Source organism: Elaeis guineensis, chromosome 15, assembly GCF_000442705.2.
Source record: "Elaeis guineensis isolate ETL-2024a chromosome 15, EG11, whole genome shotgun sequence".
Taxonomy (NCBI): domain Eukaryota; kingdom Viridiplantae; phylum Streptophyta; class Magnoliopsida; order Arecales; family Arecaceae; genus Elaeis; species Elaeis guineensis.
The window spans coordinates 67,175,796-67,243,040 of NC_026007.2; the positions used below are offsets into that span (position 1 = coordinate 67,175,796).

The 67,245-nt window shown below is 37.1% G+C and overlaps 5 protein-coding genes across 7 annotated transcripts; 4 read left to right on the forward strand and 1 right to left on the reverse strand.

Annotated features, from left to right (window-relative positions):
* Positions 1–15,758: 15,758 nt before the first annotated feature.
* LOC105058418 (cryptochrome-1) lies at positions 15,759–22,074 on the forward strand. The gene is given in 8 exon segments (XM_010941345.4): positions 15,759–16,323; positions 17,622–17,840; positions 18,742–19,143; positions 19,146–19,447; positions 19,640–20,439; positions 20,915–20,971; positions 21,873–21,946; positions 22,052–22,074. Coding segments are annotated over 8 exon segments (2,199 nt in total). The 5' UTR covers positions 15,759–15,986; the 3' UTR covers positions 22,060–22,074.
* Positions 22,075–27,327: 5,253 nt separating this feature from the next.
* LOC140853949 (uncharacterized) lies at positions 27,328–31,164 on the reverse strand. The gene is made up of 8 exons (XM_073249026.1): positions 30,979–31,164; positions 30,827–30,905; positions 30,661–30,740; positions 30,462–30,528; positions 29,293–29,364; positions 27,997–28,203; positions 27,744–27,924; positions 27,328–27,643 (listed from the first exon to the last, which is right to left on the reverse strand). Exons 1-8 carry the CDS (start codon positions 31,052–31,054, stop codon positions 27,638–27,640), a joined length of 768 nt encoding a protein of 255 aa, XP_073105127.1. The 5' UTR covers positions 31,055–31,164; the 3' UTR covers positions 27,328–27,637.
* A 154-nt stretch (positions 31,165–31,318) lies between these two features.
* Positions 31,319–44,334, forward strand: LOC105058416 (cell division control protein 48 homolog C). The gene is made up of 10 exons (XM_010941343.3): positions 31,319–32,291; positions 34,155–34,768; positions 36,655–36,807; positions 38,145–38,261; positions 38,411–38,515; positions 41,666–41,731; positions 41,866–41,930; positions 42,020–42,221; positions 42,439–42,579; positions 43,811–44,334. Exons 1-10 carry the CDS (start codon positions 31,379–31,381, stop codon positions 43,856–43,858), a joined length of 2,424 nt encoding a protein of 807 aa, XP_010939645.1. The 5' UTR covers positions 31,319–31,378; the 3' UTR covers positions 43,859–44,334.
* Positions 44,335–47,294: 2,960 nt separating this feature from the next.
* Positions 47,295–57,005, forward strand: LOC105058415 (cyclin-dependent kinase C-2). 3 transcript variants are annotated; one of them, XR_012137117.1, is made up of 15 exons: positions 47,295–47,501; positions 48,320–48,401; positions 48,499–48,589; positions 48,669–48,698; positions 48,820–48,929; positions 49,020–49,092; positions 49,188–49,308; positions 49,446–49,563; positions 52,353–52,492; positions 52,649–52,706; positions 54,634–54,704; positions 54,863–55,559; positions 55,652–55,768; positions 56,090–56,175; positions 56,268–57,005. XR_012137117.1 is itself a non-coding variant. In XM_073249154.1 (12 exons), the coding sequence occupies exons 1-12, from the start codon at positions 47,392–47,394 to the stop codon at positions 55,425–55,427; spliced, it is 1,569 nt and encodes a 522-aa protein (XP_073105255.1). In that variant the 5' UTR covers positions 47,295–47,391; the 3' UTR covers positions 55,428–55,640. The 3 variants fall into 3 exon arrangements, 2 of the variants coding, with proteins under 2 accessions (XP_073105255.1, XP_073105256.1); XM_073249154.1 differs by lacking the exons at positions 55,652–55,768; positions 56,090–56,175; positions 56,268–57,005 and having other exon boundaries at positions 54,863–55,640; XM_073249155.1 differs by lacking the exons at positions 55,652–55,768; positions 56,090–56,175; positions 56,268–57,005 and having other exon boundaries at positions 54,897–55,640.
* Positions 57,006–59,582: 2,577 nt separating this feature from the next.
* On the forward strand, positions 59,583–60,965 carry LOC105058530 (uncharacterized). Its single transcript, XM_010941483.4, is given in 3 exon segments — positions 59,583–60,036; positions 60,039–60,334; positions 60,484–60,965. Coding segments are annotated over 3 exon segments (546 nt in total). The 5' UTR covers positions 59,583–59,933; the 3' UTR covers positions 60,631–60,965.
* The last annotated feature ends 6,280 nt before the right edge of the window (positions 60,966–67,245 follow it).

Consider the following 67,245-nt stretch of genomic DNA (forward strand, 5'->3'; position numbering starts at 1 on the left):
CTCTATCTGCGGTTTTTTTTTTTTTGATAATGCATAATGATTATAGTCGTTATGTTACATAATAATGATAGCAATGTTAACAATTTTTAATGCATGTTTACGTATCGATCTGCATTAAATATCGATAATGGATAATCATTCCTATAAGAAAAACATAGAATAATAGCTAAATGATTTTGCCAAGTTATTTAACCATTAAGTAGAACTCTTTTGGGTATCATATTGACTGTTATTTCCCATGATCATCTTAATCAAGGGTAAGTAGGATTCCTTTAAGGATTTTGCATCGAACAACCCGTCTCCTAATTTTTGCTCGTGAAAACTATAGATTCCTTTAGTTATGCTACCATAGTTCACCCACACACCACAACCCCCACCAACAATCCCCCCCCCCCACACAAAAAAAAAAAAAAAAAAACCCACAATGAAACCTTTATCTGATGGCATGACATGTATATTCAAATAATCAAGCAAAGATATTTGTCAATGTATTGCATATATAATAGAATATTGATGCTTGATCCCACCACTATAACAATTGTTGAAGTCCCTTGGAAAAAAAGGAGAAATGGAAATCTCTTAGTCTAAAATATATATGTCAAAGAGAGTGGTTCTGGACGTCAAAGGCGCCCTGATATATTGCCCGTCTCAGTGATGACTGATACCGAGATGAACTGAAATATCAGTTTATATTGGCCAAGGCGGAAGATAGAGGTATTCCAAGTGCATGATTCGCTGTTATTTAAGGGCTGAGATACTGAAGTATCAGCTGATATAATGAAACAAATTAAGTCTATCTTCTTCAACCTTGATTTAATATTTACAACCAAAAACTCATTTGAGATAATAAAAACATATTAATATTCTTAACTATATATATATATATATATATATATATATATATATATATATATTGATGTAAATATGGTAAGCTGTCACCATTTCATTAAGAAAATGATGGGGGAGTTTTATAAAAGAAACAGAGGGTGAGAGCCATTGAGAGAGAAGAAACAAAGGAGGTCAGTATTACCAATTAGACAGAATAAGGTCCATCTATCATCCTTGGGCTGAGAAATCCAGCTCAAGAGAAGGATGATCAAAGTACCCAGAAGATAGGTATGTGTTTATAAAAATTCTCTCATTTCTTTCCAACCCGTACTCCGGTCCATATATAGCATGTATATCCAAGACCAACAGGTGGTAATCTTGTCCATGTTCAAAGAAAGATTTGTCTGCAAGCTATGATTATTTCTCTTTCAGGAAATATCAGGAGGCTTGTAATTAACCCATCCTTCTAGATCATAGGTTTAACAACTATGATAAAGAATAAGTAGGGAAGAAACATGCACCTCAGGCAGTTAGAAGAGTTGACCTAGGCTGTCATGTCTAAAGGAGGGGCAAAAGAACGAATTAATAGCAACGATAGCAAGTATTCAAAACCAACATCTTAACAATGACATCACTCACTCAAGCAACATGAGGGCAAGCTTTATACACGTCGATCGTCACAGTCTCTTTGTTAAGTGCAAACGTCTCAGTAATCATACTCCTACGTTGAAAAGAACCATGCATGCCCCATTTTCTTAGCGAGCAGGTGGTGTTGATGCCTTTTCCTACAAGGGATAGACTGCTAAGACCAAAGTTACCACCCTATTGGTAAAGTTGCACCGCATATCAACACATGTTGCACACGTTAATTTTGGTAATTTCAGGTTTTTGTGTAACGCCTTCGCTAAGTTTTGTTTGTGTAGATAGTTTGATTAAAAGTGGGGTTGGTCTTGGTTGTCCAGTAAGTATGGAAAGCAAGATAGCAATGAAAAGGAAACTTCACTACCTAATCCTCTGCCCCATTTGTTGGATAGAAAATGAAATTTCCTATGTCACTGATCAGTGTAAACAATTAATTTTAAAGACTATATGTGTAAAGAACGTTTAAGACTACATGATACCAGGTGATTTGGTGCCCAGAATTACAAAGTTGGTGACTGATGGATGGAAATGATGGCTGGGAGTAGCAATGCAAGAAAGGGACGTTCTCTGTCTCTATATTTTATTAACCCATCACCAGTTGGTAGTAGGATGATTCAACGACTCTAATGATTCTATACTTGTGTGCCTGAATTGCATCATAAAAATAATAATCCAAGAAAATCTGAAAGATAGTGATCATATTCCTGTTTTTGTACACCAAATATCATTGAGGTGTGGTTGTTGAAGTGTGAGTTTGGACTTGTGGACAATGTTATGGAGTACAAGTATTCTCCCAGTTCTCACATTTATGTTGCTGCAATGAGTTGCTGCTAACCATTAATCTGATTCATATTTCATTGTTATTTGTTAAGAGATTCACCTCTAATCAATAGGCAAAAGAATCGACTGAATTATGGCTATTAACTCTTGAAAAGCTTTATAATTAAGTTCCATGTGAAAGAGGATAGGATTTAATTAATGCTATTTTATTATCCTCCTACTAGTCTCTCTGCTTAAATTATGCGATTTATTTTGGGGCAAATGGATGGGTAAGAAGATTTGTCTTTTGGTCACTTTTGGAACTTAAACCAACATCCAATGACGCACCACACCAAGATGGTACCACCCAACAAACCCCTCTCCCAAACCAACAGCTTTCCAATAAGAGATTGGCTCGCATTCACGTGCAATAACAAATTGAGTAACCTTCCATTTTTTGAGCGTCTTCTAATTTACATGCTTCCAGCTCCATGATGCTTCATTGATTTGCTGCTATCAACGCATGAACCCATGAAACCATGGACATAGATTAGGAGGGGGAAGGGTTGTATCCTTCGTGTGAAGGAATAATTTACCTTCTTTTGCGTGAATCCTCGCATTCACGTGCAATAACAAATTGAGTAAGCTTCCATTTTTTGAGCGTCTTCTAATTTACATGCTTCCAGCTCCATGATGCTTCATTGATTTGCTATCAACGCTTGAACCCATGAAACCATGGACATAGATTAGGAGGGGGAAGGGTTGTATCCTCCGTGTGAAGGAATGATTTACCTTCTTTTGCGTGAATCCACTATTGGATTACACAATAATCTCTTTGAGATATCTACGTAGATAGATAGATAGATGAAGTTTGGAGTGCTTTGAGAGTTATGCAATGCACGATGTAATGGTTGATATCGTCAAAAAAAAAAAAAATTCAATCATTCTTTCATGCAACAGCATAAGTCGAATCTATATAAGAGAGAGCCCACAACCTAGCTCACTCACCTCTCTCCATTGCCGTGCATTGTTAGTTCCCTTACGACCAAAGTTTACCATTAGGACTGAAATGTCAAAGACAACTATGACATTTGCGTTGTTCTACAATAATTATTTAGATCAACATGCTGTATTTGAAGAACATATGTTGTATCTTTTGTGCAAATTCAGTATTAGATCGCTTGTTGATCGCTTTGATATCCATGTAGATAGATGAATGATGGAGTTTTGGGTACTTCAAGACCTATGTCGTGCATAGTCCTATAGTTGATTTGTGTGAAGGGTGCAAACGGTCCAACCCATATCCGTATTTGAATATCAATTTATAATTATCTTTATCATATTTGTATATTATATTTACTTTTGGTTTTTTGTTAAAATATTTTGATGGTATGAGTTTTATTATAGTATATTTCCAGCATGTTCTGATTATGTGTATACATATAAACAGATGCATATATATATACATGTATGCATGTATGTATGTATGTATGTGTTTGTGTGTGTGTGTATATATATATCAATACAAACATGTATATGTGAGAGTGCATGTATTCAATTGTGTGTATTCATGTATGAGTTGGATGATACATTTTAACTCTTTGAAAAAAAGTAAATAATTCAAAAGCAACGATGGACTATCCAAATTCAAGATCAAACTACTAAATATAATTTACATAATGAAGGATAACTATAAATCAAACTTCTTATGTTTTGATAAGTCCTAATCTAATCATCGAATACGTAAAATAGACAATTTTAATAGCATTGTGCTATATTTTTCTTATCATCTAGTCATCAAAATCTAATGAATTCAAATCTATCTATATTTTAAGATGTGTAGATAATGATCCAAAAGGCAAATTTTCATTATATTGTATATTTTATTACACTAGTTAATTGATACCATTTGCACCGGCTTGATAGATAGGTTAAAGAGCACTAAAATAAAGAAATTTTGATTTCTAAATGCTTTTGTGATTTAAAATATTTTCAATAGTTTGGATCTTCAATTTGAAGGCCTATCACTTATTTTTAATTAGGTTACTCGTTTTACAATTAGGTATGTGTATGCACATGTATGTATACATGTATGTATATTACTATATTTGTATTATAATATAAGGCTGAGCTATATTTATCTAGGCTCATGAAGTTTTGCAAGTCTACATCCTTCCATCTTTTTGCTCCAAAATATCAACAGGCTATGTCACACTAGAGTTGATCAAACACTTGGCCGGACTCTATAGCAGAAGTTAGGCTCAGTATCTATGCTCGGATTTGGGCTAGTCCGAACATCAAGCTTATAATTTTGCCCAATCCCATCCTGATCTTGAAGAGCCAACCCTAGGCTCGCCCATTAGACCGATTTCTCCTTACCATTATTGGCCAAGTGTAAAATAACATCAAACAATATATTTTTGTTAAACAATATAATTTAATTCCCTTAGCTATATAATATATTATTATTTCACTATAATATATAATTAGTTAATATAATTAATATTATATATATATATATATATATATATATATATATATATATATATATATATATATATAATTTTGGATTAGATCGGGCTATTTTTTATTTCTTTCAGAGCCGGTCTAATTTTTAGATCAAGCCTACTTTTTTTTGCCTAGGCCCGTCACATGGTCCTAATATTAGTGCCCAGGCCCACTATATTTTGGGGTAGGATGGGCGGGCTATCTAGCCTTTGATCAACCCTATGCCACGTTAGCGGCCAAGGTTTCAACAACAGTATTACACTTGTTATACCGGCAACTATAATGATCTTGAAACCGTCTTGTTATATTATATATGAAGTAATAATCATTACAACATGCTATTTAGCATTATAATGATCTATTATAATATAAATAATTATCATTATTTTTACTTGTATATTTTGTATATAAATACATTTTTAGAAAAATATTTCTTTTTTTTTTTTTTTGCATCCAACTTCCCTCCAACAGTGCTTATACATTCCAAAGTTATTTTTTTTTACCCAATAATAAGTGCATAGGAAAATAATTATATAACACCATAATAACAATCATTACAATAATGATTAAAATTAAATCTCTGATTTTAGATAAATAACGCCTATTATAACCCTTAGAGTGGTCAGGCCTTGCCATTATAATAGCGCAATGCATTATTTAAAACCTTGCTAGTTTGTATTAAAGAAAAACTTTACTAACTACAACGTTAAAAAGTATGAGCAGAAGTGAGGAGTGAAATCAATCCGCAGCATAAAAGGACCATCAGTTGCACACATTAGCTGTTCATGGAAAGATAGTATATTCTATAAACCCATTACAACAATTATTATAATAATAATTATTCTAATATCTATATATATATAATATTTAAATTCTACATTTCAGGTGAATAAGGATTATTATGACTGTTGCAATGGTCAATAACAATTCTGATGTTATATTTTTAACAGCAATACGTCATAAAAGTATCACGAGATCAACGGGAAATACGTACTGTGTCTGACCAACAGCCGAAAAGCAGGCCATTTTGGCATCAACAACCATCAATATACAGTAAAATAAAAACTATATAGGGATGACAAAATCAATTCGATTTGATAAAAATATATTATATTTAAATTCTATCAAATTTAAAAAATAATATTTGATCGAATTTAGATTCAGATTTAGATAAAACTCGATAATTATAGTATGAGCATAGATAAGGTATGGCTAATGCTATTTTCTATCCAAATCTGAATCCGAATCCAATTCAAATTTGAGTAATAACCGAACCCATATCCAAATATATATGTTTATAATTCTATTTTGATAATTTTGTTTTAGTTGATAATATGTATAAAATTATTTTGATTATTTATATATTTTATATTGAATTGTAATTCTATTTTTATGTTTGATTTTTATAAATCTGGACTTATAAATTATGTTCTACGTTGAATTAATAATTTTATTTTGATTGATAATATGAATAAAATTATTTTGATTGTTTATTTTTTTAAAATATAGAATAGGTATGGAATGGATATGGATTGGATATGGAAAAATGGATTATCCGTGAATATCTCTGAATTTATTGGGTATGAGAATGCATATCTCTTTTCTTATTTGATCGGGTATCAAATAAGATTTGGATATAAAGTATTAAATTTAAATTTAAAAACAAATAATATAATATTTGATCTAAATTTTATCCATTGTCAACTTTAAAATTATGGGACGTGTAGCATGTGCAGGAAATTGAATTAGGTGACGCTCAAACTAGTACAACGTATGACCTACAAAAGCCTTGATTCATGGATGCTTTGTCAGCAAATGAGCCCAAGTTCGTACGTGGGTCCTGTGCTTGGATCCCACGTTGACGAGCATTACCTCTTGAGGGCAATCATAAGTTGTGGCTGTGGGTCATTCACAAAGAAAAAAAATGTTGCGAATATTGTCCCTTCACAGCTGGTGATTATAGGACAACTCCATCATGCATGGTTGGACAAAGTATACCAACATTCTTGTGCCACATGACATGTTTATCATGGAGATGATTTTTGATACCATGGTTGGGCCCCTGGAGTTATTTGATGCTAAATGTGCTAAAGACTTTGTGATCATATCTAGGCTACTGCTTTTCTTGTGGTGCCAAACATCGTTGTCGGCCGAGATAATATCATGCGCGCAGTATATTGTATTGTGAATATTTTCTTATGCACCTGATGGTCTTTCTCAAACAAACACTACATTTTATCTTTTATATTTTCGCTCTCCTTTTTTTTATTATCTTTTATAGTCTTCATTTATTGAAGAGGTGTTTGGCTGGGAGGAATTATGGTATGGAATGAGAATGCAAACGGATGATTTCCATTCCAACCATTTAGTTTGAGAGAGTTTTATTTCAATTTTAATTTCGATACGGAATGAGCATAACCTAATCTCCATAAAATCTAATTCCAATTTTTTTTATGAATTTAAATCTCCATTCTAATTTTGATTCTGATCACGAATCCAACGCTATGAAGGATATGACGATTCCAATTCCCATTCTAATCTATTTTGATTTCGATTCTGATCGTGAACTAAATATTTTTTTAATTTTTTATAATAAATCATGTGCTCAAAAAAGAGAGTTTTTGATATGTGAAATGGCGCTCATGTCTAAGATGGAAATGGTTGGAATGTTGCAATAGTCATTGACTTCTAGTGTAGTAGAAATCAATATTTCTTCTCTTAGGAAGAAGATGAAGTGTACATAAATGGATAAATAATATTTTTTGCTTTAAGAGAGTGTTTGGTTCACAACTACAAATCAGAATGGATTGAAATGAGAATCAAAATAGTTATATCCTCCGAAATATTTAGTTCGTGATCGAAATTAGAATTGAAATGAAAATTTGAATTCTCAAAGGGAGTGGAGATTTGGTTTTAAGGAAATTGAGTCAATTCTCATTTTAATTTTGAAATCAAAATAGGATTCCTTTCAATTAAATGGTTGTAATGGGAGTCATCCATTCTGAACCCCAACTCTTTCCAACCAAACATCCTCTAAAATTTTGTTCCGATCAATTTTAACAATATGAAAATTTGACTCCTTCAAATTTCCACTTATCCAAGTAGATTGCAGCAATATAGAATTGATTATTTAGAATATAGAAATATAATTTTAATATGAAAAATATGTAAAATTGAAACATAGTATTGAATAAATATATAATAATCTAAAATATATATCTGATATTTATCTAATTTTATAAATAAATAAATAAATAAATATATATATATATATATATATATATATATATATATATATATATATATATATATATATATATATATATATATATATATATAGTGTGGATGTAAAATATTTGGCCAATTTTAAAAAACCGATTGAGTTCAAGCTTTTTCTTTTGAGACAACATAAAGGAATTTCCAGCCCCTTTCTAATTTCAATTTTTCGGAACCATGACACTCGAATTGTAGTGGAGTAATCTTATGGTTACACCAAGACCCACTCACTTGGACCTCATCTAGTTTAATAAGATAATAAATTTAAAAATAATATAAATGAGATTCCATCCGGACCTTTTATTAGTGTCCAGCTACTAGCTACTCTAACAATTGAATCAGGATGTCAACAATTTATTGACCTAAAAACTCAACCATTTTATCATGGGTGATACCAAGTTTAAATCACTCAAAATTGGGCAACAATCATTTTAAATAGAGGTTATTTTCCTAACCTGATTATTGAATTGGCTAGTTTTGGTTAGGATATTAGGGAGGCAGAGATAGCGACCGAGCTTTTATTGAAGATTAGAAAAAATTATAGGAAAGAGGAGAGAAGATTTAGAGAAGTTATAACAGCTGGTAGATGGAATAAGATGAAAAAATGAGAAGAAAGAATCAGACATCTTGTATGTCAGCCTTCATGAAAATTTCTAGGGGTATTTCTAACCGTCATCCAAACTCTTTCGAATTCTAATAGAAGATATTGATCATATAATGTATAGTAATTAAAAATATAAAATCCTTTTGAAGCCACAATCACAAGTGATGAATGTTTGTTACGAAAAACTTTGAAATTTCATTCTTCCAACACACCCATGTAATAGCTACGAGAAGCATAAGAACAACTCATCATACCTTTTTTAAAATTTTTTTCTGAATCGAGTTGAGACAAAGATAACTAAAAATGGATTGAGGATGTAGTATCTTAAGAATCAATTATGCCACCGTTCAAATAGATGAGAAAAATTGACATTAAAAAAAAAAAATGGTCTATGGTCTCTTAAGTCTAGTTGCACAACATACATCCACCAAAATTTTTGTCAAATTTCTTTCAAATTAGCTCTCTTGTATTCAATTTTCTTCTCTACACAACCAAAGGAAACATTTCATCTGAATTCATTCGAAGTGACCGTGACAAGAAAACCTAGTAGCTAGGTGAATTGTAACTAAACCAGCGATGACGTAGAAGAAAGCGATCTGATTCTCCAATTCATTGTCTTTTGATTAAAGAGTTTGGCCACCATACCATTTTTCTTCCGACTTCTCCGATATAGGTCAAAGCATGATCGTCTGAAGTTGTGGTAGGAATATAAATCTTGCTATTAAGTCTTGAAGGCAATTGTCATAACTTCTATTATTATTGATAATAGTGGTCCATACTTTCATTGTCATGGTAACTTGTGAGTTTTGAAAGGCTTTGTCAATGCAACCCTAATTTTACTGGTGTTAATATCTACAGCCATTATTTTCCAAAAAAATTGTGATCCTCATCTCCTCTATATAGATTTGTGGGGCGGGGTGGTGGATGGTGTGTATGGGGGAGCTGCGTGTTTGGCCATTCACAATTAACCGTGTTCTCGAAGCACCAGCGAACAAGCCATGCTCCGTGTCTCTCTCAAATTGGGACTCTCTCTTTGTCAAGTGGCAACATCACCCAAGAATTTTTTTTTTTTTTTTGTAAGTCAAGCAATCAAACTTCGAGCTTTTAGGGGCCAACATGGTATAACCTGTCAAGAAAACGAGGGTGCCAAACCCAAACTTGCAGTTATTGACTCCAAAACAGAATAATTCACAGGACATAGCATTTGCATGAAGTGGTTTATGTCCAACTTTAATTAGGAGAACATTGGGACCTTCATTAGGGTGACCAAGATTGACCAACTCACTTTGATTTAAGGATGCCAACATGGGCATGCATCTCAAAACAGCTTGCACAAGTATCAATACCAGCAAAAATTAACTCTCTTTAGTTCATGGGTAAGACGGCATGAATTAGAAAACAATCGGATCGATCACTGTTTGATTTTTATAATAAACCAATATATTGTAAAGTATCATTAGTCATTAGTGGCTTGAAGAAATCTGAATGACCGAACAAGATATATTTGAATAGAATGCTAGGCATATGATCGCTATATATATATATCCATTAAAAGGTTGTATCCCTGTAATATCTCACAAAAAGTAGTTGGAGAGAATATGAAAGCTATTGATTTGCAACATTTGGGATATAACATTCATATCAACAGTGATATATCATATCCTATAATTAATCTCGGGATACTGGGATCAAGGGCCTTTGGATCTCTTTCACTTATTCCTTCAAAGGAATACTTAGAGGAGAAAAGAGGGAAGAGAACCGGAGAGGATGAGGTAGAGTGGCCGGATCAAAGGAGGGGGAGCCCGCTCAGAATCGACTCTGGATGATGAGGCAGGGAGTCCATATCAGAGGAGAGAGAGTCGGCACGAAAGAGAGAAGAGATCTGGGATTTCGATTTAGGGATGAAGGACTAGGATAAGAGTTGAATTTTAACGATGCTTCATGAGTTATATCAATACTTTTCTTTATTGTAACTGATCGATGCTTTAAAGCATCGTAATATATCGATGCTTATTAAAAGTGTTGGTAGATGAATATGGTATTTGAAATTTTTTGACGCTTCCTCGTAGTATTAGCAATATTAAATCGATAAATCCTATTATTCTTATGGTGTTCACTTCACTTCCACTTTTTCCCAACAAAATCCATGCATGGATACATCACGCAAGCCGAATAATGTTTTACAGTTTTCTTATTTAATTACCATAATAAGAGGAGCAAGACTTGATATTTCCATCTCTATATTGTTGTTTTCTCCTTTCTCATCTTAAGCGCATGTCCTCTCAAGCTAACTAGGTTTGATGTAGTTGGATTCTTTGCACATGCTATCTGTCTTATGTTATAATGGTTTGGACGTGATGATGATCATACTTTTATCCTGTGTAGAGGATTAACTTGAAAATCATACGGATTTGACACCAACTACACATGTTAGCAGAATTGACACCGACCACATCCATGTAAAAGAGTGCAATCCATCTAGAGGTGACTTCTACCATCTTGGAAATCTTAGAATTATCAGACCAATGGCTTTGTTGTTGTCTTCAATATTTCCTAGCTACTCTCAACAACTAAAATGAAAGGTGAAAAGGTATGCTTTTAAAACGGCATAGAAGAGTAACATACGCATACAAACATTACAGAAAAAAAATTGTAAAAACTAGGATTTTTTAAGTCATCTATCGATGCTTATAAACATCACAAAGATAATATTCTGATGCTACGGAGAGCACCGAAGAAATATCGGCGATATAAATATAGAAATCAAATGCTTGCCATTCACATCATTTTCCTAGCGAGCAATGCTTTTAAACATCACTAACGAACGGCGCCTCGCAAAGTCAAGTAGGATTCTAATCTGCTGAGGAGCACATCATTAGCAATTATTTTTTCAGTGTCGCTTGTGAATGACGCTTTTAAGTGTTGCTAACGAACAGCTCTTCAATCTGTACACTATCTTGACATGTACTCATCATGATTAGTATGGCAAAGCGAACCATAATTTTTAGTACATGATGCCATGGTTCCATGGCACAATAATTAATATTCCTGTACTTTGTTGCGTTATCCAAACATCAAAAGATACTCTGAGTAGCTATCCGCAAGATGGTATGGCAGTGTAAAGCACAAGATTTTGTCAAGAACATTCATGAACACAGGGACGTGCGCTTCCCTCTTTCTTGTGATCTCTCGAGTCCATCAGCTGGAACTTTACGTGAGTGGGAATAACCTGGACGGACTCCCTTGAGGTAAGACCTCGTGTCTTCGTAGTTTGGCCTGTTTGAGATAAGATGTGACATATGCTGTGCTTTACCGTGTCTTCCATATCCTTACCACGTAGGACGGCACGATGTCAAACTTTTAAACGTATGGCGGCCTTTTTTTATTCTGAAATTACTAAATATCGCAAATCCTTGATAGATTGTAGTAGAAATCTATAACAGTTTTGACCGAATCTAGGCCGCATAAGATATGTTTACATGCAAGGAGTGTTTCTAATATAGCATATCTGCTAACTAAAATTAAAATAAGATTTTTCTTAATAAAAAATAAATAAAATATTTGCTTAAAAAATTATTTTTTTTATATAACTGATAATATTTATAATATTATTTCAATATGTATAATATGTTTATTATATTTTATTTGGAATGCCAAAATAACAAACAATGAAGAAAAGGGGAAAAAGTATACATGTGTTAGCAAGGAGGCCACGTGTGTGGATGGTGGGATCTCCTGTGCATGTAAGTTTTTGACCCGGCTGCTTGTGATGGTTCTTTTTTTTGTTTTGTTTTTTTTTTCCAACATTGTTCTTTTTAGTTGTTTTGCTAATTTAGGATTTATTTTTATTTACCTTTTTTTTTCATTGAATTCTGTAAAATATAGTTACATTCCCTTAATATTTAGGTGCTTATAGCCCTCTGAGTTGGGAGCGAGATGTGCTGTAGCGTGATTGTTTAAGCCATTATTACTGGATTTTATTTTAGAAATGGTTTAATAATGTTCTTATTATAGTAACATTGTGACTATTTCTGGTCTATGGTCATGCGAAACTAGGTCCAATTATCTTGATTTCAACTAGATCTAATGAAGATTAGTTCACAGACTCCACAATCATGCAGGGATCTAAATGAAAAGATCTTGTTGTAACTAGGGATAATAATAAAATAAATAAAAAAATAAAAACTCATAATATTTATATGATTTGGTTTATTGACCTGCATCTACAAACAGAGATGAAGCAAAAGTTTTGCTATAAAAAATTAGAGATTATGGAATGCAAAATTTTCTTACAAACCTAATCTCCAATACATGGAACCTCTAGACCACTCAATTACTCTTTTTTTTAATATTTATAATAAATATACATAATTGAGCAAATCGATTCGAACTAGAATTGGTGTCCTCCAATAATGAAATTAGCCTAAGAAAAAGATCCCTTTTTTTTATTTTTCTACAGCTTGCAAACTCAAAACATACTCAATACACTTGACCATCTAAGTGAACTAGACTGATTTGTGTCAAAAAGAAATCACCCCCCTTGATCCGCTTCCATCCCAGCCAAGATGCATGAATAATAATTTTGTCAGATCATGCTTTTTTGTATGATATAACTTTTTTAAAAAAGTAGCCATCTTTCACATTTTTTTTCTTTAAAAATCTAAATTGGTCCTAAAATCATGTTGCTCAGTTCTTATGGAATTCAGGATAATGTTTGGATCTAGTAGTGCAACATCTAGGATTGGACGATGTAGATCAGAACCCCATCTGTTAACGTATCAAATTTTTAACAAGATGATGTTTCAAAGCTAGAACATATAGAAAGCATAAAGGTCAAATAGTGTGGCAGCCATCTGGTGGATAATTGCATCCTAAAGACTGCTAAAAGCTAATCTTTCAGGTGACCAAAAAGACCTCACTAGAAACAGGGGACTGATTCCTCCATACCTTTTTTTTTTTTTTTTTCCTCACTCGGGTAAAAGATGATAAAATAATAAAAATACTGCAATAATCCACACAAAAATCGACGGCACTGATTCATTAATCATTACCTGTTTACCAAGTGAACAAGTCACCTTAAATGGCATTACTTGTAAATGTAGGGCTTAATTCAGAGAGAGAGAGAGAGAGAGAGAGAGAGAGAGAGAGGTTACGGGATCAAAATTTCATGGAAAAGTTCCAAAGAAGAATGTGACAATATCAGTCTTTGATGTTTCCATCAACCTCAAAATCCCTATCAATCAACCTAATAAAACTATACAAACCTCAAGTCTTTGTGTGTTGGAGAGACGAGGGAGTGGTCGTTATGGAGAATTTTGTCTATAATCCATCAAGAAAGGGACAAATGAATCGTAGGAGGAGAATTTCCACCACATTGTGGTCCTCATCATGCTCCAAGACAGAAAGAAGGCGTAAAGAAGAATATTAGAGGAGGAGACCAAAAGATAGAAGCTGAAGAGGGTCCCCAAACCCACGTAGAACCTGTTCTCCTTTTCTCTTTCTCAGTTTTTGCATTCCTAAATTATTTTATGCATCACTTCTTAGATGAAAAGGAGAACAACAAAATGTGTTTGCTTGGAGAACGCATTTGCTTTTGCCATGTATAACTTCCAGTGCTTAATTTTAGTTGTTTTGTTGTAAATTATTCATTCTTTTCTTTTTTGGTGTTCCTTTTTTTTTTCTAGACTACTAATGAGTTCTCATGAATTAGGCAGCGCCCTTACCAATTGAAGGCAAAATAAATAAAAAAGATCTTTTAATTTTGAGGGATCTCTTGATGTTTATGGGCTTTTGTGTAGCAAACAAATATCATAGAACTGCAAATAGTACATTTTTTTTAAAAAATATATACTATATTATTGCATTATTTTTATAGTATTACCATTGCATTATACTAAATATAATTCTGTCTCTCCTTTTCTTAATTATTTTTCCATTCTATAATTGGTAGCAAAGTGACTTTTCAAGAATGCACCTTTTAGAATCCAAGCTAAAATGTCCAAGATCCTTCAAATTCCACTTTTGAGAATAAAACTAGAGTGACATTTGTTAAAATGACTGTAAATCTTTGTCCACGGTTGCCATGGGTACGTTATATCTAGCTTTTAAGTTGAATTATCAAAAACAAATCAAATGGAAAGATTTTTAAACATGTAGATACATATAGAATATTAAAGATTGAGGTTTATTCGATCTTTTTTACGATTAGCAACTGTTAAATCGTGTATGATTTATAGCTACGTAGAGAAAGACCTCACAAAGTAAGTCTTGAATTGTAGGGCCAAAGGTTTCCGTCCGATAATATGGGAGAAAGACTTCACAAAGCGAGTCTTGAATTGTGGGACCAAAGGTTTCCCTCTGAATGATATGGGCACAGGGATGCTAATAAATTAAGAAGCAGAAAAAATCTTAGTCCATCATTGCAACATGAAGATAGAAAGAAAATAAAACAAGAAAAATAAAGGGAGATTGAATTCCCACCTCAACCATTCAATCACCTACTGGGGGTGAGTAAAATTCGAGAAAATTTTATATATAAAAAGGAAAATTATTAGAACCATGTAAGCAATCCAATTGGTGAATTGTAGATAGAATCTCTTATGATCATTAGAGCAGGTCGAGAGATAATATATCCAGATCTGTATTATGAAAGAGTAGTTAGGCTAATGTAACTGCTGATCCTTTTTTTTCTTTTTCTTTTTTTTTTTTGGATTGAATGGGAGGTTGTGCCACCCTTTGTTTTATTAAATAAGAACTGATCAAATGTTTGCATCTTGTGTATATAAAAGTTATACGCAATTTAACCCAATATAAGTAGGCAACCAAAAATTAGCCTTATTCAGAGAATTTAAATAATCCATTTGCAAAGGGATAGTTAAGGATAAGCATAGATCATGATGCTACCAACTATACTTCCAAAATTTCAAGAAAAAGACAATAAATATTTGTCGAGGCAGGGCTGCTAAGATTATCCTCCCAATTTCAAGAGGTATTTCTGAGAGATGGGATAAATCTTTTTAGTTGCTGAGAAGAGAGAACAAAGACAACTGGGAAGAAAGCAACATGATAATGAAAGAAAAACCACTCATCCAACCAGAACCAAAAAAGAAAAAAAGAAAAGAAAAGAAAAATCAAAACCAATCATCCCAATCCCCACATCCATTTGGCTGAAGCCTTCCCCCACCAGAAAAGAAAGAGAGAGGGGGGAAAAAAAGGAAAAAGGAGAAGAACCATCACAGCCAAGCAGCCTTTTGCTACCTGCAGCCCCCACTTCCCCTGCAGCATGGTGCAAGTTGTAACATGATCTGATCTTCCACTACTCCCATTTTGTTGGGAGGAAGAAAGAAGGCATACAGAGACACACCATAGAATGATGCATGGTGGTGTTGGTAACAGCAGCAGCAGCAACAGGAGCATAGTATGGTTCAGAAGGGATCTGAGGGTGGAGGACAACCCAGCACTAGCAGCTGGGGTGAGGTTTGGGGAGGTGGTGGCAGTGTTCATCTGGGCCCCTGAGGAGGAGGGTCCCTACTTCCCTGGGAGGGTGTCAAGGTGGTGGCTCAGCCAGAGCCTCCTCCACCTGGACTCCTCCCTCAGGAACCTTGGCACCTCCCTCATCACCAAGAGGTCTTTTGACACTGCCTCCACCCTCCTAGAGATTGTCCACTCCACTGGTGCCACCAATCTCTTCTTCAACCACCTCTATGGTTAGTTTATCTCTCTGCCCTCCTCCCTCTCTCCCCTTTCCTTTGGTCATAGTAGGTACGTAGCTGTCTGCTTGCTTACCAGTTTGGTATCATAATTGGATGGACTGTATTCTTGTATGGGGGGGTTGTGAATTTAGTTATTTCTTTGTAACAATTAATTTATCTGTACTTTATCTGTATCTTTTTTCAATTTAACTTTTCTTTTTTGAAAAAATGTTTCTAGTTAGCTAAACTTGGCTGCATCATGATTTTCCACTTTATTCTGGTGTTTTGATTGGCCTTGATTCTTTATCCAATTAATTCAGAGTGATCCGATTTTTTTCTTAGAAAAAAAATGATGTGTCCTGGGGTTCCTGTTATGATAATTCTCCCATGGTTGCATATGATGTTTCTGATAGATTTGATTTTTGGAAATTTTGATGTAGATTTCATCTGTGAGTTCACTAATGCCCCACTTTTTCTTTTGCACTTGTTCATTTGCACACCTGTTATTATTGTTATTATTTTTGGAGAAAATCTGTTCTGTTATTCAATTCCCATCGCTTACCATATATGGAGCGGGTTCCCTTTTTATTAAGAATTTTTAAGGAGTGTGGCAGTTGATACCTTTTTGAATTATTAAATACTACTTTTCTGATCTCAGAAAGAAAATTGCACATCTTGCTCATGGTTTTCTTCTCATCTTTATTCTTAATACCAGTTTCCTGGGCCTTCTCTTCTTTATCATCTTTCGGAAGATGTGTTCTCTCTCTTTTTTTTTTTTTTCGGGTCAGGGAAGATGTGCTCTTTACTGTATGATCATCTGGCTGTGCAAAGTTTGAGTCAGATGCATAAGATTCAAAAAAAAGGAATGGTGGATCTTTTCCTGCATCCATAACAGGATTCGATTTACTTTTACCTTTGATCCATTTCCTCTTTTTCTGATCAGAACCGAAACAATTATGCTTTCTTTTCTGTTCCTCTCGTGAGTTTTGAATTCACTGTGGTATTTCAAGATAAAACTACTGTCTTTCTTCTGACTGTTTGGGCATTGTTTTGTTTTGTCCATTTTATTTCTTGGTTTATACCAGAGAATTTGATGATCAGGCACTTCAAGAAAAGCATTTTCATAAGTTACAGCATGCAAAGCATTCTTATAAATTACAGGATACAAAAACCATCTTTAGATTTCTCATGTCCACTTTGCATCAGACTTGTGATGCACTGCTACTAAGTGATAAAAATGGACAGGCTACAGTTGCACAGATCTTGAATATTTAGTTATGGGCATCTAACTATCCTTGTTGGGTTTTCTCCAGATCCTCTGTCTCTTGTCAGGGACCATCGTTTGAAAGAACTTCTGACGGCTCGAGGCATAACGGTCCGTTCATTCAACGCGGATTTGCTCTATGAACCATGGGAAGTTTATGATGACAATGGCAGACCATTCACAACTTTTGCACCTTTCTGGAATAAATGCCTTAGCATGCCTTATGATCCAGCAGCACCATTACTTCCACCCAAAAGAATAACAACAGGTATGACCTGTGTTTATGAGATTGCACTTTTCCATTGCTGATTGATCTATTGCAACCAAGGTCATCCTTAAGTTGAACCTAGAACATTTCGTCGAGTCACCTGCAGTCGCTGCTTTGGTAAATGTTTGATGTTATGGTGGCAGATCCATCATGCTCATGTAAATAGACTGTGCATCATTTGATGGGGTGCTGCTAAGCAGTAGTACTCACTTACGTGAACAAGTAGTTGGTCAGTTGGTTGCATGCTTCTATATATGGTCAAAAGGAGAAACCCAGAGCATGAGGCTCCAGCCACTAGAGGGTTCAAGAAGGGTTAGATATATGCAGCTTTATCCCCATGCGCGTAGGGGCAGCTTTCATGTTTGAACCCGTGATACCCAAGTCACAATTAAACAACCTTACTGTCGCACCAAGGCCCACTCTCTCTTCTGTATGTGCTCAATCAATCTAAAAATTTTCTTAAGATCACTTCAACATCAAGCAATTGTGCTTCCAAATGATTTAACAGTGTGAGTTGTTACTGCAAATTGATATGATGCTGAGTATGCCTTTCAGACATTTTATATCAGAATTATAACCATAAATGTAATTGTCTTATCTGATATGATCAGGTTTACTTTGCAATATAAAGGAATTTTGAAGTTAATGAACATGCTGCTTATTTATCATGGACTTGTGTGCACTTTAATTTCACCTTCTTAGCCATCCTATTAGTTTTAGGCTGAAATATAACCTGCATCTTGGAGGACCTGGATATTCTTTACCTAAAGAATCGCATATATAGGTTTTTACTAGTTCTTTTTCATTCTGAATGTGATATCAAAATTAAAAACAGGCCATTGAGATAGTTTTTTGATAAAAAGAATCCTTTCTCAAGTGCTCTCTTACTCTGTTTTATCAGGTGATGTATCAATGTGCCCCTCAGAAACTCTGGTCTTTGAGGACGAGTCTGAGAAAGGAAGCAATGCTCTTCTTGCTCGAGCATGGTCACCAGGATGGCGTAATGCTGATAAGTCCCTGACTGCGTTTATTAATGGGCCACTCATTGAGTACTCTATCAATAGGAAGAAAGCAGACGCTGCGACTACATCTCTTCTTTCTCCTCATCTACACTTTGGGGAGCTAAGTGTCCGCAAAGTCTTTCACCTTGTCCGCATGAAGCAACTTGTGTGGACTAATGAGGGAAACAAAGCAGGTGAAGAGAGTTGCAACTTGTTTCTCAGATCTGTCGGTCTTCGCGAGTACTCCAGATACCTGAGTTTCAACCACCCATGCAGTCATGAAAGGCCTCTTTTATCTCACCTTAGTTCTTTCCTTGGGTGATCGATGAGGGTCATTTTAAAGCTTGGAGACAAGGTAGAACAGGCTATCCTCTGGTAGATGCTGGTATGAGAGAGCTTTGGGCAACTGGCTGGCTGCATGACAGGATACGTGTGGTGGTATCCAGTTTCTTTGTGAAGGTCCTGCAACTTCCTTGGAGGTGGGGGATGAAGTATTTCTGGGATACACTATTAGATGCTGATCTTGAAAGCGATGCCCTTGGCTGGCAGTATATTTCTGGGACTCTTCCCGATGGTCGCGAGTTGGATCGCATTGATAACCCTCAGGTATGGCTTTTTCCAGTAGCTTAATTTTAACAGGCTGACACCATTCTATTAAGTTATATTTGATGTAATTATGTCATATGTTCTATATCATATAATCAGACAACATCTTTATACATTTTAACTCAAGTATGCCATATGTTATCAATCCCCTTGATGTCTTCCTTCTTTGAAATCTACTGCTGGAATCTACAGTTTGAAGGATACAAATTCGATCCAAACGGGGAATATGTGCGCCGCTGGCTTCCTGAGCTGGTCAGGTTGCCAACTGAATGGATACACCACCCATGGGATGCACCTGAACCTGTGTTACAAGCTGCAGGAATTGAACTGGGTTCCAATTACCCTCTTCCCATTGTAGAAATAGCTGCAGCTAAAGCCAGACTGCAAGAAGCTCTCGCAGAGATGTGGCAACTTGAAGCTGCATCAAGAGCTGCAATAGAGAATGGAACAGAAGAAGGCCTTGGCGACTCCTCAGAGCTGCCGCTGATTGATTTTCCTGAAGAAATGCAATTGGAAGTGCACCTTGAACCATTAAGGATTACTAATAATTCCCCAGCTGTAGACAGGAGACATGCAGATCAGATGGTTCCTAGCATGACTTCTTCAATAGTTAGAGTTGAGGAAGAGGAAGTTTCTACAGATGTAGGAAACAATGCTGGAGATAGCAGACAGGAAGTGCCATCAAATGTAAATTTCGATGCGGAGCCTGAAAGAGAAGAAATCAATGGAGGTGGCCTTCGAACGGCGAGGGATAATGTTGTTCAACATTTTAGTCCAGCCAGGCTGCAGATACCTGCGCAGTCCACGGCGGATTCGTCGAGTAGCTGGACAGAAAGAGATGGTGGTGTGGTTCCAGTTTGGTCCCCTCCAACAGCATCTGGCCGTTCGGAGCAATTTGTGGCTGATGATACTGGCATTGCGAGCAGCAGCTATTTGCAGAGGCATCCTCAATCTCACCAACTGATAAATTGGAGGCAGCTTTCACAGACTATGTGAGTTTATATATTTTTTTCTTTTTTTTCATAAAATAAGTGTAATAATTTTGTAGTACATCACTGTATAACTAGGGGGACTTCCATATAGTTAAGGAAAGTAGTTCACAAAATTCAGTTTTATGATTGAAAAAGTGCTAGAAGTCTCTTGCTTTCACATATACCCATTCCTCTAGCTTTTGTATAACAAATATAAAATGACTTGTTTTTTGATGAATAAGATAAAATGTCTTTGATAACCTAAACTAGCAGAATTTTTCACATAATGATCTCATTTGGGGCAAACGGATCACTTATCATAAAGAGGATGAGCTTCAAGAGAACGATTAAGAGTTCTGTTTGATACGAAGCATTCTTTTATATTCTTATTGTTTTTCGTTAAGGAAAAATGTACTTTATATTTTTGTCTTTGAATTACACTAAGCAGATTCCTCTAGGTCACTAAATGGTACTTCTTATTTCTGTGGTGAATAAGCTTGCATGACAGGACAAGAACTTGGGAGTTGGAGAATGCGGTGCCGAATGCTATTGGGTAATCCATAAACTCCATAATAGAAGATAACTCATGCAAATTAGTTGGTCTTCTCTCTTTGTAGCTTTATCTACATATAAGCATCATACTTTCTGAATGTTAATTTGAGCAGACAATCAAAATCTCTGCTTCTGCTGTGCCATATAGTTTGTTGCATAATAATTCATAAGAGGACTGTATTATTCATCAGATCACCTGAATTTTCTAATAAATTCATGTGCACGTCTCTCTAAACGGCTCCAGACTGAACCTGAAGTTGGATATTTTTTTCTCCTTTGTTTTTGGGGGGGGGGCGGGGGGGGGGGGGATTGCTATGTGATGAAAGCGTTCCAAATCCCAGTTGTGACAACAAAGCACAGATTACAGCCTCAAAACCCCCTTTTTAAAAAATATATATATATTTTAATCCATGAAAGATATGGAGCAAATAAGACAGATCCAGAGCCTTCGTCACAAACATCCACCATACTCCAAAAGGTAGTCATTTACTCATTTACCTTTGAAAAATCTTGATCTGAAAAGACCCTGCTCTTTTCCCTGATAAAAATTGCGGCTGCATTGAACAGAATCAAGATGGTTTTTCCACAACATACAGATCTGCAATCATAGGATTGCATATAAAGGAAAAGGCCTCTCCTAATACAATCTAGCAGGGAAAATAAGAGCAAAAACCAGCCAGTCTACAATTTTTCTAATTTCAAACATATGCAACAAAGAAAATTTGCAGGAAGCAAGAGAAACCAGCATGTAGTCATACATGATTTAAGTTGACTTCTCCGTCTCTGCTGCTTCCTCGGAGATGGTGGTGGTCTGACAACAATGCTTTTCTTCCATTGTTTGTCAATTTTCCTTGAAAGTATCTTGTTGATTCCCTGTTCAATCTCCCTGTCTCTTTTAACAGTCAGCATGCGAGCAATCTTGGTTCTACACAGGATTCAACTTTGGGCTTGTCATTGTCATGTTCTGATTCACCGGGTATGCAAGGACACAATTGTTAACTTCTTGCTGATAGTTCTGCACGTAATATCAACATTGTTCCAACTTATCTAAGTTTCAGTTACGGTATGATAAATATATCAGCCAAATGAAGAGGTACATAAGAAAGAAGCTTTTGGAGGAGCAAATGGAAATCTTTTGCGATCGCTTCTCCTAACGAGCCAACTGCCTTCTATTCCAAAAGCTCCTCGGTCACATGAATTTCGACGACATGGACATGGTCCTCCCCCCGCTTTCTCTTGCGCCCACTAGAGATTGTTGGTCCTGGCTTCGGAGGAATCAAAGTCTTCGCTGCCCTCCACGTTTATTTGATGACTATTGCTGCTTGGATGGGTCGTCAAGCTGCCAATGCCACTGCTTAAGTTTGTAGTCGAGCCGCCGCTGCTTGGATTAATGGTCTGGGCGGCTTTGGAGTCTTTGGACTGTTAATAGGGGACGACTTGGCTCGAAGCTTTGAGGCAGGGGAGATGGTGCAAGTGATGGCCTTCACGGCTCCACGGCGGAGGAAAGAGGCAGGGTGGCGCGGGCGGAGTTGCCGCCGATGGCAAAGGGTGAGGGTCTGGAGAGGCTGCGGTGGAAGTGGTTGGAGGAGGAGGCAGACATGTGGGACGGGGTAGTCAAGGAGGCCGGGGAAGATGCCACCAGCGGCACAGTCGGCGAGGGGGTCCAACATGAAGCCGATCGGGTCAGACATGAAGCCCTGATCAGAGGCAAGGGGGCCATGGTCGGCGGCGAGGGGGCCGAAGAGAGACCTGAGAAGCGGGTGGTAATTGTTCTGGGTGGGGTGCCTCCTGCTAGGTCGTGATAATTTAGTTATTTCATATTTTTTTTAAATAATTTTAGTAACACCGTCCCATCTCAAAGTTGTTGTTGCGGTTGCGGAGGGTATTCATATGATTGTGGTAGAATAAAAAATATTTATAAAAAAAAAAAATAATTATATAAAATATTTTTAAAAAATAAAATTATAAAATTAATGAATAAAAATAGATAATATCTCACACGACAGATTAAATTTTATCCATAATAATGATAGAACTCTGTTGTCCATAGATCAAAACGGATAATATCTGAATCGAACAATAGGTATAAATATAAATTTTTTATATTATAAATATAATAAATAAAAAATATTAAATATTTTTATTATTTATTTAAATAAATTAATAAAAATAAAATTGATGTCAGTCTGAGATACAACGATGGTTTTTAGTTTCATTAAATGCATGATGAGTGTGTATATATTTATGTATACGTGTCCATATACATGCTTCCTTGTGGTCAAGAATTTAGCATATAGGCCGTAGATGTTTTTCATTCAAGTTGATGCAAATTAATTCACCCAATAAGGATAAAGATAATATTTTTAAGTAAATCCTCTATATGAATAGAAAGATTAATATATAAATGATAACTTATTTGCAGATATATAGTAAAAAAAGTCAAGTATTGGCGACAATTCTCATCTGTAAAATAGCATGATAGCATAATCACTAACAAATAACCATTGATATTTCTATCCTAATATATAAAAATGGTACATTAATATACCATCATCGTTTTTATTCACAGACAAGGAACATCTCGCTTCTCCTTGTCACTCTCACTCCATTCACTTTTGAATCCCAACTCAAATCCAGATTGGCATAAATTGTTTCTAATGTTTAGTCCAAGTATGCCAAACTGAGGAGCTTTCAAGTTCAAAGCTTGGGAGAGTTTTAACAGATATTTAAACCCTGGGTAAATCCACCTGGTGGGTATTCTTCCTTCACTTAAAATGAAAATGTTTATTTTAATATGTATAGCATCTTGTGTGTGTATATGTGGTAAAGGGTCGTCTCTGTGCAGGTCTGCGACGATGCACATGCACACCGGTGGCAAAGACTTGAAGGTGGCGGGCAAAGGTCTCTTAAATTTGTCTTAATTTTAAGAAAAATATTGTCATAAATTTGTTGCTCTTAATGTATATTGGCATTGGCTGATGCTTTTAAAATATGGTCTGTCAAAAGTAACATTAAATTCTTAATTATAAGATATTTTTTTAAGCATTTGATATTTGCCAATAGCATTTGTATAGTTATATTTTATGATGTGCTAATCATATTTGAAAAATATGAAGCGATCTAAAAGAAAGAAAGAAGCTAAAAGCTAATTATTTCAGGTTCCTACTAAAGCATTCTTTTATTTTTTATTTCTTATAGAAGCATTTATCAAAATAATATTAGCAAATAAGTACATTTTTTTAAGAGTACTTTTCTTTTGCTTTAAAAGTCATAAAAGGACTTTTGCCCTTCTAGATGACCAAGATCACTTATTCGACCAATAATTCAATCCCTCAATAATATTAAATCCACAGGCAGATTAGAGAGAGAAGAAAATCAATACTTTCATTTTGTCTTATCCCATATATATACTATCAAATTTGCTGAACTATTCTGAATTTTGAGGTGTTAGAAACATTGGCGCAAAACAGCTTACCAAACATACCTCAACTTGCTAGCAGGATTGAAGAGCCCAGAATACAGGACTGAGCTGTCTAATTCCAGATGAAACCCCTCGATTCCACGTCCAGGAGATGATAGATTCTGCGGGTTTAATTTTCATTTTCACATTTTTTTGTAGAAAAGTGGAAAAAGCTCCTGTTTCCACAAGTTCCTCGAAATCGATTAAACATTTTTTTTCATAACCATTGCCAGAAAATTGGGTTTTGCTGGAAAACTATATTACCATTCTAAGCTGTTTCTTCAGGCTATAGCAACCAAAGACCCCAAGTGTTGTCTAGCTGTCGGGTTTTAACTCATCATGTCAACCCCCCACACACCCACCACCACCACACACACACACACACACAAAAAAAAAAAAAAGTTAGCACAAAACCTAAAAATAAGTGAACATCATAAAAATGCTTGGTTGTTCTTCATCAAACCTGTTCTGGAAAAACAAAAAAAGTAATAAAACACAAATTTTTTCCTCTCACCTGAAAACCTATTTACAAAGATCAGACTTCATCCAATTCCTGTTAATAAAGACCGTGAGCGATCAAACAACCACTGTGTGTGCAAAACCCAAACCACCAACCACTGCAAGCTTTGGTCAAGCATTACTGGACCATTATACGATCAGCCCCTGCCCAACCTGATTAGACATGGACAAAGACAGCAAAGAGAGGGGTTCATGAATATATATCGATCTCAAACCAAACTCAAACCGGATCAACTGGATGTAATGGCTCAAATATGAGATGATATACATTATGCAAAAAATGCAAACATCCATGATGCCTACAAACTCCGTTTTGTGCACTTAATTTCGTGTCAATAATACAACTCCATCCACAAAAATTGACAGAACCATATAAGGTAAACTCCAATTTAACAAGATACAAAAATAATATGACCAATATTAGTTAGCTTTAATTGAAACAAGTAACAGTAATTAAAATTCATATCTTCATGGAAGGGGTGTGCATTCGAAGAAAAGGTGCAGCCTTATGATATAAGAGCCATAAAAAGGCCTCAGCTTAGCCATGATCCCAGTACTACTAGTGCCACCTAATAAATTTTGATAAAAAATTGGTAACAGCAGCACTCGTGCACAAGCAGATGGACATCACGAAAGACTATCTCCTACAGACATCTGATTCCACCAAGGCTCGTCTGCCTAGATTCGATAGGTACTATAAATCCATTATTTTTGCACCCATCCATGCCTCAAACACCTTGAGAGAATGCATGACACACCCAATAGACTTCAGATGATGCAGTAAAATTAGAGACACCAACAAGTTGATGACACAAGCTCAAATTGCACCGGGCACACTCACTACACCTTCTGTTCAATCTTGCAAAATACTAGTAGATTTTAATATATGAATATTATATAATAAAAGGCAATTAACCAACACTTCACACACTGCAGTTCAAGTTTCTTCCATTGTACAAGAAAAGAATGACAATATTTAATGTTAACAATGTCCATTCAGCATTTCAAGATTATTCCAACCAAATAAAACAAGTGCCATTGGTATGAAAAAAGTTCAGCTAGCGTGAAACCCATTGCAGACAGCAGTGTTCATTCATATGCTCAAATACAATATAGCAGACAAATTAACCTGCGATGACCACAGTCAATGGTGTAGAATCATGTGGAAGATCGGTAATAAACTATACAAAATATGCATAAAAATAAATTACCATACCAATGGACAAAAATCGATGGGGATGATAGCCATCCACCAATACCAACAGCAAAAAACGAGCCAATAACCAACTTGATCTCCACAGCTACGAGGGCAGCAATAGTCTCACACAACCAACTTGTAATATCCACCAGACGTTCCAACCGCTCAGTTCACAGCTACAGCCACAGGCTGCATCATCACATGTTGTAAACATGGTGAAATTTGAATTAAATTCCTAGAATTTCATTTATCACTATGGTGACAAGGAAATGTCTGACCCAATAATCCGACTTAGCTTGTTCTGACCAAATGGCCCTAGGGAACAGATTTGCATTTCTTCCAATCATGCCAATGGTGTATGCCCTAAAGCTAAATATCAGCACACCAAATCTATCATTCACGTTAACAAATATTATTGCAATATGCTTGATTTAGAAGGTCTAATATTATGTTTACCACTCAACATAGCATCAGGCCAATTTACCACTTAAATATGAAAAGAATTGAACAGCAACCCTAGCAAATCGAGAACCAACTCAGAGAAATTGCACTTTATGCATGGTTGGGAGAAACACATATCAGTTCTGATACTCTTGTTAAGGTCTGTCTGTGCACAACATGTGGATGATGAATGAACAGTAAAAAGCTACCTGCCCCCAACAGCTATTGGTACATAACCTTTTTTAAAGTACACATGCAGAAGAAGATGTTAAATGCTGATAATATAAACAACATCATGTGCCAGTGCTACAGCAACTGATATGGTCATCACAGCTAGCACTACTCCTTTCAGTGCCCACAAATGGGAAATACAGAAGATAAGATCAATATCAGAATGTAAACGAAAAAAATGACAAGAGTCTGGAACAAAGAACTAAACGTAGTTCTTACCAGTCACGAGACAATCTAAGTATATTAGAGAACTGGTATCAGTCCAGGGCTCGTTTCTAGAATGTTGGTCAGCAAAATATCACTATCAGCATAACTATCACCATCATCATGGAGTACAAACAACATCGTCACCACCATCAGCATCATCACCAACATCATCATCAAGAACAAAGAACATCGGCTACAACATCATCAGCAAGGACATATCCATTTGAAACCATCTTGCCGGTAAGCCACAACAACCCTTTCACGAACAGTAAACTAGAAAAATGCACAGTAGGGCCTATCATAAGTGAAGTTATATTAAATTATCATAAAACGAGTTTATAATAAAGGGCAAAAGGAGGACATATGCATTACTAAAAGTTCATATAGATCATAGTAGACTTGTAACAAACACTACCAGCCTATATACTACTTCAACGCCACAAGCACGGCATAGTTTAGAAACCACGATAAACCAGCAAAGTACAATTTTGCAACCTTAAAAAGGAGTCCAGGGTAACCAAAGCTATCACAGCAGTTCATAAAGATCCTCCTTTATAGCATATGCCTATAGCAGAGCTGTAAGGGGATCTCCAACCAATCCACATGATCCATCAATCCTGCCAATCAACCCAAATGAAAAATTAATCAGACAAATAGATAGATACATCAAAACAAAGCAAGATATAATAACTTTGTAACAACTATAAAGTTAAGTACCTGATCAGAACCGTGTGGAGATGGACTCCGGGAATCTGCACGTCGACCATAGGGTGAAACACTTCGTGATGGTGGAGAGCGTGCACCATGGCTACCTTTGTCAGGGCTTTTATCGCGAGGTGGGTTCCTGCGAGGTGTTGGACTCCTTTGAGGGCTATCGCTATGCCGATCAGGTGATGCACTGTCCAAGATAGTAGATCAGGCAAATGATGCAGGAAGCATTAAAGCAGTAAGGATATAGCAACAATGCTACCTGTCATAAGAGCGGCTCCTGCTTCTCCTTCGATCACCATCTGACCTTCTACCATGGCCTCTATAATAATCAGGGCTTAGACTGCGACTTCTGCTCCTATGGCGATAATCCCTTTCTCTCTCACGGTACCTGTCACGCTCATAACGCTCCCTGCTTCGACTACGGCTTCGCCTCCTATGAATTTTGTCTCGATAACCATCTCTGTACCTGATCTATGCATAAAAAAATTATAACCTGAGGTTTGCTAAGAACAATAATGTATCTATGAGGCTGCAGAAATTTACCACCTTGTGCACACAAATGCAAAACCAAATCAAACATTATTATGAATTTAACTCTCATCCCCACCAAAATTCTTCAGATGGATCCATAAATTTATACAGCAGAACACGTGATTAAAGATAAACATTCAAGTGCCAAGTAGATAAGGTATGTGTCCTAGTGCTGTCAACATGTTTGCAACATCTTACTAGCATGAATTTTGATTTTATGGTTTATGACTCAAAGTTGTCTTACAACACCAAAAATATTATCAACTCCTGCCATGTCAGCATCAAGGCTGAACAGGGCAAAAAGAGCTCTGAAATGTTAAGCTAGTCAGCATACAAGCAATTCAGTTAAAATTGAATATGTTTCTCACGATGCTGGGGATGCATTAAGTGAAATCAATTTTGATAAAACCAAAAAGAAACAGTCTGGAAGTTGGCTCAACCTGAACCCATCTACATCAAACCAAACACTTAATTGGGCTCAAAAATTCCATCCTGACCACAGGTTGGGTTGGATTAGGGTTGAGCTTATCTTAACCAGAATGTATCCTAACCCAATCCAAACCTGGCTCAACCTAACCCAACCAGATAAATAAATAAGTAAATAATTAATTAATTATATTTATGCTTCATATAAAATACTTTTATATTTTATTTACCCTACTGAGTTATAGAATAACATAACCACATCCAAGAAAAATCCAACTGAGTAGTAACCTAACAAAAATGTTCAAGAGCTTCCCCCAGTCTTACACCTATACAACCCAACCTAACCCATCGAATCCAATCCAACCTGATCCAAATTTAGTTAAGATTGGATCGGTCAATGGTTGTCCTCAACCCAACACAACCTGCCCCACTTGCAGCCCTGATCAGAGAAAAAGGGAAAACAACATGCTGATATTGATAAGCAATCTGGCTTAGCATCTTCAATGCATATCAGAATAGACAGTAAAATGTACCCCAACCCACCCCCCCCCCTCCCCACCCCCCCAAAAAAGAACAGAAGAAGAAAAAGAAGCCTTACCTTGGCCTAGGGCTACGGCTTCTTGACCTGCCCCTTGTCCTTGGGAGCTCCTCTACAATTCTTCCTTTATGACTGCAAATAGGAATTTGAAAAGGACCATAAGCAGCAATCCAAAAAACTCATATAAATAAGTCAACCAGAACATTGAAATAATAATTGTATGCATATGTAGATTGCAAAGCAAAGATGAGGGGCAGTCTCAAGTGTAGTGCTAAAAAGAATTCAACAAAAAAAAAAAGACAAACAATTACAGTGAAAATGCTTACAAAAATGGCGCCAAATATAACATTAAAAGGTCCAAATAAGCCCAACTTGTATGGATTCTACCGTTTAAAATATTTTTCAACTTTTTAAGAAATAAATCACAACAGCCGAAAACCTATTCATGTGCACAACAAGATAACCAGCCCAAGCCCAATAATTTGATCCCCTCAGTAAGTATCCCCAGCCCCTTCCCATAAAGTTATCCAATAGACAATCATGCTCCACCAATCAGTGTCACTCCACCGGACAGTTGGCCATGTTCTACAGGGTCAACAGCTAGGGAGAACCAACCAATGAGATGAATCTGACCATGGCAAAGGTAAGACCACTCTTGGTCAACAGGAATTAGTTCAACCCTATACTGGAAGTTTAAAATACTATCTGGATGCTAAACTGGCAATTTGCAAGCTCCAGTAGAAGGTGAAAAGCATGAGTTGAAAATTTTTACTACTTATTGCAAAAAATAGCAAATAATCTTCTCATCAATGCCTACAACCAGAAGTATCTAACATTATCTTCCTAATATATAATGCTGGAATAAGGTTGTGATTCTCATTATCCACGAGTGAGGCCCCCATTCAGGTCCAAAATGCCTGATCAAAATGTTAGACCGATAATTCTCCAAAACAAAAGAAAAAAGGTAAAAAAAAAAAAAACCCACTTGCCTAGACATCATTAAGAGAACCAACATATGTCAAATATTTGCAGCAGTTATCACAAGCTTTCAATACCACAGAAATCTCACCTAACGATTTCCTTACCCTACCAAGAATGAATCAAAAAGAAAAAGATAATCAATATCATACAAAAGAAGAAGAAAATGTGCCACGATTTAAGTGATGATCCTAAACTTATTTTGATATCTAGTAAAACATCCAATATCCAAGTTCCAAGTTTTGACTTACATAGGTTCAGCATTCGGCCCATATTTCGCAAATTGAACCATAATGTTTCGACCATCAACATTTCGCCCTATCAGCACAACAAGACCAAGAATCAGAATTTTCTCTGGTAAAAATATCAATTTCTACCGCACAACAACACATATCAAGAACTATATTTTTTTTTTATAAAGCGGAGCCATAAAAATATAGTTAAACTTGCCATCGAGCTTGTCCACGGCCTTCTGAGCCTCATCAGCATACTTGTACCTCACGAACGCAAATCCCCGCGAATCCCCAGTCCTCCATGCCCACGAGAAACCAACATAAGCAAAAATACAACACGAAAACCTGGAAATCTCCCTAGAGAAATTTAAGCATTATCACACCTACGGTCCCTTGGAATGAAGACATCCACCACCTTGCCATATCGATCGAAGAGAGGGAAGAGATCATCCGCGGTGGTACCTATGAACCCCAAAAAAAGACAATCAGAACGAGCTGGAGAGCAGAAAGAGGAGAGAAAAGAGAGGATACTCACGGAAGCTGATGTTGAGGACGAGAAGCGAGTAGGTATCCTTGATGTCCGGCGGCCCGGATCGGCCGAAGTGCGACATGATCAAAGAAGGGAGCAAGCGGATTCGGTGGAGCTAGGGTTAGGGTTTGGGAGAGAAGCGCGGGTATTTCTCCAAGAGCAGGGCTATCGCCTATCACCAGTATGCCCACACAATATATATATATATACACACACAATACACACACATAATATATAAATACACATATGTATGTATGCATGTATGTATATGTATACGTATGTATATACACACACGTGTGTCCAACTTTGAGAAATTCATAAACCCTAATTGCTCTTGTTCAAATTCCGGTGCACGAAGACAGCAAGGGCGAAAGAAGGAAAGAACGAGCGAGCAAGCGAGGGAGAGATGGGGAAGCGGATGAGGCGAGGCAGCCGGTCCCCGAACTCCTCCTTCGCCGCCCTCAGCCATTCCGTCCTCCTCCGCCGCATCGCCTCCTCGAAGCTCCCTTCCGACCCCTCCTCCTTCGACGTCGATACCGTCGTCCACCACCTCCGCTCCCACTATCCCGACTACGCCCGCATCAAGCTCCAGCCCTTCACCCTCCGCGTACAGCGCACCCTCGACTCCCTCCGCCGCCGCCCTGCCGCCGACGAGGACGAGGACGAGGACGACGACGATGCACCCTCCTCTCGCAAGAGGCCCGGCCGCTCCGACCTCTCCGAGCAGCGGTTGCTCCGCTCGGAGTCCGAGCACCTACGCCGCCGGCTCCAGCAGCAGCGACAGGGCCCGTCCGATTCCTCCGACGACTCGACCTCCACCTCCGACGACTCCGCCTTCGAGGCCAAGATGGAGCCGGAGTTCGATTTAACGAAGTCGCTTCTCCGCGATAGTTACGGCAAGCGGGTGAAGCCGGGGGACGGGAAGGAGGATAACATGGAGATTGAGGTGCCTGCGGAGAAGCCGAGGAATGTGGAATTGGTTGATGGGGGTGGAGGAGGTAGTGGGGTCGAGACCCCGGTGGTTGAGAAGGGGAGGGGTGGTGGAGGTGAGGTAGATAATGGGGAGGAAGGGAGGCAGGGGCCGAGGTTTCGGGATCTCGGTGGGATGAAGGGGGTGCTGGAGGAACTAATGATGGAGGTGATTGTGCCGCTGTGCCATCCGCAGCTACCCAAGTGGCTTGGGGTGAGGCCAATGGCCGGGATTCTATTGCATGGTCCGCCTGGGTGTGGCAAGACAAAGCTTGCGCATGCTATCGCCAACGAGACCGGTGTTCCTTTCTATAAGATCTCTGCGACCGAAGTGGTCTCCGGTGTCTCTGGTAAGATCCAGTTGCAATTTGTTTTTCTGTCATACTCTTTCTATCAATTTAGTCACCTAAGTTAGCAAATAGTCTACTTGTTTTATGTTCAAGATGAAGGATTTTTTACTCATGATATAAGCACATGGAGAACGATACATATTGGGATTTCATACAAGCAATATGAACTTTGGTCATATTTCTTTTAGCATGTAATGAGGGCTTAACTGAAATGCAATGCTATCATGAAATACCGTTGTTTTTTTTTTTTTTCTTTGGGGTGGGGGGGGTGGGGGGATGGGGCTCACACCACTCTAGTGTGAGTATACCCCATAAAGTCAAAAGATAAAATGTCCTACAGGGCTCACCTGACCCTATTGTCTAGTCTTCGGTATGCTCAGCAACGAAAGAAGCAACCCAAACAGCATCGCTGTTCGCCTCCGGAAGATATACTGAGCATACACCACGATGGAGTCACATAGGGAAGTCCAGATGTCACGGAGGAGCGGATAAATCTTCAACTGCTTCGTGTCATCCCGGATCTAGTCGATAACATGGTAGAATTTCCCTCAATGAGGATCTTCTCCGCCCGCAGAATCTCCCTCATCGTTACTTAGCTTGTCCTGAAGCACCAAACCAAGCACTTGTGACTCGTGAGAGTTTACGATCTTACAATATTGAAAATAGCAATGGTTGCTAGTTTCAATATTGTAAGCTCGTAAACTCTCACGAGTCACAAGTGCTTGGTTTGGTGCTTCAGGACAAGCTAAGTACCCATGACAGATGGTTGTGGACTGTGCTTGAATGACATTAGGAGGCTGTATCCAAGATTCACCTTCAGAGATGAATAATTTAAGAGATAATACCATGCAACTATGATGCATGACTTCGACTGCAAACTAGTTGAGCTTGGATGATCAATACCCTAGCTGCACATCAGATAAACAGCCTACTCCCCAGCACCATGATAAGTGATCTATGATTATTAGTACATGGCCCACCAATCACCATAATGATAGGCTTGTAATCATGAATTCAAGTGGTGTTGTAGTTGCCTATCCTAACCATTGTTTGTTTGATTTTTGGAGGACAAGCAATTGGTTAGGCCTTCGAATAAAGGTTTAGAGGGTTAACTGATCCGGGACAACTAGTATCATGATATAGATTACTGTAGCCCATCACTGAGGACACTGCAGATATAACTATAAGAACAAATGATAATTGTTGAAGCACCAATTCCACTACTTAAAGATCGGCAGAAAATGGGGTATAATGATGTTGGTGCCAAGCCCTCTACTCACCAGTGAGGACAGAACATTAAGAAAAATCCTTCTTGTGTTGCTAAAAAAATTAAATAATGCTGCAAAAATACTGTTAAAAGATTACAGTCATGCCTGAAATGTATGATTTAGCCTAGAGAAATAATGAGGCATAAAAATTAGCTAATATTGCAAGACTGTAGGTCATTTTTACCTTTCTATCTGAATACATCTTGGATTTAGAATAGAATTCTGTGCTACTTGATAAAATCCCTGGCCCATTAGTGACCTGGTATTGTTACTCAACTTTCTGCTTTTGATATTTTTATATATAGATATATGACAGTGAATCTTGAGATTGATTTTTTAAACACCCACAAACTAACTGCTTAATTACTTGAACCTTTTCTTTACCTTTTTGTAGGCATAATATTGTAAATTGTTATTTAAGCCTCGAATTATTCATGTTCCCCCCATGGATGAATGATTCTCCAACTCTTTTTCTTTTGCTATGTCTTTCTGTTTATCTTCTTTATTACTGGATCCTCGTCTTGGTCATTCCATTCAAAATACTATTGCCAGCAAGCTCAAGTTTTGAATGTTTGTTTACACATGATTATTTCAGGTGCTTCAGAAGAAAATATACGTGACCTTTTCAAGAAGGCATATAGAACTGCCCCTTCAATTGTTTTCATTGATGAGATAGATGCCATTGCTTCCAAGAGGGAGAACCTGCAGAGGGAGATGGAACGCCGGATAGTTACACAGTTAATGACTTGCATGGATGAGTCCCACCAGACACTTAGATCAGGTGATGCTAATTTGGAGTCAGAAGCATCTGAGAAAAAACCTGGCTATGTTCTTGTAATTGGAGCCACAAATAGACCAGATGCAGTGGACCAAGCACTAAGAAGGCCTGGGCGGTTTGACCGTGAGATCATTTTAGGTGTCCCTGATGAAAATGCACGGGTTGAGATTTTGTCTGTTCTCACTCGTAACCTTAGACTTGAAGGTGAATTTAACCTCTTCAAAATAGCAAGGTCCACACCAGGTTTTGTTGGAGCTGATTTGGCAGCATTAGTGAATAAAGCAGGAAACCTGGCAATGAAGAGAATAATAGATAGAAGAAAATCTCAACTTTCTTCTGAGCTTAAAAGCAAGAACACTGAGGACTGGTGGAGGCAACCTTGGGCCCCTGAAGAAATGGAGAGCCTTAGTATTACAATGGCTGATTTCGAGGTAATCTGCTAAAACTAGCCCCCTTTCCCGTCTCTCTGTGTGTTTTTGTGTCTGTGGGTGAGTATGTCGTGTATGCTGTTGCGCATGTGCATGCATTTATTTGTGATATATGAGTGTCCTCATTCATATTTGATTAATTAGAACTTTTTTAATATGATCATCAATAATTTCACGGATAGTCAAATGATGTTATATACTTATGGAAGCAACAATATCTTGTTCCTCTTTTCATTACCCAAATTTCTTTTTGTTCTTTTTGTTTTTATATTACTTGCATATCCAATTATCCATGTTCTTTGTGGGGAAGTGTACTTTATTGCCCTTGTTGTTGTGCTATAGCCTATTTTAGTGTGGTCTTTTCCCTGTTGTCAGCAGATTCATGGCATAGTTGTCTCTTTCTAGTTTCTACCACTTGTTGCTTTATATTTTGATACATAATAACTATTACTTGAACAGGATGGCATTTCATTTCCTGCTCGTTCTGTAGGCTGTCATTATATTATCTTAGTTGCCTAGAAAGAGTTACACATGCAACTAGGCATTTCTTGGAAGACCCATTCAGGAAAATAGATTGATTTGGTTTCTGATAAATTTGGAAGTGTCTCAGAAATAACTAGGGAAATGTCGTAAGTTTCAAAAAGGAATAGCTGTCTTACAAGTGTTGGACATAGAAGAATCAACAGGTCCTTAAAAGTGTTGGATATATGGCAAACAACATGTCAACTTCTGTTTATTTCCCTTATGTTTCAAAACTCGTTACTGTTTCCTACATTAGGGACACCATGTCAACATGTTAGTGCTCTACACACACGTCAACCTGTTTCTGTTTTACACATCAATGAAATCATCTGTTTTCTAATGCGTCAACCATGTTTTGGTAGATCTGCAAATGAAGGTATAACATTTATAGTGATTGTCTCATTAAAGAAATAGAGAACAAATCCATTTCTAGATCTAACCCTGATTCACATAACCCAGAGTTCAAATAGCCTACACATGATTGTGGATAATTATATTGCAAGCTCCAGTACAAAATTAAAAGAGTTGAAAAGGGCGAGAAGGAAGAAAACTTTGCCAACAAATTTGGAATCTCAAGTTTTCAATCAGTGTTTTCTGGGGAATGTGGGTGCCATGGGAATGGAGAACCTGGAAGATATTTATAGGGGCTTGTTGCTTTTTGCTTTTCAGACCAGTTTCTTTCAAGAGGATATGGCTATAACTGGTAGAGAATAAGATTAGATGTTCAATCAGGTTATTGTGAAAGGTGCTTCAGTCAGTGCTACTCTTTTCATCTTTGTATTTAAGCTTAAAAAAACATGATAACTACAACAATCATCAGTTAATTAATAGATTCCTTGTGTTGTAATATTAGCAATTTACAGATCTTCTTGCACAGTGGGGATATGCCAAAGATCTTTGTATCTTTATGCAACCCCTTGGTGACTTCAATGTCCATTGCTAGATAAATACGTCCATAACAAAGCAAATGCCTGGAGATGATTATATCAGATGCATATGATGGATTTTTTTCTCCTTCACTTTATATCATCCATATTCAGTTGGCTGTGTTAGAACTGCTTGATATACTATCTTTTAACTGTATTTCTGCTTTTTCATGTTGCTTAGATTCCTTTACTTATTCCTTGTGAACATTTTTTTGCTTTTCTGTGTTTACATATTGAGTTTGTTTGCCTTATAATTTGGCGTATTGCATGAAATCTTTCATTGTTATAGCTGTCTGCTTGGCACTACAGCCTCTATATGATGTTTATGAATTTAACCTGTAAAGGAATTACTCATCTTCCCATCAACCACTGTGAAATTTTTCTGCTTATTTGTTTAAAATATAAGATGCATTATTTCCTAGTTTTCATTTTCTTCTGCAGGAAGCAGCTAAACTGGTTCAACCATCTTCCAGAAGAGAAGGATTTTCCTCGATACCTAATGTTAATTGGGAGGATGTTGGTGGTCTTAAGTCATTGAGGAGAGAGTTTGATCGCTATATTGTTCAACGAATAAAACACCCAGAGGAATATGAGGTAAATTTTTATCTTTGGAATTTTATTGCATGTAAAGCATCAGGGAATTTGGAGATACGTAAGGGTTTCTTGTTGTATGTTGCGATAACTTTCTTTAATGTTTTTCATATTGCCTTGTTTAGCAATTGTGGTTGTTTTAGTTGAATGAAGTTTTCTTTCTGTATGCAAATAAAAACATTGATGGTGACCCAAAAGTGTTCTCATATTTTCTTCTTGCATTCTGTCACTAGTGGCTAAGTGAAGGTATTCTATAAGGTTGTCTACACATGTAACTATGTCATAAAGTCCAGTACTCAATTTCAGTTGCTTACCATCTGAATTGAAATGCTGATGCCCAAGTCTACATTTGCATTCCAAGAAAATGACATCTGCTAAATAAAACCAATAAGATGTGATAGTAATTTTCACCAAGAACATCTTTTGTTATTGTCCTCATCAATGATTACTGCTCCCATTGTTATTATTGTTTGCAAAACAAACAAAACTCTCTTTATGGTCTAATTAGGTAGTAAATGGATCAATTTGAAAATACTAGACTTGAACCTAATGAAAATAATGAAGAAAGATTCAGAGAATTTTATCCTCTTTTTGATGAAGTGAATATTTCTAAGGGCCTTGATCCATATTTTTCTCATTCACATATTAAAAATGGAACAGCAGTGGTTCCCACAACCACCCCACTCATCCCCCCCCCTGGCGGTGTCCCCTTTTTGCTCTTTCCGGTACGTACCGCAGTAATGTGATTGAGAATAGAATTTCTACCAAGTAGAAGTCTTATTGCCAGCATGAGGGTATCAGTTGTCATTTGATTTGATACATTGTGGTCGGTAACATTGGTGAATTAATAGAAACAGAAAGAGAGGGATTTGAACCCTCAATAACAAAAGCCTACATAGCAGTTCGAATGCTATGTCTTGAGCCACTTAGCCATTGCTCCTACATAATCTTATTATTGAACAGAAATCGAGTGAACAGTGAGTCATTCATAAATTGTTATTCAGGTATCACCAGTCAATGGTTCCAATAGGAATAATTCCTTTCAAATTTTCTATTTCTCAACCACCAACTCCTCTCATCAGGTACTCCATGGATCTATTACAAATTCATGAACCATCTCATGAATTTTTATTTGATGACAGTGATGCATGATAGGCATGGAAAATGATCATATTGATCCGGGTCTGACTTTTATTTGTTACTTGATGGATGACAATAATGTAGGGTTTGCATTTTAATAGTCACTCACTAGCATTCTTGTTATTAGTAATGTTAAATACTGAAATGGACTTTGGTGGTTGGTATATCCTCTTTTATCTTGATATATTTGTGGTCTTCAGGAATTTGGAGTGAACTTGGAGGCTGGGTTTTTGCTTTTTGGGCCTCCTGGTTGTGGCAAAACATTGATTGCCAAGGCTGTAGCAAATGAGGCAGGGGCAAGTTTTATTCATATCAAGGTTTGCTTTTTGGTTCTTTTTTTTTTTTTTTTTATAACTTTGTTCAACAACACCAATTATTTTTTTGATGATTTACAGTATGATACGAAAGTTTTGTGAAAATATTTCTTCCATTTGTAATATGACTACTTTATAATGCTGAAATTTAGGGGCCTGAACTTTTGAACAAGTATGTTGGTGAGAGCGAGCTGGCAGTTAGAATGATATTCAGCCGTGCCCGAACATGCTCTCCATGTATACTGTTCTTTGATGAGGTAGTTTGATTACTGCTGTAACATTTAGTACTTTATGTCCTTTGGTAAATGTTGTAATCAGTAACTGTACATATCACATTTTTTAGTATCCTACACTATTACATGATTATATCTATGATGTATATCATATCTTATTCAAATTCTGAATACTGTGAAGTTTGGTGACACACCTCCACTACATTTATGTTTTCTGCAAGATGTGATGGAAGCTGCCAGGTTTTTTATCACAACCAGCAACCTGCACAAAAGTGTTAGTCCTATAAACTGAAAGAGCTGCAGAAGATCACCATGCATCAGTTGCTAGCTTGTTTCTGCCTCTATGATACTACAAATCCTATACACATGTAACACACCAGGGCACTTGTGAGAAGAACCACCACCTACTCTTCAAAGATCATTGCAACCTATAGCCCTCAGCTAATCCAACTTCAGAAACAACTTGATTATGCAAATGGTTCCAAAATTGAAATTATTCTAGAAGCGCACCAGTTCAATTGCTAGGAGGGTTGCCCAAATTTCACATAACTTGGGTTGCCTAATCAAAGATAGAGTCTGTTCACCCACTTAGGGTCCTGATTTGCTTATATGTGTTGCATCCACCTAGGTTGAGGTGATGGTGTGCTAACCTACTCCTTTATACCTTACTGGGTGTTAAGCTGTAGATTGGGCAGTTAAAAGGGGCATCTTTATAGTTTATAAATGTTTATGTTTTGCTTTGGGTGCTAGATTGATAAGGTAAGAAGTCCTAGGGTAGGATTATTGTTTATAGCTTGTTTGTTAGGTATATATTGAGTTGAACTAGTCTTAGAGTTGCTAAAACTTGAAAAGTTTTAGTTTCCTTCTTTATGTGGAGTGATTGGTGATCTAAATTTATTATCCATGAGGCTTGGGCATTAATAAGGCAGAGATTTTATATCTTTTGTAAATTTCTTCTTGGACTAAAATTGTTAAGTAAAAGGAGAGCTGGGTCATCTATAAAAGGATTGCTGACCAGTCTGGAAGACACTTTTGATTGTTTAGAGTGTCACTTTGGAGTACAGAAAATTCCCAAAGCTAATGTGGTTCTTTGATGCAGGACCATAGGGGATGGCCTGTGAGTATGTAAGTGGACCTAAGGAAGATATTGAAATAGGATTGAGTCAACAAACCAGCCTGGCATCCTGTTGCAGAAAATCGGGCAGGTGTTTTTCTTGGACTGTTGTGAAAATTTCAAGGGTCAAAGTTTTCTGTTTGGGATTTTTATGAGAGGTATCAGTCATATGGAAATGAATCTAGGGTTGATTAGTTGATTGGTGAGTAATGATTGCTTTCCCATAAAGTATTTCATTTTGCTAAGATGAAAGTATGCAGTAATTTGATGTTGATATGCAGAAAAAAATAGGATATTGAGACAATGGTACAACAAAAGATTGTTGAAGATAGGAAAACGAGATTGCAGCAAAGGAGTAATGTAAATTAGAAATTGAAGTAAGAAGGTAATTGGTGGAGGGAAGAATTAGATATAGAGAGATACTAGTTGACGTAGTGCATTGTTCTTGTATTCATATGGCATAATACAAGTACTTTTACATGATCCTAGTCCTGTGCATCATGATAACACTTGCACATGGCACTTTGGCAAATTTGGCTATGGAGAGAGACCAGAAAATCAGATGGAGGCAAAAGTCGACCTGTGCTGAGCCTGGAGATGACCTGGCCATCTGCAAAAGAGGTTGGTGGTGGAGGAGATTAGAGAGGTAGTTTTGATAAGGAGAGGCACTAGGTGGGACTTTGTGGGGAAGAAAAATAGTTTGTGCTTCGTTTTTAAGAGTTGATATGTGCCATCGACCTGATTGCTTTTAAAAGAAACAGTATCTGCCACCACCTTTCCTCTCAGTTATCTGACATTGTAAGAGGGATTGGTGCTATTTACAGGACGTGAATTGGGGAAGCCATTTTTCTCTTTTTCTTTCCTTTGAAAAGGAGCATTTGATGGATGGCTATGTTCCTTCATTAGAGAGTGACAACAGGTCTATTTGCCAACCCAAGCCTAGTCTAACTATAGCAAAATATGCCTAAGCCTACTGAAAAACTTGGGTTAGGGTTTTTCTTCGTAGATGTCAATGGGAATACACGTCCATGTGCCTCCACCCAACTTTGGGATCATTTTTGGTGAAGTCCATGTATCCCAAGTGTTGGGAGTGCAATGGATGATAACTACTCCTGCATGATATGCAGATGATATAACATTGCTTTTCTCTATGCCTGAAACTGAAAATGAAAGTGATAGAACTTGACCAATCCTACATGGACTTTAATTGGAGTTTCATCCTTATCTAGTTTTTGGTTGATTGCAAGCTGGAAAGGCTGAATGGTGGGATTAAGAAGATTCACAGTTGTCCGTCAACATTAATTCAATATTTAGATGTTAATGCCAACTTCCAGACAAGGCAAGAGAGGGGACTTACAAGATACCAAGGCTAGTTGCCGTCTATGGAGGTCAATGTTATTGGTCACAGTTTAAGCTCATGCAACCAATGAGAAACTTTAAAGAATTTGCTTGGACTTGAAAGGAGTTAAGATGAAGGGGATCGGGTCAATGTTGAACCTCTTTGGATGCCTTAAGTTTTGTAAATTTTATCTTCCTAGAACTAGTGTTGTCAATGTGGGACCTCGATGTCTTGGCAGCATCACCGCTTAAACACCTGCCAGATTATTGATTGCAACTAAGTATGAAGTGCAGATGATAATTGGGTCAGTTTCAGCAGTCTCTGAGATATTCTATAGACAGCTAAAAATGGAAGTCATGGCCAATGTACTTAAGCAGAAGTTACAAAAGCAAATGTGCAAAATACTAAAGAGAAGAAAAGGAAACTGCACATTTAATTTTTTGTCATGGATTCATATAACATAATGTTCAATATGTCCAGAACTCACGGCAAGAACATGGAAGCATGTTTTCAGGTTATATGAGTGCTCTGGCTGAGACTGCCTATAACTTCATACTTCATAGCCCTTACGTATGCTTACACGCATATGCTCAAAGAATATGGAACTTTCCTGGAACTATATAAGCATACAATACAGTAATTGATGTAATACCTCCAACAGTCAATTTTCTTAAGTTATTGATGTGAGATATTTGCTTCTCTTCCCATTTGATTGTGGCAGGTGGATGCTTTGACAACTAAACGAGGAAAAGATGGAGGGTGGGTTGTTGAACGTCTCCTAAATCAGGTTGGATTGTCAAATAGTTTCCTCTTGTTGTTGCATTCTTCTTTCTATCTATATTCATTTCATTCAGGATTTGATCAACATTAAACCTATTATCCTCATGTCTAAACCTAAATCCTTTTTTCAAACATATGCAGCTACTTATTGAGCTAGATGGTGCTGATCAGCGACAGGGTGTTTATGTCATTGGAGCTACAAACAGGTGTGACAGATGTATTCCTCCTTTACTCTGTATGTCATTGCTGGGTTTCATTTGAGCTTTAGTCTAAAATATTGTTTTTTTCTATGTAGACTTGAGGTAATGGACCCTGCTGTACTTAGGCCAGGCAGATTCGGGAAGGTTCTTTATGTTCCACTACCTTGTGCTGATGAGCGTGGATTAATTCTGAAGGCACTTTCACGAAAGAAGCCTATTTCTGCTGATGTAGACTTAGATGCCCTAGCCCATAGAGAGGCATGCAAGAATCTCACTGGTGCTGATCTGGCTGCTTTGGTATGACTTATGTTCTATTTACCTTTTCTCCAGTTGTTTTTGAAGGTTTTAGTAGGGTGTATTACATCTGGACTAACCAGGGCTTGGTTTTAAGCAAATCTTTCTAGGCATGTTATTAAGGAGGAATTCTTATTGTTTTCTTGGGTCTGAATTGTGACTTTGTTCATTTGACCATTGCAGCAATTATTTAGTTATCTTTATTTTTTATTTTCATCAGATGAATGAAGCTGCCATGGCAGCCTTGGAAGAGAAACAGAATTCTATGGATCAAGGAACTGTAAGTAATGATCCATGGGATATCAAGATATCGCATTTTGAGAAAGCTTTGCAGAAAATCACACCATCTGTCTCAGCAAAGGTATAACTAGAACTTTTTGGTCCTGGCTCGGTATAAAGCGGATATCAGTATTACATGTTTTCTATGTTTTAGATATTTTGAGGCAACCTATGAAGCTTGGAAAATATAGGATAGAATCTCTGGCTGAGTGAGGCATGTCTTATCATTTCTTGCAATAACATCAACATCACAAAATTCTAAAATTAATTATCCACCATGTCCATCATTAAAAGGTTAACATTGATTCCCCACCCCCAAAACACACGCACACAAAAAAAATGGAAAAAGAAACAGAAAAAGAATTGTCATTCCCAAACATGTCCAGGAAAAATCCTGGATCCATAGAAGAATGCTAAGGACGGTTCTGCATGGTAAGACATGAAGTGTTGTTTGTTTATGCATTCAAACTCTGTTGTGCACTAAATCTTCACAAGGGGCCAACAGTGGCATGATAAAAGCTGGTGAATCGCAGGTCATCGCATGTGCTATAACTATCCATGGACAAGAATCTTCCAATGTATATCCCATCTATATTTCATGCGTGTCAGTATCAGATAATGGGAAGACATGCAGTTCAAATTATTAATGTGTCCTAAGGGATAACATCTGGAAACATGATCAACATGTGATGTCAAAGCTGGTGTTTTTGCTCTGAGCTTTGGATCGCATCCATGCCCACATTTGTTCGGGTGACCATCTTCTAAAATTGATCCCAAGTTGCAAACATGGCAGTCCATTAGTTCTATCTTGCAGTGATGAACTTACTTGAAGCTTTTTTCACATTTGAACTGGGTATAAGTTTTTTGCAAATCTATATTTATTTAAGACCCAAGCATGCAGCTATACTGTCCTTTTTTCTTCCTGACAAAATGGTTCAAAATAGTTACTGGTTTTTCTTAAGTTAATAATTAAAGTTCTATTGTTATTACCCTTATTATAAAAAAGAGCTAAACCAAGAGTAGCCGAGGCTATATTGACAACTCTAGTGTAGACGTCACTAGTCTTGCTTTTCTACCCTTCGTCTCACTTTATTCCCTCTGAATACATATTTTTCCATCTTTTGTTTCTTGCTGGAGGTTGACTTGTTAGAATGACAGCACATTTGCATGTTACTTTCTTTGACAATATAAAATATATTCCAGTGCTAGCAAAAAAACACTTCAGACTCTTCTAGATTTCAAAGATAAATCCTAGCTGCCTCATTGGATGCCATGGAAACTAATCAAAGTCTTCTCTTTTTTGGGTGACGCAGGAAAGGATTTACTATGAGACCTTATCCCAAACCTTCAGAGCAGCTTGAAACATGCTCGTGTTTCACTCTTTTGTTGATGGAACATAGTAACCAGCCTGCAGTCTCGGAACCTCACAAAGCTATCTTGCAACATAGCACGATGATCGAGGGGTCAGTCCAAGTGTATTTGCTAGTCTGGATTTTGCTATCCTTTACACTAGGCTATTTTGGTGATTCAGTAGAAAGCTGCAGAGAAGCAGTTCAGCATGTTGGTGGAAGTTTGTTTATCCCGACCCTTTCTCGATGAAGGCCCAAATGGAGTTTGTGGTCCACTTATCTAAGTTTGAATGCTTCCAATCAAGAATGAGATGACCAATTGTGGAGCCTACAATTTTGCCTGTTTCAGAGTGTTCGTTCGCATGTAAATTTCTACAGTGTTTTCCTTTTAAACAGAGAGTTTGTATTAATAATGCAATTTATTTCTGACAATATTGATAAAGCAAATGTTTTTTATGCGAAGCTTAACCACCAATTTTTGACTGATATCCACTGATTTAAAAATGAAGGGAATTTGAATCTATGTCCCACGGTTGAATAATAGTCTTTTTGATTTTGTGGAGGATGGTTGCAGGCATTGGGCTATAGAGTGAGGATTTTACCCTTCCAAAACTCTTGCTCCCCAGATCCTGATGAAGGTGGTATTTGAATCTAGATATTTCATGCAATCTATAATGCACCTTCTAGCTTGCACCTTAATCATTAATAGATCCACAACCAGTCCTATCAACTGAGGACCAATATTTCACTAATGTTTATATATCCAACTAATGGATCTCTTCCAACATTGTTATCGTAGTGGGAGTAAAAACATTAGTTGCATTGTCCAGTATGGATCAGATTCAATTGGAAATAAAAAAGTGGTTGTTAAGTGTTATAATAGCCATTGTCATGAAAATAACAAATAATATAGAAAATAAGTGTTATCTGATCTGGTCATTGCTCTTTATGACATTTTCTTTCCAAGTTCACATTTGTACTTAAAAATATTATTTGATTTAGTTAAAGAGTAAAAGTCATGAGAAATAACTTGTTATAAAGAAAAAATGGCCAAAAATGTTCACGATCTAAAGTACTTATCTATCTCTCACATGCATCACTTAATATTCAAAATTCTAGTAAAATAGTTTAGACATTATTTAGATGTTGCCAGGGTGCTCATACATAATAGACAAAATTCTAGTAAAATTGATGGATCATTATTTAGCTCTTTTTGGCATTATAGGTGCATAAATACATACGCCATTGAGGTGGCATCCCAGCCAGAGCATAAATGACTATCGAATGGAGCATATCCTAGAGGCTTAGGTACGGTATCTGAAAATGTATCTAGTCTGTTGGTCCTTTGTGATACTAGAATGACATATTCACCCGTTAGGTTTGTTTATATAGTAGGAAGGAAGCCGTCTATTCATCCAAATTTGATTTCGAATCGAACATTTTCTAATAGGAGTTGGGGCCTATGGTCACGTCCAGGAGAGATAGATGCACCGATCACCCTCTTCCAACTCCTGTTTCTTTTAGCAAAAAAAAAAAAAAACACACACACACATACACGTACGAGAGTCACTGATCAAAAACCAAGCCAGCAATTTGGAGTATGTTGGCTTAAATATCCATAAAACTTGATTTCCTCCTAACAAATCCATTCTGCTAGTAAGCTTGGGCAAGAACAAGCTCGGGAGAGACAGATGCGCCTATACATCTGGTGCAATTGGACTACGTCAAATCCCATGGTGGATAACATGCCATACTACCCCTTGTATTTCACCAATTCCCGATTGCGCTCTCTCCATCGTGCATATGCTCCGAGATTTTGCCCTGATTCACTTGCACCTGGTGTATGAAATAATTTCTCTCTATATCCAGGATCATAAATACCCAGAGGGCATTCTTAAAATGCCACCGTCATAGAAATTTAATAGGAGTGGCATTCTCAAAAGTATAATGGTTTGACGAAATACAAGTAATGATTTTTATAAAGTAAATATGCAATAAGACTTATATGCACCAAAAAAAAAAAGAAAAAAAAATACTTGGCTTAAAAAATATGGTCATGATATTAAATAATCCAAGTAATAAAAAACTAACGTTTCAACTTTGCTATTTGTACCTTATATATCTGTTTAACTGAATTTTTATGTTTAAGTAAATCTCATATATTTTTCAAAAAATTTAGGCTCCAGCTCTCAATAAAAAATTCTGCACAGAGGAACAATAAAAAATATGTTGTCCGCTTTGCTTTTATAAACCTATTAGAGTCTTGGCATATATTATATTTTCTGATTTTTTAAATATTTATATATTTTATTTTTATTTTTGGGTTTTTATTCTGACCAGTTTAGAGTTTTTTCCTCCCTTTTAGGTTGTTGAATGAGTTTGATCATGGATATATTTTTATTTTTTTCTGATTAGTTTATAGTTTTTTTTTTACTTATATCTGTTTTTTTCACTTTAATTAGGCATATAATCTTAAAGCATAAAATTTGATTATTAAATATTATTGTGGGGGCACATCATCTTGATCTTTATTCTTGATCTTCATCATTTGATATCATCCTTGACCAGCAATCGATGAATTTATCAGATTAAAATCGATCCTGTGGTCGGATCCTAGTATGACTCTCAAAATTTTGAAAATATTGAGCCATTACAAGAAGAATATGGACCGATGCCACTCTCCTTAAATTTCGGATGGTCACTCTAATGGTTATGATAAAATATGGTATGCAAGTTAATGTCATTTCTTACTTACCACTCATGACAATATCATGATCATAATTCTTCATGACAGTTGGTAGTTATTAAGATAACATAATTTTTTTCCTTCTATAAAAAAAATATAGGAGATCTTTGATAAATTTTTTTGAGAACTAAAAAAAAAAATTTTTTGATAAATTTTTTATTATTTTTAAAATTTTAAATAATTTAAATATCTTCCTGCACCGAAGAATCTTCGGTGACAAATTTTTTTTTCAAACGTCCAGCCATCCTCAGATTTTCGTTGATCATGGAGCTCTACCTCGGACTCACATCAATCTCAACGTCCAGAGCCTTGTAACCATAAATATTAAATCTATTTATTGAATTGATGTGCACATGCTTGATGCTCCAGCAATGAGCAACTCCACCGTTAAAAATAAAAATATCCAATCCTACCGGAAAAATAACTATTTTTAAGTTTCCAAATAAAAGAGGGTATTTATGCAACCCCGACACGTTCCCCCTGTGATCTCCTCGTCCGGTCCCGAGCCGTCCTCCTCTCTCGCCGCCGGCTCTTTGATCGAAGGTAAAGCCTTCTCCGTCTATCCTCTTTTCTTTTCTAAAAGGATTTCTCCACGCCAGAAAAACCCTATGACCTGTTTTCTCCCGGGTTCGTTGATTCTTTAGATTTAATTGAGTCAGAGATCCTTCATCGGGTGTCGTGGAGGATCGCGGGCATCCTTGTTGCGTAATTGATCAAATTGCCCATTGATCTTGGTATATTTGTTCTGCCAGGGTTTTTTTCTTCTAGATCTTTTGAGGAATTGCAGTATAAGTGGTGGATGGCTGTTGCCGCTCCCGGGCAGTTGAATCTTGAAGAGCCCCCCTCGTGGGGGTCTCGGAGCGTCGACTGCTTCGAGAAATTGGAGCAGATTGGGGAAGGCACATACGGGTGAGTTCATGAACCGTCAAAGTTCTCTCAATAAATATTCCTTTGCGTAAATTTTTGTCTTGATTGTATTCTTGTGTTCTTATGTTGTCGAGAAAATATGCTTCTTTCCTTCAAGAAATCTTGAATTCTGGTAGAAAGGTTGCATCTTTTTTGGCTTTTCCTCTTTTTCTTGTGGTATCTACATGGTTCTGATGGTTTTCTTTACATGCCAACTAACATATTGATTTAGACAATTATAAGATGATCTAAACCTGAATTGGCTTACAAATTTTACAGCACTTGGGAATCATGTGCATGTAGATGCTTCGTACTGGATTTTTTTTGCTTGTGTTAGTTGAAGGTTTGTCAAGACTCAGTTGGGCAATTAGGCTGGATTTAGTAACTTAGTAATCCTTTTTTTTAATGGCACGAAAATTCAATGAAACCGTGAATTAGTCCATCAATTTTTGCCTCTTTGTTACTTAGAAAGAGCACACAATTTGGTGTCATGCAGTATGTAAGGAGTAACACTTCCTTATGGATATTTTGGTGGCGGATTTGTTTCTAGATGTCTTCATCATTATGCAACACACTTACATGTCAATGCCTCTTGTTTGTATTATTGCTTGAGGTTTTGATGGAATTTCTTTGAGTTGCTCTTTATTGTCTTATGCCTTCTGAAAGGCATCTGGAGGTTTTTGTGTCATTTGTGCTATATTGGCAGCATCCAATTGTGTTCAACACTCTATTAAAATGTATCTATGAACATCCATTACTTCTTATTTTATTGGTTTGATCCCAAAAGATCATGATTTCTTTTATTCTTATGATGATTTCAGGCAGGTATACATGGCAAGAGAAATAAAAACGGGGGAAATAGTGGCCCTGAAGAAAATTAGAATGGACAATGAAAGAGAAGGGGTATGTCTTTATGTTCTATCCGTATTCTTGTGGAAATTCTTCAAATTGAAGGGTTGAAAATGTTCATCCTCTACTAGACTAAAATTTGGTCTTGCAGTTCCCTATAACAGCCATACGTGAAATCAAAATTCTGAAGAAGCTGCATCATGATAATGTTCTCCAATTGAAAGAGATTGTGACCTCTCCAGGTCTGATTCATGATGACATATGAATTCTTCTTCATTTTATTGTATCATTCTAAATTTTTTTTTTGTTAAACATGACCAGGTCCTGAAAAGGATGAACAAGGAAAGCCAGGTTTGTTTTGTTCAGTCCTTATAGTTTCACTGTGAACATCTTGGTTAAAGTCATCTATTTTTCTTCCTGCCCATCTTTCCTGGTAGGGAACTCTGATGTTCTTCAAATTGTGATGCTGCAGATGGTAACAAGTATAAAGGAAGCATCTATATGGTTTTTGAGTACATGGATCATGATTTGACTGGTTTAGCAGATCGTCCCGGGATGAGATTCACAGTACCCCAAATTAAGGTACTAAAGAAGGTCTCTATAATCTTGTGTTATTATTCATTTTACTGTATACTGATTGTCTACTTCTGCTGTTTGATCACCTCCAATCAGTGCTACATGAGGCAGCTGCTAACAGGTCTTCATTATTGTCATGTCAATCAAGTGCTCCATCGTGATATTAAAGGTAGTACAAAGTATTTTATATATAATATGGCAGAAGTTTTCTTTTGAAAACCTTGATTTTGCTGCTGATTTAATGTTTTACATATAATATGGCAGGTTCTAATCTTTTAATTGATAATGAGGGAAATCTAAAGCTTGCTGATTTTGGCCTTGCACGATCATTCTCCAGTGATCACAATGGAAATCTAACAAATCGTGTGATCACTTTATGGTATAGGTAAATACTTCTGCTCTTCATTAACATTGAAGACAATGCTGATTTCCATATGCATATAGCTTTATGTTTTGCTGGTTCAACACAATAAGCACTCTCCATATGTAGCTGGTTAAATTTTATGGTGTTTTTGGTGACAGGCCTCCAGAGTTGCTGCTTGGAGCTACAAAGTATGGTCCAGCTGTTGACATGTGGTCTGTTGGTTGTATCTTTGCAGAACTTCTGTATGGAAAACCAATCTTGCCAGGAAAGAATGAGGTATTGTGCTTCTGTGTGAATCTATACATATTCTTTCTTTTATAGGGGTCTTATTCCTTATAGTTCATATTAGGTAAGTTTGGTTCTCATGTACATTATGACTTAGGGGTTGTATAGACAAACAAATGCCATAACTATGTATTTGTGCCAAGGTTTTACGTCTTGGCGGACACCCCCTGTCCCGGCCATCTGTCCTATTCTTGTGAAAAGTAGAACCGGGACGGGGTTGGAAAGAACGGAAGATGGAAAAAGGAAAAAGGAAAAAGTAAAAGGAAAGAAGAAGAAGAAAAAAGAAAGAAAGAAAGAGAGAAGAAAAAGAAAGGAACGAAAGAAGGAAGAAAGGAAAGAGAAGGAAGAAGAAAAAGAAAAAAAAAGAAAGGGATGACGAAAAGAAAGGAATAAAAGGAAGAAAGGAAGGTAAAAGAAAAAGAAAGAAAAGAAAAAAGAAAGAGAGGAGAAAAGAAGGGGAGAGAGATGGAGGATATATATCGGGATGATGATCAGGACAGTTATTGCGATGGGATGGGTGGGACAGTGGGGCATCCTGTTCTATAGAGATATGAGACACCTTCATCCCACGGGATTTAAAACCTTGATTTGTGCTTGTATGACTGGGAGGCACTCTAAAGATCTTGGAACTCATAGTTTAGGTAGAACTTTTATTACTTATTTTCACCATGAACTTCTCAAAGTAGGTGGCATTCTTAATAAAATTAAGCCTATGACATCTGGAGGAAGTCTTATGATGTTGCAGACAGCTTTCAGAAAGTCTTGTTGACACATGTGAACTATAAGTAGAGGAAAAATGCCTACCATGCTGCTATCAATAGATAAACACATATTATAATGAGTAACAGAAATGCAATTTAAGAGATAAGAAAAGGTAATGTGGAGGATCACTAAAAGGCACTTTTCAATATGATTAATGACTGAAGGAAATGAATCTCAATTTGGAAACATCATAGGCTTTTGTGAGAAAAGTCTTCATAATTTGCATCTAGGTTTAAATGACCAAACCAAGAAGAGAATGAGAGAGGATTTTTGGGTTATGGTTAAATAAATATTATAGTGCTGCTACTTATTAGTTGTGAGAACCATGTTATCGTATGCTAATAAGCATTGCCGCCCCCACCCCCATAAAAAAGAGGTATTAGATTAAGGGTATGGTTGGCCTAGATTAAGCAGGCTTTTACTTTGATTTTTGGTTTTGGAAATAGGGAAAATGCAGAGTTAACCAGCAGGAACTTGATGAAATTCAAAAATAGATCCAGTTGTTCACAGCCATTTATAATGCTATTTAATTGTAACAGTTTTAATATGCAAATGATTATGTTAAAGAAAAAAAGCATTTGAAGTTGTTTTGGAAGAAAGGGAGTCTAAGCTTTTAAGTTTCCAAGGCGATTGTTGTTCTGAGGATTTGGTTTATTTTATAAGGGTATAAAGGAGGAAAATGAGGATATTCAGAGGTCATATCACATCAAAGCAGCACAAAGGCTAAGTCATTGTATAATTGGTTGGTAGTTCAAGATGCACTGGGGGATTTCTTCCCAATCGGTGTTTGTTTGTTGCTTCAGTAAGGAAAATGATTGAAACAACAAATCAGATCTTTGCATCTTTATGTATTGGATCCCTGATAAGTAACAATATCAATTACTATCACGGTAATACTAACAGTAACATATAGCAAGATGCAATAAGAATAACATAAGGTGATACCTTATGCTCTAAATAGCTACTGGTATTGGGGGAAAAAGGGGCCTAGTGTTTTTCTTACACAGGTCAAGAAGAAGCATATTCACCATCCGATCTCATGCATGCACTTGTAAATGAAAGGTCATATTAGCGGTGAGCTTTATTCTTGTGTTGGTAAAATGGGTGAAAACTGTGTTATGCATTTCAAGCATAACACTGAGGATCCTTCACTTTGTTGCTTAATATCTTTAGGCTGCAGTTTTTTTTTTTAATAGTTTCTCCATGCATGCAGTTGTGTATCAACGGATTATCAGGATGGTCTTCTTGAATACAAAATACTCAAATGAGTACTGCAATTTTCACTTGGTAAAGAAAGTCTTAAACATCGTTGTTTTTATATCATAGGAAATCTTATCATTTATTGATTACTGGGTTGGTTTCATACACCAATTAGTAAAGTCTGTTTTGTACAATTATTCTTTGGTTCATGAGGATCATAATATTGAGTCATCCCTGAGATTTTACTGAACCAAGATTGTCATTGTGAAATAAGTTGATTATCACATGCAATTGATTGTTTAATGCTTAAAGTCAATGTTTTATGTCTCAGTATCAAGTACGGTACACCTCGGTACCCACAAGTGGTAAAGGTGCTAAGTCAGGACTTCACCCATACCATGTGTCGCATGGTACTCTATTGAGCCCTGTACCTTTACTATAGTAGTATAATATGGTATGTCTAGTACCAGACTGGTGCAACTCAGTATGTAAAACCTTGTACTTGTAGTTTACCCTTCTTTCTTTTCTGGCTATAGTTCACCTTTTTCTTTTTGCTAACTTTAGGATTTTGCATTATTTAAAGGTTATGTTTGATGGCATTAGTTTTTAGTTGAAGTAAGATATGGATTTATTGTAGGACTCTTTGTTCATAATCAGCTCAGCAAACCAGTTTGGTTGATGCGAACTATTTTCTTTATGGTATATACAGATTTCATAAGTATGTTTTGACTTGTTATTTGTGTTTTGTCTTCTTATTGTTCTTATTGAAAGCTCTCAAAGTTGAATATGCCATTTACGTTACTGACTGTTTTCTGCAGCCAGAGCAACTAACTAAGATATTTGAACTGTGTGGAACTCCGGATGAGGTCAACTGGCCTGGTGTTTCTAAAATTCCCTGGTATAACAATTTTAAGCCTTCACGGCCAATAAAAAGACGTCTCAGGGAGGTGTTCAAGCTGTAAGTAACTCGTATCTTCTCCTTTCATCCATGTTGTTAGTTGTGGCATGAGATGTTTTTTGATAAGCCAGGTATTAACGAGCAGGTTTAAAGTTTTGAAATTTTGATGTTGTTTTGTTCATATCCTTGTTAAAATGTTTTTTTGTGATTTGACAGTTTTGACCGGCATGCTTTGGAATTGCTAGAGAGAATGTTAACATTGGATCCATCCCAGGTAATTTCATCAATTTATTGCCTAAAATACATTAGGAAAAACTTAATGACAAAGGGCTAATGAATACATGCTGGATTGTTCTTACATTATCATCCATGACTTCATACGGAGTGTTAGTCTTATCATAAACAATTTTTTTGCTTGATTATATTTGTTTAGTTTATTTTTAATTGTTACTTTCATAGTGGGGTAGTATGTGCTTCTATTTTATTATTTCAACCTGGATCAAATTTATCCTCTTTTTGTTCTTATCAATATCTGAGGAGAAAACTTGATCAAATTTATCAGATAGTGAAATTCATTGGTACATTAAAGTAGCATTGGTACATTAAAGTACATTAAGGTAGTATGAAATGGAAGTAGAATATGCTTCATTTGTAAGAATTTGGATGATTTTTGAATCATGGTTTATGTCAAAATGAATACTACATGAAAGAGGTAACAACTCGTAAATATCCTTTGAGTCATATGTGTTGTGTTTAAGGCCGGCAAAATATGACCTGACCCACCAACCTGACCCGTATTTGACCCGCTATAAACGGGTGGGGTTTAGGTAAACAATTCGGATCATAAATAGATTGATTCGTTTAACCTAGTTAATATTTGGGTCGGATTTGGATTTCATATATCTGACCTATTTAACCCGTTTAATATTTAGGTCGGGTTGAATCAGATAACTTGTTTAATCCATTTAACCCATTTAATCTATTAAACCGGTTTAAATATTGTTTAACTTGTTTAAAACATGCTTAACCTGTTTCTGACCTTTTAACTTGATCTATTTAACCCGTTTAACTTGTTCAACCCATTTAACCTAACTTATCGATTTAATAAATGGGTTAAGTAGATCAGGTCACGTTACCTATTTAATAAATAGGTTGGGTTTAGATCTGAATTTTTGACCTGTTTAATAAACGGGTTGGATTTGGATTGACAATTTTTTGACCCGACCCGATTGCCACCCCTAGTTGTGCCAAGTGGTGCATTTGCTTTTTCTTGAATATTGCATGGTATGGGACATGTGGTGGCAAGTAGGTCAGTGAACCTTGAAACTAGTGCTCTAAATTGCTCAAATATGTGTAAATGGTGATGCATGATAATTTGGATCAGGCATGGGAAATGATGGGCTTTTACAGTTATCTAACTAGAAAGTGCTATGTTACGTTTTAGTCTTTTTCATTTATTCATAAAAATATAGGGCACTAGGTCAGTTAATTCTAGTTTTGATGATATTTTTTTAATGCCATATAGGCAAAATTTGGTAGTTAGGACCCCAAGATGGGATTTTCTCACTGTTGAGGCCCTGCTTTATTAGTGTGTGCAGATTATTGTGATATCGTGATTAGCTTATATTTGGACTGTATGGGATAAAGTTGAGGCGGGAGTTTCTTGTTGGACTGGTAGACTAAATGAGAGGCATGTACACTAGAGTGTGTAGGAGTTTTCCTTTTGGGGGATTTTGTGATAATAGTCATGGTCCATGCCATGTTATAGGGATGAGCCATGAAAAGGTCACACTCTTGCATAACAATGTAAGTATATAAATGATAGCATTTTTGTCACCTGACAATTATGCGCCTCAAGGGATAAGCACAACATGCACTCATCCATAATTCCACGGTCATCATAAACATCATACGTCATGACTTTGTAAAACAGGGAGAGGGGGAGGGGGCAGGAAGTGGGGGCGGAGGGGCAGGCGCAGAGATATAACTAAAATGCTATAAATGTTTGCTCAGTGCTGCTTCACCTCCTCTATCCTATCATAGCATGTGTTTGCTCTGCTTAAATGAGTCTGTTTATGTTTTTTTATGTATCCTTTCCTGTAAATTCTTTGAGCTGATGCTGCATCTATGCATCTTTTCACTTTGATATATGACATAAGTATGACCTTTTCTTTTCTTTTTTCTCTGTTGCAATATTTCAGAGGATTTCCGCAAAAGATGCACTAGATGCAGAGTACTTTTGGAATGATCCCCTACCTTGTGATCCTAAAAGGTATGTGTTTTCTACCTTAATGTAGAACTACATATGGCTTTTTTCTTCCTTATTGGCTCCGTGTCTTGGCTGAGAATCCAATCTATCATTTGTATAACCCTTCATACAAATTACTTACATTTAATCCATTGTCCTTCATCTATTTCGTGGTGATACAGCTTACCTAAGTATGAGTCCTCGCATGAGTTTCAGACAAAGAAGAAGCGTCAACAGCTACGGCAGCAAGAGGAAACAGCAAAACGACAGAAAATACAGCATCCTCAACCACATGCCCGTCTACCACCCATCCAGCAAACTGGGCAACCCCATCCTCAGATCAGACCTGGCCCTGGCCAACCCATTCACAATGCACCGCCTTCCATGGCTGCTGGCCCCAGCCATCATTATGGCAAGCCACGTGGACCTTCTGGAGGGCCTAGCAGATATCCACAGGGTGGAAATCCCAGTGGTGGATATAACCCAAATCGTGGTGGTCAAGGTGGTGGCTATGGCAGCGGCCCATATCCCCAGCAAGGACGTGGACCTCCTCCTTATGGCGGAAGTGGTATGCCTGGCACTGGTGGTCCTAGAGGTGGCAGTGGCAGTGGTTATGGAGTAGGTGCCACAAGTTACCCTCAAGGAGGTCCATATGGTGCTTCAGGTGCAGGCCGAGGCCCAAATATGATGGGTGGAAATCGAAGCCAGCAGCACCAGCACCAACAGCAGTATGGTGGCTGGCAGTAGTAGAGTTGCATACCTATTTTTGTTTAGATTTTCAGGATTGTTGATCTGGTAACTTGGAAGTAACCTGTTGGTCACGGTAATTATTGTTAGTATGAAAGCTGAATTATGTTTTGAGCTACAATTAGGAGTTAGGTATTCTTCTTGACTGCTATGTTAATTACATGAACAAAATCATTAAATTTTAGTACAGAATAATGTGGTTACACTTTCAAATATTTTCTCAGGCCATGTTGAACTGGAGGTTGGGTATATGGAAGTGTTGATGTGCCCTAGTTTGAGATTCATCAGTCGCTATTATGGTTCTTATCTAGGGATCTGAAATTTTTGTTTTGTTTGACGAGGTATGTCGTCTATATCATTTAAAATGTTCCCCTGTTAAATTTGCTTGTTGTTGTTCCGGTAAGTAAGCAGTATGATGTCCATCTCTCGTCACCATGGTATAGGTGGGCATCATTCAGAGCATGTTCCGGAATCAGGGTCCTTTTATTCTACTGTGGAGCTATCATTACCTTTCAATTTTCAACACCTTTTTATCGATATGGATGAGCCAGTTTAATCAGCAGATCCATAATCTGCAAACTGAATTCTTGGAATCTGGATTGTTGTTGGCTTGGTTAATTCCCTTTCCTTTTTATGGTCTCAAGTCTGCCGTCTTTTGACAGGACTGTGTTGTGGAGGTGGTCTTAAAGTATTAGGAGGGTGATTCCTGCTAGAAATGCCGTTTCGGTGCTGTAGCATTAGCGACCAGGTTTGTTTTGGTCAAGAGAAATTTCTTCTATTTCCTGATGACCTTATGACTCTGGGCCACAAAATAATAACTTTTCCTTTTCTAATGTTAAGGTGTTCGTTTTATTCACGCATTCGTTGCGCAATTGGAAGCTACAGAGGTTTAGCCTGAGGGTGGTGGAATCAGCCACCTTGGCCAGGATTACGAGCCAGGCTAAGGTGTGTTACAAGAGGGAAAAGTCGCAACGCACAACGGGAGAGCGTGAAAGAACGTTATCAGTCCTCAAAGATGATAGTAGTGTCTCAAATGGAGTCCAAGAGGACAAGAATCGGACCCTTTATTTTAGAGCAGTATCACTGTTTCAGAAAACAAGCTAGGGTCACGGGCGTAGCTTAGGTTGGTCGGGCTCTATTGAGGACCCATCGAAGTCCCACCTAAAATAAAAGCTGAGAGCAACCTCAGTAAACCTAGGCAGGCCTAAGACTCTAACATGTCAAAACCTTGACGGTGGGTTGCTCGAGTTGGAGGCCCTACAAAGGATTGGCGTTGGCTCAGACTGGCTGGGGCTGTTTCTAGAAATTGAGGTTGGCTTTGGGTTTATTTACATATTGTTTGGATTGGGCCTGCACAGGAGTTCATAAGGAGAAGAGAGGGGAGGGTAAAGAATAAACTTCTGTTTGGTCAAATTTTTTGAGAGGTTAAAAAGGGAAGAGAAGGGTTCTCTCAACCCTCTCTATCCCTCACTTATTCAATTTTTTTTACCCCTGATTTGGGGTGTAATGGAGGAGAAGGTTTATGCTTAATTTTCATTTTCCTAACATATCCTTAATAAAATTTTAAAATTACAACTAGACCATTCTATACTCTATCTTTCCAACCGTTCCTTGCTCTTCGCACAATTCAAAAACTCTATAGCCATTATAGATGAAGTTGGATATGATCTAAGAGTGGAATTCATCATATTAGAAAATTGAGTCATGAATCAAAAAAAAAGAAATGGACATTTCAAAAAACTAAAATCATTTTCGAATATATTCATATGAATACCAAAAAAAGAAATCAAAGAGAACAGATTTGAGAAGCATATTTATCAAAAGGAACAAACATTTATTAAAATATTACAAATATTAAATAGTACATCTATTAATGAGAAAAGATATATTTGTCAAAATATATATATAAATTTTTCTACCCCTCTCTTAACCTCTCTATCCAAACAAGGATAAAATATGTACCCTTCTTTACCCTTCTCCTCCCTTTCGAAACAAGGGTTCATTAATTCTCTTACGCTCCCTTCCCTTCCCCTCCATTACCTTCCTCTCTCCTCCCCTTATAAACTTTCATGTAACCCCAGTCCAAACAAAGCGTTAGTTGTCCAGGCTCTGACTGGAACTGATTGAACATTAAAGTTGGGTTGACATTGTTAAGTGTAACCCGAGTCAAGGTTTCTCTGCAACCTGCTATTCTTCCGCTACCACTAAAGTGGGCTTCAAATATTTTGCCCAGGCCGAGGAGGAAGGGGATGCCTCTGACTAGTTAAGCTATCGTTTATTTCTAGAGAAATTCTTTATGCACCACCTGTGATATAGAAAATTCGATGTGGAGCACACCACTGCATCCGATTGGATCACATAGCCACCGCTTTCACCATTTTTCAATACGCATTTAATACCCGCAGTTCTATTTTTTCGTTTAAAATTTTGAATGATGAAAATATCTCTTCTTTTCTGAAAAAATTATGGCATTCTATGTCGATATTATGACATCCTACATTGAAATTATGACTTCCTGCATAGAATGTCATAATTTTTTTATACGATGTCATAAAGAGGGAAGGATATTTTCGTCATTGAAAAGTTTCATATAAATTTTTTAATAACGAAAATGCTCCTACAAAATTATGACATCCTGTGAAAAATTATGATATTCTATATAGAAAGTCATAATTTTAACGTAGGATGTCATAAGATCGACAAAAATATAATAATTTTTTTAGAAAAAAAAAGATATTTTTGTATCAAAATTGCAAATGAAAAAGTAAAACTTCGAACATTAAATACGTATTAGAAAGCAGTGGATACGTGATCCAATAGAATCAGACGATGCGCTTATGTCGGATTTTCTACACCGCAGGCAGTGTGCAAAGAATTTTGCTTATTTCTAAGGTGTAAATGGGTAGATTCACGTCCGATACATGCAGTATCCAAATCCAGAATTCATAAGATAATCAGGTTTGGATTTCATTTCTTTTTTTTTCTTTCCTATCGGATTTTATTTGGACATCAATCTGCAATGAAATATCTAATAATATATGACAAGCTTGGTTATTTATTGATATTTTGCTCCAACATTTTTTTTGAATATGATTTCAATTGTTCTAATTTTACAAATGAGAGGTTGAAGTCTTATTTGTTGCTTGGTGCTGGTTAGTGTTTGATATGCCTCAAATCTGATCTTGCTGATGTCATCTAAATGGCCAATGGCAGATTGCCACATAGCCACCATTTAAGATGTCATAGAGCCCTTTATACCTTCTTCAATGAGTGATGATTATAGCCCGGCGCACAATCTCTTGTAGTTAAAAACCGATGTGCATAATGCGGTGACAATTACTGAGCGGCCAAGGGATATGTTCGCCTTATTTGATAATAGGCACTGGCCCTTAGCCTATGTAGGGGATCTTAAAATATGTTTTGCTCTCTACATTCTCTAGCTTTCTCTTGAATCTTTGTTGTGCCCTCCAAATTTCTGTTTAGCTTAAGCATTGTAGGGTTTTCCGGCAAATGGACTTCTACTAGTTTTCAAATTGGATGGTCGATATCAACTAAGTTTTTCCATTCGAGGATAATCACATCCGTCCACTTGCTAGCTAACCTCTTCAGCTCGAAGCTCATCCGACCTCTCTAAGCTCGGATATTAGCAGCAGAAGTATTGCCTTATGTAAAATATACACATGTATGTAGGCTAGACCAACCCTAGCTTGAAGTCTATATCCCAAATTTTTTTTGTTCACCTTGTACTAATTAAGTATTGCAACTATTTATTTGCAGTAAGTTGGAGATTTAAGTTAGATAGTTAAATAGTTAAAGTCTTTGGATTCATTTTCATATCCGAATCTATTTGGATGCGAGCAAAAATTTGAACGTCTAACTAATATTTATATCCATATTTGTATTCATATCTATCGTTCATATCCAAATATTCGATTTTACTTATAATCTTATTTAATTTTATACAATATTTATAATTTTTAAAAAATATATATAATCATATTAATATATTATTAATTTAATTTATATCATTTAGTAATATTTTTGACTACATGATCATAAATCTATTTATATATATATTTTTGATATCCAATTTGTACCATATCTGAATCTATAAAATAAATATGGATACAAATATATTGATATCCCGACCGTAAAATAGAATTCTATTGCAGCGATCAGGAAGTGCTCCGTTGCTCCAACTTAATCAGGGCCGTCCGTAAGAATCAATCACGGTGACCTCACGTTGACTGCGTGCTTCAAGAACCAACAAATAGACGGTTCTGATCTCACGTTCTCCTTACGTCGAGATCAAGCCGTTCCGATACACACCTCCGTACGATTACCGTTACTGCTTCCAAACCGCTTCCCGCCATTTTATCCAACGGCCATCTCCACCTTTCCCCACTCTGCAAATCCTTGGCACTCGGGACCCACACTTCACAACTCCCATATCCCCTTCTGAGAAAGTCCAGAAGCTCCCCAAATTCTAGAGAGAGAAAGAGAAACATGGTGGATTGCTACGACCCATGCCCGTGCTGCGGCATCAAGCGGCGGAGGTTCGCCTTGAAGCGCTTGGATTATTCGTCCGCCGCCTCCCCATCCCCACCGCCGTCAAGATCGCGCGCTCCGTCTCCGCCTCCTCCCCCTCCGCCCTGGCCACGGCCGCTGCCGACATCCACCGCCCCACCCCCACTCCTTCACCACCAGCGCCGCCCACTCCTGCCTCGACCCCTTCCGACCTCCCACCTCCTGCTCGGGCCGAGAACGTCGCCGGAGCGTCGGAAGTGCCTCTGCCCCCTGATTCTCGTCCCGATCCGACATCTCCGACCACCTCGATCCCGGCTCCGGCAGAGGCCATCGCATCTCCTGCGACGGCCGAGGCAAAACAAGAAGTCAATCAGAAGAAAGTTCGCTTCGAGTCTTTTTTTTTTCCATTCTTTTCTCTTCACCTTCCTTTCCTGCTTCTTTATTTCGTCGATCTTTTTCTTATTGGGTCTCGTGATTAATTGGAAATTAATCTGATTCTTTCGGTATTTTTCTGAATTTATGGTGGCAGGATGAAGGAGGAGCAAATAAAAAGAAAGAGGGGGAGGAGGGTAAAGAAATGATAAGGGTTTTGGAAGAAGTGGAAATCAAGATCAGCTTCAAGTGCTGCAAGTGTGGTATCTCCAAGGCAGTGGTCATTTCCTCCGACCATTCTTGACTCTCACTGGAGTCATTGGGTTGATTGACGTGTGTGTGTGAGAGAGAGAGAGAGAGAGTGAGAGATGTTTAGTTTATTAGAGCCTTGCTTCTACAGACATTGATAGAGTTGAGCTGATTGACTATTTAATATGATTAGTGTGGATCGTCTGCTGTACATCATACAGTATAGTATACAACATGCATCATCTATCGCACGATGGATGGCCATGCACGGCTACACGCAACAAGCGTGCATCCATATGTGGCCATCCATCGCATGATGGATGGTGCGGTGCAAAGAACCCGGGCTCTTATAAGATCCATGTATAAGAAAGTCCAATTCTTTTGGAGAAATCGTCAGTTGCCATGGTGTATCTTGTGAAGTCTTCTTGATTCTTGAATGTGGAATTTTGGTATATATCTTTCACTAATTGTTTTAATAAGATCAAAGCATAATTAACAAACTGAATGCCTTCAGATGCATTTTGCAACAATCAATTGGAGCGATCGACTGGGCTGGGTGGTCAGAGCTGCAGGTTCAATGATGATGAGGAGTTCTTCAGCCTCAATAACTCCGGGAGCACATGCGACAGTAGCATCATCGATCTTGCATGTTGAGCAACTTTCTGTTTTCAGAGAAAGATTGAAGTTCTAAATTTTTCGATTCTTTATTCTAGTCTCATGTTTATTAAATCTGTTCATGTGACTAAAAGTTCATTTCATTTTCTTTTTTAAATAATCTATGCTTGATATGGAATTAAGGGCATCAGCTATCTGCTTCTTCTTGGTAATTAGTGATTCACATAGGTTTTTTCTCTTTTGTCAGAATTCTTGTTAGAAATGTTATATTTTACTTCCATGGCAAAGTGATAGGTTGGTTAAAACTTGGTGCTGTGAGTGGCTGCTGTTTTATAAGAAAGTTACATATGGCACATATTCTGAATGCAAAGTTATGAATAGTGTGCAATTTAAATTCAGCATCCAAATGATCAGTGTTGATGGGTTGCACTTAAATGTTAGGACTGTATCTTGAAGGTTCCATTCTTTTGAAATAGGTTTATTTAGCTCCAATTTGATTTACTTATTGTTTGGATTATACACCTGGATAACCTTTGCGGTTATCAAGTGGGAAATTCAGTGTGCAAAATAATTTATTTTGATGAAAATGTCTTACAGCCTTAGGCAGAAAGGAAAAAGTGTAATTTATCCCCTTCAGAAATTTTTCTTGGTTTTTCTCTAGTACTGGCATTTCTTATGTTTTGACAGTATTTCGCCATTCTGTGGTGAACTAAAGCTAGAGTTTGACCGCAGTTATTCTAGAAATGCCATGTAAGTGACAAGTCACGTTTTGGGACTGGCGCAGCCTCTGTTATAGACCAACTTATATCACCTAAGAATGTTAACTAATAGCTTGCCTTTTTAATTATGCCATGCAAGCTATTTTGGTCAGTTTAATGTTTAATGGTACTGAGAATGATATTGTTTACTGATATTGCTGACAATGCCGGTGAGTATAATTTTTTAGTCATACTACACTGGTGAGTTCATTGTCTCACATTCCAGTTCTATTAACTGATTTTTCAATTCTAGATAAGTTTTTATTTTTAATTAAAAAAATATAAATAAAATTTGATCCGACTGTAAATAATATATACAATATACTAAAAGAGAAGCTAGTATTTTTTCAATGCGATAAATATCGCACATTCAGCATTCCACATATGATCCTATCCATTTGCCATGTGTCAGCCATCTAATGGCTCATTTGTTCACATTTCAAACATCAGATGTCAAAGAATGAGGATAATATTTAAAATATCACACAATAAACGAGCTTAAAATTTAAAATATCACACAATAAAAATAAAATAATAAAAAAATCGATCGAATCCATATGTGATCGCAGAAGCCAGTTGCCGGTCCTGTCCACCATCTGATCTCACCAATATCTGATATATTTTATATTTAAAAAAAAGAATCATGTGCTTAAAATCCACTTGCTGGATGGCAGGACCCACTTGCTTGGTGACAGAGATCAATTTAAGAGGAAGAGCGGATCATTTGGTCATTCCACCTGAATTATAGATCTAGACTATTGGATAATAGATAGCTGGAGAGAACAATCGACGGATTTGACAGGCTGAGATGATAGTGATTGGATAGGGGGTTGCAGAGTCTCACAGAGAGTGATGATGGAGGAGACGGGTCAGCAGAGGAAGGAAGAAAGGATCTATATATATATATATATGTGTGTGTGTGTTCTCTTTCATATGATCAGAGGAGATCGTGCGTGGAAGAAGATTTTCTATGGTGAGATTTTTTTTTTTTTTAACCTACAATAGATGTATATCCTCCCATTCTTATTTTACAATTTTATCAAATTGATTGGGATAATTGTTGCAGATGTGCTGTAGCCATTTGGACTCCTTACTGCATCATCTGCAGAAAAAAGGAGTATTCAGTACGTTTGTTTTTTTTTTACTATATCACCTAAGAATGTTAACTAATAGCTTGTCTTTTTAATTATACCATACAAGCTATTTTGGTCAGTTTAGTGTTTAATGGTATTGAGAATGATATTGTTTATTGATATTATTGAGAATGTCGGTGAGTATAATTTTTTAGCATACTATGCTGGTGAGTTGTCTCACATTTCAGTTCTATTAACTGATTTTCCAACTCTAGATAATTTTTTTTAATTAAAAAAATATGAATAAAATTTGATTCAACTGCAAATAATATATACAATACGTTAAATAGGAAGCCAATACTTTTTCAGTGTGACAAATATCGTACATCCAGCATTCCATATGTGATCCTATCTATCTGCCATGTGTTAGCCATCTAATGGCTCATTTGTTCACATTTCAAACGTCAGATGTCAAAGAATGAGGATAATATTTAAAATGTCACACAATGAGCTTAAAATTTAAAATGTCACATAATAAAAATAAAATAATAAAAATATCGATCGAATCCACATATTGGTCGCAGAAGCCATTGTCGATCCTGTCTGCTGTCTGATCCTGCCAATATCTGATATATTTTATATTTTAAAAAAAAATTATGTGCTTAAAATCAACTTGTTGGATGACCTGCTGAATGGCAAGATCCACTTGCTGGGTGACAAAGACCTATATATATATATATGTGTGTGTGTGTGTTCTCCTTCATATGATAGGAGGAGATCGTGCGTGGAAGAAAATTTTCTATGGTGAGATTTTTCTTTTTTTTTTTAATCTATAGATGTATATCCTTCCATTCCCATTTTACAATCTCATCAGACTGATTGGGGTGGTTGTTGTATGTATGCTACAGCCATCTGGACCCTTTACTGCATCACTGAGGAAGAAAGAAATATTCATACATTCATTTTTTTTTTACTATATCACCTAAAAATGTTAACTAATAGCTTGTCTTTTTAATTATACCATGCAAGCTATTTTGGTCAGTTTAGTGTTTAATGGTACAGAGAATGATATTGTTTACTGATATTGCTGAGAATGTCGGTGAGTATAATTTTTTAGTCATACTATGTTGGTGAGTTCATTATCTTGCATTTAAGTTCTATTAACTGGTTTTCCAACTCTAAATCATTTTTTTTAATTAAAAAAATATGAATGAAATTTGATTTGACTGCAAATAATATATATAATACATTAAAGGAGAAGTCAGTGCTCTTTTAGTACGACAAATGTCGCACATCCAGCATTCCACATGTGGTCCTATCCATCTGCCACATGTCAGCATCTAATGACTCATTTGTTCATATTTCAAATGACAGATGTCAAAGAATGAGAATAATATTTAAAATATCACCCAATAAATGAGCTTAAAATTTAAAATATCACACAATATAATAAAAAATTGATCAAATCCATATGCTAGTTGCGAAAGCCACTTGCCAGTCCTGTCTGCCATCTGATCCTACCAATAGCTGATATATTTTACATTTAAAAGAAAAAAAAAGAATCACATGTTTGAAATCCACTTGCTGGATGATGAGCTGGATGGCAGGACCTACTTGTTGGGTGATAGCGATCGATTTAAGAGGGAGAGGGATCTTTTGGTCATTCCATCTTAAGAGCAAATCTTCTGGTCATTCCATTTGAATTATGGATTTAAACTGCTGGATAAAAGATAGCTAAAGAGAACAATCGATGGATTTAACAGGCTGAGATGATAGTGATTTGGATGGGGGGTTGCAGAGTCTCACAGAGGATGATGATGGAGGGGACTGATCAGCAGAGGAAGGAAAAAAGGATCTATATATATGTTCTCCTTCATATGATAGGAGGAGATCGTGCGTGGAAGAAGATTTTCTGTGATGAGACTTTTTTTTTTTTTAGCTTACAATGGATGTATATCCTCCCATTCCCATTTTACAATCTCATTAGACTGATTGAAATGGTTGCTATAGGTGTGCTGCAGTCGTCCGAACCCCTTACTGCATCATCTGAGGAAGAAGAGAGTATTTAGTATATTCATTTTTTTATTTTTTTAAATACCATCAGAGCAATGGGGGGTTGCTGTGGCAGCCTTCCTCTTCCCATGCTGCATCATGTGGAAGAGAGAGGGTTCATGTCCGATCAACATTGTTGATCGTCATGAGATTTTTTGTCGTGGGATTTTTTGGAGGTTGCTGCATAAAGCAACCATCCATTCTCGAGAATCACCGTGGAGCCTTCCACGATCAATGGCGCTACCGAAGTCCAGTGGCTTCCGTGCACAAGTGTGCATGGATGTGGGTTCATGTTACAGGTTTGAGTTATTGGGTTTTGGGCTATAGGATTCGGGTTCGAGCATTCTTTGGATATTAAAAGCTTTGGATCCACGATTTGGATATATAGATTTGGGTTATCGGGTTACTGATGTATTGGTTTATCGGATTTGGGTTTTAAGTGGTGGGTTATCAGGTTTCGGGTTATTTGGGTGTTGGGTTTCGGGTTATTTGGGTATTGGGTTTTGGATTGCGAGTTATTGGTTGTTGGAAGGTGGTTTGGCTAGGTCAGGATTGGGGTTAGAATTCGATTTCGAGTTAGGATTAGAATGAGTAATTGGGTTAGGTCAATTGTGAATGAGTTTGTGTCCAATTAGGGTTGAGACAGGCGCTTGGGTTAGGGTCACGACTAGGGTCAGGGTTAGGGTTCGAAAGGAGGATGGTGGGGTTTGGGTTTTCGATGGAGGTGGGGTTAGGGTTTCGATGGTGGGCAAGAGGAAGGGATGGTGGTGGTGAGGATTAGGATTAGGGTTATCTGGGTGGGGGAGGGAAGAGTAGGGTTAGGATGAGGAAGTGAGGATAGTGGGGTTGGTGGGCTTTAGGTTTCTCATGGAGGTGGGGTTAGGGTTTCGGTGGTCGGTGAGAGGAAGGAACGGTGGTGGTGAGGATTAGGGTTAGGGTTACTTGGGTGGGGGAGGGAAGAGTAGGGTTAGGTTGAGGATCTGGGTGTTGGGAATAGTGTCCCAAAGCCAATCGTCAGCCTGTTGACGGTTGTGCTCCTTTTGTATTAGTACATGAATTATAAATAAATAAAAGTTATTTTGGTATTTTTTCATCACAAATGTTTCATCTTCTAATGAACTCCTGTGTTGTGGTGAAGTCCTTAGGACTATTTAGACTCGACAAAGGAGGATTTGTCGTTTAGTCCTTAAACATGTTCGCGACCAAATGATACGTTGTTACCAAGGACGACAATATTTATCGAGCATAGGTCGTTGTGTGCCATATGGGTTGGTTGTCCTCATAACCAAAGAGTGTGGAGACACTGGTATGGCATACAGGTGAGATGTAATGGTACATCTGCACTGAACGTGACCAACTCCGGAGCTATTTCTGCTGTCAAGATTTGCTCCGATAGGATATGGGTATAAATGTCCCTCCGACCTGAGACCGCCACGGTGACTTGCAAGCAACTCACTGCACTTAGGCACTGGACTACCTGAATTTCTAATTCAATGACGGAAGGTTGCTGGGTGTAGTCAAGTACTTGACTTGTCGGTGCGTGTGTCAAGATGGGATTGACCACTCCAGTTTAGGAGCTGTGTACAGTCGTGTTTCAATTTAGCAAAACCTTGGCCAGGGTAGTCCTAGTGAGGAGTCACAGGACTAATTGAGTTGAGCACGATTCGGATGATATCATCAGGGTTGACAGTTTAACTCTGAGTCATCCTAAACACAGGGGTCAAAAGGGATGAATTATACGGTAACCATATTCACGTAGGTTCTGAATGTTGCGATTGCGATTATTCGACCTATCCGATCGTCGGGTACCATTGCTAGATGGTCACTTCGATTAGTACAGAAATTGGTTCCTGTGCTACCGGCTTAGGTTCGAACCTGCGGGGTCACACACATTAGAGGTTCCTTTCTGATCTGATGGATGATTATGAGTCTTATCTATCTGGAACTCTATGATTGAGAATTAGGATTCTCTAATCATGAGTTCCACACATTTTGGGTATCGGGGTCAAAATTTTGAATTTTGAATTTTGAATTTGAAATTTGAACTCTTTGATCAGGGTTTCATATCGATGGTCTCTGATGACTGATTGCCCATCAGATTTGGACTCAATATTTATGAGAGGATTAATTAGTGATTTAATCACTAATTAACTCAATTTGATTGAGTAATTA

Bases quoted from the DNA above. Each gene is read 5' to 3' on its own strand.
- LOC105058415 (XM_073249154.1), top strand. From the start codon at position 47,392: ATGGCTGTTGCCGCTCCCGGGCAGTTGAATCTTGAAGAGCCCCCCTCG. The intron at 48,402-48,498 runs GTATGTCTTTAT...TTGGTCTTGCAG, and splicing joins TGGACAATGAAAGAGAAGGG to TTCCCTATAACAGCCATACG. The intron at 48,930-49,019 runs GTACTAAAGAAG...ACCTCCAATCAG, and splicing joins TCACAGTACCCCAAATTAAG to TGCTACATGAGGCAGCTGCT.
- LOC105058416 (XM_010941343.3), top strand. From the start codon at position 31,379: ATGGGGAAGCGGATGAGGCGAGGCAGCCGGTCCCCGAACTCCTCCTTC. The intron at 32,292-34,154 runs GTAAGATCCAGT...TGATTATTTCAG, and splicing joins AGTGGTCTCCGGTGTCTCTG to GTGCTTCAGAAGAAAATATA. The intron at 42,222-42,438 runs GTATGACTTATG...TATTTTCATCAG, and splicing joins GTGCTGATCTGGCTGCTTTG to ATGAATGAAGCTGCCATGGC.
- LOC140853949 (XM_073249026.1), bottom strand. From the start codon at position 31,054: ATGTCGCACTTCGGCCGATCCGGGCCGCCGGACATCAAGGATACCTAC. The intron at 30,906-30,978 runs GTGAGTATCCTC...TGGGGTTCATAG, and splicing joins CGTCCTCAACATCAGCTTCC to GTACCACCGCGGATGATCTC. The intron at 29,365-30,461 runs GTAAGTCAAAAC...TCCTATTTGCAG, and splicing joins GGGCCGAATGCTGAACCTAT to TCATAAAGGAAGAATTGTAG.